Consider the following 72,089-nt stretch of genomic DNA (forward strand, 5'->3'; position numbering starts at 1 on the left):
CCACCCCCTGGGGGGCAGTGGGATTACCTAGGGGGGCACTAAGAGGCAAGGGGGCAGCAGGAGGGTGCTAGAGGTGGGCCCCTTCAACTGTGTTATTGGATAGGGTAGGGGGCGCTGGGGTTGAGTTTGTGGAACCAAGGGGGCGGTGGCCCGAAAAGTTTGGAAATCACTGGTCTAGACCAAATAAAATGGTATCCAGTTTATAAACTAGTACTGTTTTGCAGCAAAAAAGAGTTAATTTCTCCAGATAACCTTTAAGAGTTACAACCTTGTATTTCATCTAAATTTCTAATCTAGGAGCAGTGAATGTCTGTCTGTTACTACAAGGAAGAGCTTCCTAAATAGCATTGAATTCTGTTAATTTACTGCAGTAGATTTTAGAAAAACTCTTCTAGGATTAAGGATAGAGAATATGGGATGATCTTTTGTTGTGCTTGGAAGAGTGGATTGTTATTCAATACATGCATGGGCACACACCTTTTGTAGAACTATCACGTGTATACACGGTGTTCTGATGTAGTGCTAACGTTTAAAGTTATGAGATTTTTAATGTGATGTGATGCAACTTTAATATAACTTTGATCAGTCAAATACATGCATACGTTGTCTGGTAAGGGCAGGGCACAGTTCTAAATAATCTCTGTAAAGGCTCTGCAGAATGTAATCTCACATTAACTTTGAGATCTGTATTAGGTTGCTACTGTTTGAGAGTTTGTGGATGTTTGGACTGAGATGCCATCTAATGACCTGCAGTTCTGTCTTCTTATCTGACTTCTTGTCTTGTGGTTTCATTTTTTAACCAATGCCTTTCTATGGTTACAGGGATGATATAAGTGAGCAAATTCATACTAAATACAGATAAGATTGAAGTGATGGTGGTTTGTAACGCAGTGCCTGTTTGGATGCAGTGAAATCTATAAAATGTTATTATTAAACCATCTGAAAAGACGGAAAGGTTTTCTCTTTCCTTATAACTTCAAGACTTGACTGCAGTAATGTGTTGCATATTGCACTGCCCTTGAAGACCATTCTGAGTTTAAGCTAGTGCAGGCTAGAATGGCCCACCTTAGAAATCCCTATCTTGACTATGACCTTATTTTGTTCAACCAAGATCTTCTTGTTAACATATTATTCAAGTACCTCATTGTAGCAAGTACAAATACCTACAACTATTTATTGCACTGATGTGCCACCTTCCGTAATGAAACCCAAGGCAGTGTAAGCAGTATTCTCAGGAAGTCTCTGATAGAGGCACTGACCAAACTCATACCTGCATAATGGCCTAGTGATGGAACATCTGCTTGGTATGCAGATGGTCCCAGGTATACCCCCAGCACCTCCAGTTAAAAGGATTCTATAGGAGATGTTAAAGACCTCCACCTGATAGCTTGGAGAGCCACTGTCAGTTTGAGGAGACAATACTGACTTTGATGGACTAATGGTCTAATTCAGCATAAGGCAGCTTTATGTGTTTATGTGCTTAGCTTCAGCAAGGGTGCCACATCATGCGCATCATGAAGGAAACTCCTTTCATGAAGGTGAAAATTTTCTGGAGACAAAGTAGGACCTTCTTGCTCTGAGGAGGAGGGCACATCTTGATCTTGGGTAGTTCCCACCGGTTGCTCAGGGAGGCAGGACTAATTTTATCACTTCCTGTCTCCCGCACAGTAGCCTCTTGAGTTTGTTTCCTTCCTCGAATAGGGAGAACAGCTGGGAAATAGCTCTCCACAGCAGCTATCCACCTTTTTAACCGTTTGTTCTTTTTGGCTCTTCTTTTGACACTTTTTCGTACCTTCTACAACTCTAGGGAGAGTTTTTACTCTCCTGGTCATTCTTCAGATCCAGCCTATTTCCATGTGCTTTTGCATCCCATTTCTCTCTTGCTCGTTTCTCTTCTCCTTTCCTCTTCCCCCACCCACACCTTATTGTGGAGTTCAAGCAGACCTTTAATTCTCTAATGATTGCCGATCACTTCCAAGGCGGAAGATTGTTTGGGGACAAATTGGATAAGATCCTAGTTGAGACCAGAGACAAGAAGAAGGTTATGCCTAGAAACCACACTCCTTTTGTTCCCATCACACACTGCCACGGTCCAGACCTGATCAGAGGAGAACGCTCTGATCAAGTAACAGTGGTCAAGTAATCTTCTGTTTGAAGATCCTTAAGGTAAAGGGCAGTTTCTTCAAAGTATGAGATAACTTCTGTAAAAAGTAAATGTTGTTACTCATGCTTTTTAAAAAGGGTAATTATTAATTTTTTCTTCAGAGAAATTAAGAACAATTACAGTGAATTGCCAGAACCAAAAAGGCCTCAAAGTATTCAAGTTCAGGGCCCGCCAGTATTATGGAAGATCTGGGGGTAAAAAATATATTGACATTGATTTCAACTGAGCATTTGCCTGTTATCTTACGAAGTAAGAGTAAAATTGAAAAGTATCTGCCAGCTGTGGAAGCAGTTTGAATTAATCTATAAATTTCATCCTTTAAATCCTGCCTGACCTTCAGGAATGGGGCATAGAGGGGTCTTAGCATGGTGCCAATCTCCATAATTAAGTGGGGAGGTAGTTTTTAAAATCTTCATTCAAAGTTTTAATTTATTAATTGTAATTTAATAATCATGTAACGTGTGCAGCTCTGATCCCCTGCTTTTAGCTTCACAATCCCTGATAATGAGAATGCTCGTTATACAAAATGACATATTATACTTGTATGGAACTGACTACAGGCTGAGTAGAATTCAGACAAGAAGAAGGTAGTCTTGCAGAAGACACTTGAGGGGTGTCTTAAAACTGATTTGCAAGCCAGGGCATTCTGACAGGACTCAGTAAGAGAGGAGTTGGAAGATTATAGTTCTAAAGACATCACATGTTAACATTTCTAGCAATGAATAATTTGTATTTTGCCTTGTGAGGAATCTAGGGAAATAAAGGATCTCTACTGTGTGATCAGAGAATGGGCTGAATAATATGAGAAGTAATTTCTCTTTATGCGGTACAGTGATTTTTTTTGCATTTGCAAACATTTACAAAGTGCTGTGGACTTCTAGTTGTAGACATTTTTTGCCCCTGTTTTTGCTTGTCTATGATGTCATCTTAATCTTAGTGAATTGATATTTCACTACCTGACATTGTTTTTGGTAAGCCATAACCTAAGTAATGTGCAGGTGCAAAGTAAATTACCGCTGGCATATAATTTTGGTTTCCAATAAAAGTTATTTGAATACATTTAATACCGTGTCTAGTAGAATTTCCTCCAGTACACTTTCCTGTGGTGTTTATTCTGTCAAATCCATCAAGAGTTCTTCAATTCAATCTCCAATATTTTTGGCCATCATAAAATAAAATTACAGAACAACAGCTATTGGTTGTAATTGGACAGATGCAATAACCTATCATTTTTGTATTCCTGTCACTTGAACCAGAATATATTGACCATCCATTTAATTAAAGAAGTTTGATAGAATTGCTGAAGTCAATGAGATTGCTGCAATAATTTTTTTTTTAAAGGACTGAACTAAATAAACCCATTTTTTTGAAGGGGGGCAAGAGCACAAAATGACACCCCCGTATATACATATTTTTCTTTATACATATATAATCAATGTATATAATATACACATATAATCAACAATTCTTTTAAACAGTAGAATAAATTGTGTTGACTTCTATGAATTGTTAATGATAATTACACTTGTACATTATCTTATCCATCTATTATCTATGAATTCCTTCTAGAATTCCTTTTGTTGTTGGGAGCCAAGGGAGTTCATAGCCAGACATGTATGTTAGAAGTTAGGAAGTCAGACTTTAATGAACTCAGAGGCATGATGAGAGTCATTCCATGGCAAGAATGCTGGCATGGCACTACTCAAATAAAGAAAATAGATTCAAGGTCTTTATTCCAGAAAAACTACAATGTTTATTGGTTATCCAAGGCAAGTGCTTGACACCCAAAAGAATCCACAGCCATTGCAAAAATTCAAAGCCCAGTTTAGGCAATTATAGAAATTCTGACATCTTAGTGACATAGAGACCAGTACACTTACATATACAGTAACCAATAACCATTAACCAAGATAGGTGTATCCAGAGTAGCGTGACACCACGTGCAGCCTCATTTCTGTTTAGAAAAGGGACAACGAAAGGGGGTCATGATAGAGGTTTCTAAAATTATGCAAAGGGTGGCAAGAGTTGATAAAGAGAACTTTTTCTGCCTCTCCCAAAATATTGGAACTTGAAAGCATCCAAGGAAGCTGATGGGCAGTAGATTCCGGATGGACAAAAGGAAACCCTTCTTTACATAGCGAGTGACTAAAATGTGGAAGAAGAAGAAAAAGAGTTGTTTTTTATATGACGACTTTTTCTACCACTTAAGGCAGAATCAAACTGGCTTATAATCACCTTCCCTTTCCCGGGAGGTAGGTGGGGCTGAGAGAGCTCTTGATAGAGCTGTGACTAGCCCAAGGTCACCCAACTGGCTTCATGTGTAGGAGTGGGGAAACCAACCCCGTTCACCCGATTAGCGTCCGCTGCTCGTGTGGAGGAGTAGGGAACCGAACTCGGTTCTCCAGATCAGAGTCCACCGCTCTTAACTGCTACACCATACTGGCTCGCTGCCAGAGGATGTAGTGATGGCCATAGGCATAGACAGCTTTAAAAGGAGATTGGATAGATTCATGGAGGAGAGGTCTAAGGGAAGGAGGGGCCCAGGAGCTGATGAGGGGCACCAACAGCTGGCAGGTTGTGGGCTGCAGTGGTGGCCGCCCAGCTTGTAGAAATTATCTCTTCACTCAGAGGACACTCTTCTTCTCCATACATATAAAAATCCTACTACAGAGGCAAAAATGTGCAGCAACCTACCTTTGCTTGTGAAAGTTGTAGGGCCAAGCCGGGGGAGGGGGGGATGCAGGAAGGCCATTTGGCTTTGACCCCAATCTCAAAGGGGGGCTCAAATTTAAATGTTTGTTATTTCTATTGTTTGTTTGTTTGGAGTTTGATAAGTTTTGGAACTATTTTTTATAGCCGTCTCTATCAGACCAAAAATATGAGCCATTTTCTCAGCTTAGAGCTGCAACTGCTGGACCCAGCTTCTCTGGACCTCTGAGAGGTCCTAGGAAGTCCCACAGAAGTCCATACTCATAGCAACAGGATGATTAATGCTATTTTGGATTTATCACAGCACTGCCTGGTTCTCCAACATAAGGGTTGTAGCAGGGGTAAGCAACCCCTGGCACACATGCTGACAGCAGCTCACCAGGGCATTCTGCACCCGGGGCAGATCTCCACTCCTCTCAAGTAGCAAAGCTGCCAGCAGGGCTGCTGGAGCCAGCAGTGCAGGAGAAGGCAAGAGGCATGGCTTATGCCCGTTCTCACCTCCCAGTTCTGCACAGTGACCAGCTGAGTCGAAGAGTAATCTTTGAGATGTTGACATCTGTGCTGGGGCTTAGCTAGCACCAACTGTTGTCCCGCCAAGTACAACCTTCATCTCCTCCCCTTCTTTTGTGTGCAGGCACACCAACATCTTCACAGGTAGACAATGATTTTTTTTTTTTTGGTACTTGGGCTGAAAAAGGATGCCAGATCTCTGTTAGAGGGCAGTTCATAAAACAAATACTATGAAAAAACTGGAAACTAATTTTACTTCAAGATTAACTCTAATAGACAACCGTATATTCTACTCTTCCTTTCCAAACTAGTTCATTTTCTTGTGAGAACACTATGTCTTTTTTCTGTGATGACTTTCCCCTGAAAGAATAAGTTTTGATTAAAAATAACACTGAAAGGGAAAGGTTGCAGCTTTTGAGAACAGGCAGGGTGGATACCTGTTGTCACCTTGCTGATTCAGTGACTTATCCAAGGTGTGGGAGAGAAAAAAATGTGAACAGTAGGTCTATTAATTAGTCATACTAGTGATGTAGGCAGATCCTGGATGCAAGCAGAAAATGGATTAGATAAGCATGGGAAAAATAGATAACAAGAAGAGTACAATTATCTCAGGGAGGCGAGTTATGTACATAACCCGTGTGTGTACAAGACGTGAGAAAGAAGTGGGGTTGAAAAGAATTTCAGAATTTTTTTCTTTCCACTGTTTTAAAAAGATATTTTAACAACAGAGGTGTTATAAATTATCAGGAACCAACATATACTCTGATGCATACCTATTCTCTCCAGGATCAGAGGAGCATGCTGAATATATTAGGTGCTGTGGAACACAGGCAGGATGGTGCTGCTGCAGTTGTCTTGTTTGTGGGCTTCCTAGAGGCACCTGGTTGGCCACTGTGTGAACAGACTGCTGGACGTGATGGGCCTTGGTCTGATCCAGCATGGCTTTTCTTATGTTCTTATGATGCTTAGAGTATTCTAGCAACGTAAATCCTAGTAAATTCTCCCAGGAACTCACAAGCTTCAGAACTGTTGTTGAGGGTAGCCCACACGGAGTGCAGTTATAGCATATGAACAGTGGACTCATCTGGATCTGAAAGGAAATGCTATAATCTTATCATTGGAACAGTTGCTGAGAAACGGTTCTGGCCTTTGCTTCTACCTGGGCATTCAGGAGCACTCAAGAATGCAAGACCGAGTGACTAGTGAGTGTTATTCACGATCAGTGAGTGTGGTCCCCATATCCCTCCCTTAACATGTAATAGCAGCTACCAGTCACCATTACTCTAGTCTTTTTTCCCCAATTGTGTTTTAAATGAATTGAGTCTTATCTCCATCCACATCTTAAAAGTATCAAAAGCATTAAGGAACTGGGATCTGAGAACTCCAAACGTCTATGTGATACCACCCAGCAGCTTCACTGAAGTCTGCCAGGAAAAAAAAAAAGATTGGAATGGGAATAAAACTGAAACTGGTTTTACTGATACTTTTATTTCTTTGTTATGTGTTTACTTTTGGAAAGTTTGAACACATGAAGCTGCCTTATACTGAATCAGACCCGTGGTCCATCAAAGTCAGTATTGTCTACTCAGACAGGCAGCGGCTCTCCAGGGTCTCAGGCAGAGGTCTTTCATATCACCTGCTTGCCTAGTCCCTTTAACTGGAGATGCTGGGGATTGAACCTGGGACCCTCTGCATGCCAAGCAGAGGCTCTACCACTGAGCCACGGCCCCTCCCCCTTTTTTAACTTATCCCGCTTTTACCACACACACACCCCGGTGTTTGCATCCAGGGTGGCGCTTCTACACCCCAGGAACCTGCCACCCTCAAACCTCACAACCCTTAAGCTCACAACCCTTAAGCTCACCACCCTTCCTGCACTCTGCCTCCCCCCCCCTTTTTAAATTTTATACTGATTTGAAGTTACTGGCAAATCAGGTTTGGTTTAAAATGCAGAAATAAATAAAGGGGTGGACCCAAGGAGCCTTCCTCCAGCCTAAGGAGCCTTTCCTCCAACTTAAGTGGCTCTTCCTCCAACAGAAGCGATACTTAAGTTGGAGGAAGTCTCTTTAGGCTAGAGGAAGGCTTCAAATTTTGCTCGGCGAAGTAGTAGGATGGGGGTAGGATTCACCTAACTGTATATAAGTAACTGTGGGAATATCACTGGAGGATGACAAGAATCCCCCTTTTGCCATTTCCTGGCCTCTCTTTTGCCACAAGTACTCTAGAACGGTCCCTTGAATATCATGGTGCACAGCTGTGCCATTAGAATTTCAAGAGAAACACTATTAAAGGCCACCATGTGGTCAGATGGGCGCAGTAGCCCTTATCATTTTCCGTGGTGAAATTGGCGATCGAGGGCACGTGCAGTCTTAGACTATACTCCACCCAAAACTGGATGAGCAGAGATCTGAAAAGAGGATAATACCTTTGTGCGTCAGGAAATGTAGGTGATTGCTCAATTTGCAGTCTCACTGAGGGAGCAACACACAGACTTCCACCCCCTTGCTTATATATTGTTTCTACCCTCAATGAAAAATGTCTTCAATACCTAGTATACTGCTTTTTAGTAATGTCAGCGCAGCAACAATTCACACATTGTATTTCTCCATATGATCACGTAACCAGGTTACCAGCCATGGACTACATCAAAGGTGCCTTTGCTTTGCCTTTGTACAGATGTCATGTTTTCCCCTCACACAATGAGGGGTTTGTAAATTCCATATGTCACTCGAGATGCAGCCCTTGATGCCTTATGGTGTTATTGGGGGGGGGCTGCAAAAAACAGGGAGAGGGTAGAAAAGCTCTTCCCTGGGCAGGCCTAATACAAGTCTTGGACTTGCAACTGTTAGTTGTTTTCACCCCTCCATTCTCATTCTGGAGGTGGGCCCATGGAGCGCTGTGTAGCTGTTCTGGAACAAGTAGTGTGGAGAACGTAAACCATCCTTGCTTGACATTTTATTTACATGGTGCTGGTAAGTTCATCTGAGCAATCATTTCATTAAAGGATTGCCCGTGTGTTTGGAAGAGGCTATTAGTAAAAGACTCAAGCGGCTAGACAGTCACTGTTTTCCCATGTATAAAATCCGTATTTGACTCATAAATTCTATGATTATATCTATTTCCATTTAGGCCTTTGTACCCTGCTTTCCTTTTCACTGAAGATTCAGCGACTAATAGACTAATGAATGAATGCAAAGCTTTCTTACCCATTAAAAGGCTATTGGTAAAACCTTTGTTTCTCCACTGTGTGCTAGTTTAAAATATCATTACAAATATGCTGACTGTTTTCTGTTCCTGTTTTAGATCTATTTCACAGCGCATGAATGGAAGCTTAAGAAGAATTACCGTTAAATAACCGAAAATGGAAACCTCATCTCTCCTGTCGTCATTACATGACGAATGCAAACCAGACAGCTATCTTGAACCGCACTATAAGGAATGGTACAGGCTTGCTATCGATGCTTTAATTGAAGGTGGTTTGGAGGCTTACCAAGAATTTCTTGCCAAGGAACGATGCTCAGAATTTCTAGCAGATGATGAGATTAATTACATACTGAACACTGTTCAGAAAGTCCCCCAAAACACAGTGTACGCACCTGACAACACAGCTGATGATGCCTCTTCCTCAGGAACTTACTGGCCCATGGAATCGGACGTGGAAGCTCCTAATCTAGACTTGGGTTGGCCCTATGTCATGCCTGGAATATCTGGCGGTACAAATATTGAGCTGCTGTTCCATCCCCCGCGAGTACAACCTTTTACAATAAAGGAAACTGTGAGGAAGATGGTAAAAGATGCAAGAAAGGTAAATATTTGTATAATTTATGAAGCTCGCTGATAATAAATGAGGAACACTTTGACTTCACAGGGAAAGTTCAGGATTTATTTTCATGCCAATGGTTGTCACAATAGAGTCTCTGAAACAATTGTATCCTTTTGCGAGAGAATCATAAGAATGCACAACTTTCAGAAATTTTTCTAGTTTTCATTGTTGCAACAATGAGCTGGAAGTATAAAAGACCAATACACACAGAGGCAAGCACAAGAAGAAATCCAATTTCCCTATTTCCTTGACCTTTTCCAAACTGTTTTTAGTCTCATTGTTATTGATGGTGGTAAGCGTGTACTTCAAAAGCAATTAAGTCTGATTGAAGCGTGGAACAGATTTGGAAGATTTTATACCATAGTGGAAGTATCTTTGTATTTGTGGTTAGTAGGATCCAGCTTAGTGTTTTTAAATCTGCATTAGCTGGGGGAAAGTGGGTCATTTTGGTGATAGAGTTTCCATGGGATTGTTTCTTTCCTTATGGAAGAATCAGAGCCCCCCTCCCATTTCTTGTTTATTATTGCAATAATACACCTCAATTTTTTTTTTAAAAAAAGCCACAGTATCCTAAATTTGTTTTATTATAAGATGAGGAAAATAAATGACCAAAAATGGTTTGCTTTATAACCTATCTCCTCATGCATGGTGTTAAATCACATTAAATTATATTGGGCATAATAAGTATACCCTATAAAAGAGACATATGCTTAAAGCACAGAAACAGGATTGACTAGGTGTCATTTTTGATGCTCCTGGTCTTAAGGAAGCATGGATATATACTAGCCTGCGATGGGGTAGGATTTCATCTTTGCAAGCAAGTCAACCTGTGCTCTGTGGGGCTGGTCTTTCAATCCCACACCCCATGATAGCTATAAGAATGGTACGGTGCAATCGTAAGCAGAGCTTTGTCCATTGAAGTATCCTTCTTCATCCACTAAAGCAGGGGTGGGGAACCTTTTTTCCGCCAAGGGCCATTTGGATATTTATAACATCGTTCGCGGGCCATACAAAACTATCAACTTAAAAATTAGCCAACCAAGCCCCAAGCAGGCAGCTGCCCCAGATGACACCCCCCCCCCGTACAGGCAAGCAGGCAGGCATCCAACCTGTGGCACAGGATAGTCTGTTGCACCAGCCGGGTGTAGCTGTCCAGCAGTATGCCGGAGTTGCTCCTGCTCCGCATGGTTGGGGCCGGATTCTACAGCCGGCTCCTGCTACCTCCGCCTGCAGGGATGAAATGAGGACACACTGGCTAAGAACACCCCCCCCTGCGCGCATTCTGGCTCTGCCCCCTTTAACCCCTCCATTGTTGCCACTTCCGCCCCCAGCCCTCTTGTAGTACAGAGGGAGTACGTTTCTCCTTGGCCTGGGTGGGAAAGGGTTAGCACAGTTTCTTGGGCGGTCCTAGAAGCTCCATAGCTAAGAACTCTTCTGCAAGGGAGAAAAAGGGTTCCTTTTCTCGGCAAAACAAACTCACATCTGCCTTGAATAGAGGCTATTCCTGTCCGTGGGAGGGGGCGGATCACCAGTCCTTCTGAACTAGGGATCTGCCAGGACCCATGAAGGGCCAGACCAAATGATTTTGCAGGCCTTAAACGGCCCCCGGCCTGACGTTCCCCACCCCTGCACTAAAGGTACAAATGGACATTACCGCAATCTCCTATTATTTAAAGGCTTTTTGACAGCCCTTCCCTCACTGATTTTGTGGTACAGTGTGGACCTGAGGTGGGAGTGAATACCACATATTTAACTTCCTTTGTTGACAATAGTATATGCACAAATATTAATTTCTGTGGAGTAACAGGAATAAGTTTCCTTGTACTGCTACCATGAGAGTAGTCCAATATTGGTACAGTAGCTGATAACTGTAATGTAATGGACAAGAGTGAAGGCCTTACTTCTGGGGGAAACATTTTGGAGTGGCTAATCCCTATGTGTAACTGCTTTCCTGAGATTCCTGTAAATTCCATGGAAGTGGTGAAATTGATTCAACATAAATTCCAGTCTAGTCAATTTAACTACTAAACCTCACCAGCAAATTAAAAGGAAGTATAGAACCTTTAAATTCATTCATAATTGCTCCAGGCAAAGAGGAACCATCATGGACAGTATCCATTAAATGCCTAGGACTCCATACACAGTAACAGCAGCTTCTCACAGTTCTGGAGCAGAGATCAGCATGAAGTTCTGCACAAACCTATAAATAAAATCATTTTTAGCCATATGACCCATTTTCCCAATGGTGATCTACAGTAATGAAACATGTATTGCGTGTGTGTGTGTGTGTGTGTGTGTGTGTGCCGTCAAGTCACAGCTGATTTATGGCGACCTCGTAGGGTTTTCAAGGCAAGAGGCGTTCAGAGGTGGTTTGCCCTTGCCTGCCTCTGCGTGGGCTGAGAGAGTTCTGAGAGAATTGTGACTGGCCCAAGGTCATCCAGCAGGCTTCATGTATTGTAGGCAGTGGGTGGGATATCCACAACATTGCCATGTTTTTGAAAAATTTAATAGCTGTACACAGCATTAGGCTGCAGTCCTATGCATGCATACTTGGGGGGGGGGGGAAACAGCTCAGAATTCAGTGGAACGTCTAAGTAACTTCATAGGATTGAACTGCATGGTACCTTGGAATGTTGTTGGACTGCATGTTACCTTGGAATGCCTTCATTGTTGTTGTTTCCCCCCTTTTATCTTGGAAGGGCATCTCAGAAAGTGTGAAAACCTGGATTCAAATATTTCTTTCTTTTGACCTCCTTCTGAAACAGTTTGGATTATGAGATAGAATCAAGGGGTTAAGTAATTTCAGGTCCAGCATTATAACCTTTTGGTCACATATAGCAAGTTTTTCTCTTTCCTAGTCCAATGGTTATTTTATCTAAGAACTAGAGTTGCAGTGATTACTTACAACCTTCAAGATCAGCATGAAGCTTTCTTGCATTTTTGTCCAATGTGACATCAGTGACTTATCAACGAAAGCTTCTTTCCCTGTTGATCCCTAATACCATATGTGCAATGTGAACATTTGTGTTAGTCTGAAAGCTAGAAGTTACTATTACTTGGACATTGTGCCATTTGCACTATGTAATAAATGCAGAAGCACTGGGGTTTGGTTGAAATATATTGGCCAAATGGCACGGCAAACAAGAGACCCATGATTAGTTTTAAATCAAACGAATCCAGGTGGGACTGCAGATTTGATCTAGAGAGCACAGAGGGAAGGGCCGTTTAACACTTTTGTTTTCTGGACAAAAGGAAAAGCAGATGAAAGAGAACATGAACATAAGAAAGGCCCTGCTGGATCAGACCAAGGCCCATCAAGTCCAGCAGTCTGTTCACACAGTGGCCAACCAAATGCCTCTAGGAAGCCCACAAAGAAGACGACTGCAGCAGCAGCATCCTGCCTGTGTTCCACCACACCCAAAATAATAGGCATGCTCCTCTGATACTAGAGAGAATAGGTATGCAGCATGTCTAGTATCCATTCTAACTAACAGCCATGAATACCCCTTTCTTCCATGAATATGTCCACTCTCCTCTTAAAGCCCTCCAAGCTGGCAGCCATCACCACATCCTGGGGCAGGGAGTTCCACAATTTAACTATGCATTGTGTGAAAAAATACTTCCTTTTATCTGTTTTGAATCTCTGTTTTTATCTGTTTTGAAGAGGGTGTTTTGATGGGGGGGATAGCACAAGAAGAAAGGATTGATCACCTCTTCCAGCCATGCCACTGCTCTGATCAAATTCACATTTTAATTCTTTAAAACAGTGTTTCCCAACTCATGGGTTGGGGCCCAAAAGTGGGTCATGAAGCCTCTGCAAGTGGGTTGCAGGCCAGCCCCCCCTAATGGATGCCGTGCCCTTTCCATCACTCTCTTTTGTATCTTGGAGACCAAGATCTGACCCTGGAAACAGCATCTTCCATGTCATACATTAGTTGGTATTTCTTCTTCACTGTATGTACATGTTGATCAAGTAAAACATGTCCTGATGGTCACTACAGTGAGTGAGAAGGTTGGGGATTAGAAGAAGTAATGGAGAAGAAGAGAGTAGTCAAAGGCTGTGTATGTCGGAATGCCACTTGCTTGGGGATCGTAGTGGGGTTAGCTGCACCCTTTGCGCAGTGTTTGTTGGTTTCTCAAAAACATCTGGTTAGCCACTAGGAAATGGAATGCTGAACTAGGTGGGTGCCAAGGTCATAGTTTGCCTATGGCACCAAAATCCTTGGGCCAACCCTAGATATGCCATATCAAGTAAATTTAGACTTTGCTGCTGTTACCGCCACTTCATACAATGAGCTCTATAGAAAGATCTGTCAGATTCAGTAAGAGTTCTTTGCTAGTGAGATTCTAGGTGTCCAGGCCAGTTCCCACCCTTTTCAGTGTGGTGACCCACAAGTCCAGATTTACTTGATAGGGTTACTTCTCTACTATTACAGCATCAAGTAGTTCACATTTGTCCTAATTGTTCAAAGTAGCTCAGAAATTGCTGATGCTTAAATCTGAACCTCTAATGTCCCAGGAACAGACAATTAGTTGTGATACTTTTGCCAAGTTTTCTGCTGATAAAATATCGAAATATGCTCTGATCTAGATGCCAGTTATAACATAGGTACACCAGAAGAAAGGCCTAGTAGACCGCCTGGGCTATTTATGGAGCATTTTGACCCAGTTTCCATGGTGGATGTGGACAAGATCCTGGGATCTGTGAAAGCCTCTATTTGTACCCTGGATCTTTGCTAATCCTGGCTGGTAAAATCATGTGAGGACCACATCAACAAACCCTTATTATCTATTATAAATCAGTCACTAGCTCAGAGCACCTCCCCTCGGCCACTCAAAGAGGTGGTTATTGTCCACTATTTTAAAAACCATCCCTACAGAAAAACAATATGGCCAGTTATCACCCAAACTTTAATCTACCCTTTCTGGTCAAAGGGATTGAGAGAGCAGTAGCAAGCCAAGCAAGCCAAGTCTTCTTGGATAACTCATCTGCCCTAGACCCTTTCCAGTCTGGCTTCAGGCCAGGCTCTGAGGCAGAGACAGCCCTGCTAGCTTTAGTTGAAGACCTCCATCTGAGTGTAGACAAAGGCCAAGCCTCCCTGTTGCTCTTATTGGATTTATCTGAAGTCTTCGATACAGTAGATTATGTCAGCTTGTTGAGGCACCTGCAGGCAACTGTAGGTATCGGGATATGTGTTGAACTGGTTCAAATAATTCCTCATGGATTGGACTCAAGGGGTTGCTATTGGAAACCAGTTGTCATCCATGTGGGACCTAACGTGGGGTTCCACAGGGTGCAATTCTTTCCCCTGTTCTTTTCAACTGGGGAGGGCAAGTTATAAGACTAATAAAATAAATAAATAATTAAAATAAAGCCCTTAGGACAAATAATTCATAGCTTTGGGGTTGGTTGTCATCAATATGCTGATGATACTCAGCTGTATATATCCTTATCCAAATCTCCTGGCGGTAGAGGTCATGACTCAGTGCCTGGCCATGGTGGTTAACTGGATAAAAGTGAATAAATTGAAACTAAGCCCTGAAAAGGCAGAGGTAATGCTGGTTGGGAGGGAGAAAGTCTTCAAGGACATTGTTCTCCCCACTTTTGATGGAGTTCAACTGATTCTTGCTGACGCAGTTAAAAGCCTTGGGGTCATACTGGATCCAGCTTTATTACTGGAGAAGCAAGTTAATGCAGCTGCAAAGAGGCTTTCTACCAACTCAGCCTAGCTTGTAAGATGACCCCTTACCTTGATACAGCTGACCTGGCCACCTGGATCCACACCACTGTAACATCGAGACTAGACTACTGTAATGCACTGTACATTGGTCTCCCTTTAAAATCAACATGGACACTCCAACTGGTCCAGAATGCTGCAGCCCGGCTATTAATGGAAACTAGTTGAAGTATGCATATTAGTCCCTTTCTGAAGATGTTTCATTGGCTGCCCATCTGTTACCAGGCTCAGTTCAAGGTATTGGCTATCACATACAAAGCCCTTCATGGCCTTGGCCCCTCTTATATACTGGACTGCCTCTCTCCTTATGCTCCACCATGACAACTTTGCTCAAGTCAGCAGGGGCTTCTGCAGGTGCCAAACTGCAAATGAGCAAAATCAGCAACTGCCCGTACACATGTTTTCTCTGTTGTGGCTCCCACTCTCCTGGCATTCTGCAAACTGTGCAAAACTGAACTATTCAAGAGGGCTTTTCTGCACAGGTAATAGGGTTGTACTGCACAAAATGGTTTTACAAACTTGCTTGGATAAATGATTAAGGACTGTGGTCTATACTGCTGTGTTTAGCTTATTGTAAGTAGGATCATAGTTATGTAATATCTGTACCACTTTAATGTGTCATGTGAATATTTATGCTATGCTTCAGTTCTTTCTAGTGGTTTCAGACGTCTAAAATCCTAATACATTAGTTATTGAGTGTCACATTTTTTTAATTGTACTGGCGCCCTCTATGTAGTCTGCCTTGACTCCCTGTGAGAAAGGCACACTATAAATAACGTAAATAAATTTTAAAAGCTGTTGCTTTAAAAGGTGCTTTTGAACAGAAAGAGGAAAAGACTAGTCAAGACATTGTCTCCCAATGTGTAGTTTGGGCCCAGTAATTTTGCTCATTTTCTCTTTGACCAACACAGCAGGAATACAGTGAGGAATGCCAGTAAGTCTTGGAACTTTCCCAGCTCTTAATATAACCACAGAGATGTGGGCATATCGAACTTCTGTGCATAGACATTTGTATTTAAAAACTCTTAATTACTGGAATAAATACTCATGTGTCCCAAAGTCCAGTCTTAAACCACAGAATAGCATGTATAGAAGAATTTAATATCCCACCTTGGTCTGATATGGTCATATTTTTATTACGTAATGTTATAATAAAAATAGATAAGCAATAACTGTGCAATGTTCAGCAAACAACATTTTATGGCAAACCAAATGTCACAACCCAGCCCACTCTCCACTCATTCACAGCAATAAAGTGCCTATTGCTTTCAGAATCTACCTGAGCTGAAGTGCAGACACTGCTATATTTCAGAAGGAATACAGGTGATCAAGGTTTTGGTGGGGATGGGAATGATGCTTACATTCAGTCCTCTTCCCACCTGCCAGACATTGAGCCAGGATATTCAGAGTGTGTGCTTCTCCATCACCCCTTCCAACATCCTTTTTCACATGGCAAAATCAATTATAGGACGAACTAAAAATTGAAACCTGTTTCTGGTTCCCTTGCAGCAATGTGGCATCTGTTCGGCCTGGAGTAGCATATATGGAAAATTCAGAATCAATTGTTTCTTATTGCAATGAGAACTGAAACCTGTCAGTTATTCCTGCTTGGAGCCATAGCTACCATGTCTTTGTATTTTGATAGGTATAGATCCCCTGCCCTCTATTCCCCCCTGCTCTAGATTCACTTTTTCAAGCCCTGCAGACCACTGGTCAGTGTAGTTTCTGATCCTTTAAGTACAACAACTGTGGGTTTTTGGCAGCCTGCTTTGTTTCACTGTAGGAATGGTTCCACCTAATTTCCATTTAAACTACCTGGACCGTCTTAACAGTCCTAAGCTCAGGAAAGTCTTTATGCAGGCTAGGACTAATTCATTGCCTTCAGCGATCCTTCGTGGCAGATTCGTGAAAACGCCTTACACTGAAAGGGTCTGTGGATGTGGTGCAGGATGTCCTGACTCCCTGTCTCATATTCTTGGCAATCTTTATGATTCCCCAAGAGGAAACCTGATAAAACCTATAGTTTTGAACTTATCATCAAATAGTACGACAATACTTTACAAACTATTAGCTGATAAGGATCCTGAGATAACCAAAAACGTGGCAAAATGTTTGACGATAGTAGTCAACCGATGGGAATCTAGTCGGACGTAGAATCACAACATTAAGGAATGATTTATTTTAATTTTATTTTACTCTCTTTTATCCTTTTATATACTGCAGATTGTACTATGCCAATAAAGGTATTTGAAATTTGAAATTCTGTAGGAATGGCCCATCCTGAAGGAGAACTCCATTCTCCATATAGTGTCTGGGGACTAGAAGTGTATTTTTGCTTCATGTGTGATCAGACACCCCTTCCCCAATATAATTGGTGCCATCTAATGGTGAGGACTTTCCAGCTACGGCGCATGTGTGCTCAGGTATAATATTACCAAGAGATATGTGCGTTTAAATACAAGATCCAAAAGAGAGATTTATTCTACTGTAATATTTATTAAAATATTTTGTCCTGCTTTTCTCTTGCAAAGCAAGACTCCATAGAAGCTTAAAGGTAAAAGGTAAAGGTCCCCTGTGCAAGCACTGGATCATTCCTGACCCATGGGGTGACATCACATCCCGACGTTTACTAGGCAGACTTTGTGTACGGGGTGGTTTGCCAGTGCCTTCCCCAGTCATCTTCCCTTTACCCCCAGCAAGCTGGGTACCCATAGCAGCTTACGAAAGAATAAAATGAGCAACAATCTAAAATCATAATACTTCATTTAATGTATACCCTGCCTTTTTGCCTAGCAGGGACCCAAAGTTGCTTACATCATTCTCTTCACCTCTGTTTTATCCACACAACAACATGATAAGGTGGGTTAGGCTAAGAGTTAATGACTGGCCTAATGTCACCCAGAAAGCTCCTATGGTAGAGTGGAGACTCCAGCCAGTTCACCCCTGATTGCTCCCTTGGCTTGATTTCCAATTGGCTGTTGGCATGCCAGTTAATCAGACAGGAAGAAAGCTTCCCCTGGCATTTGAGGGAAAAAAACCACATCAGATGAGGAGCAAGGCAAAAGAGCTTATGCTGCTGCTTCCCTTCTCCATCAATGGGAAGAGTCAGTCCTGGGATAATCAGTCCCTTTTTATAGCAGCTTCATTCATAGATGAGGGTTTATTAGAAAAAGACGGGTGCCCCAAACCTGACGTGGTTATTTTTGTTTTAAAAAAAGCAGACTAGCAGATCAGTTCTAAGCAGATATACCCTTCTGAGCCCATTCACATCAATGGACTTAGAAGGGGTTAACTCTACTTGGGATTGCTCAGCAACAACTGAATTAGGTATCCATTTTAGCAAACTAATATCAAAAAACAGTTTCTTCTTTCAAATGCTGAGAGACAGGGCGGCATTTCTGGAATTGCCATCTTTTCAGCTGCCCTCTCTTATCAAACGTTTGTAACGGCAGTGGCTTGGTCTGTGACAATTAAGGTGTGGTAACAGTGCTGTAAAAACCTGCACCTGCTGACTTTTGCAAACACAAAGGCAATCCAGACCAGGGAGTGTCTGTCCCCATCCCTCCGGACAGCTTGCAGTCCTCATTGGCAGTGTGTAAGGTTGCCAGTATCTTGAGCCTGTAGAATACATTTTGGTTGCCTGTAGAAAATGGTGGTGTGCTTTTTCTGAAGCCATGACAGGACTTAAAAAGAAATACAATTTTATATGATTTAATTAGGGCTGTCAATTCAGTTCGTCTTGAACCGAAAAACAGCCGAATTTTCCCTAATTCGGCGGTTTTTAGTTCGGGACGAACCAAACTCAAAAAAGGCGGGAAAACAGGGAGCCGAATTCAGCGAGTTTCGGGCGTTCGCGAATAAATTCAGCAAATTCGGGGTTTGGGGCAGCACCAGAGGGGCGGGGGGGGTCTTTAAACCCCTCTGCGCTGCCTGCGCAGACAGCGCAGAGGGGCTTGACAACCCACCGCCCGCCTTCCCTGGAGTCCTGGGAAGAGGGGCGGGGGGTTGTCAAGCCCCTCAGCCCCCCCACGCCTTCATGGGGCTTCCATGAAGGCGTGCGGGGGGGGGCTCTTTAAAGACCCGGTCGAATTTTCCCCCGAACTCCAGATCTCGCGCCGAATTTCACGAATCCGAAGCGGGGGAGTTCGGACTTCAGCACGTCCCGAATTAAAAAGGGGCGAATTTTGCCGAAGCCGAACTTTAACGAATTTTTTTCAACAGCCCTAGATTTAACCTGACAGAGCTGCAAGCATACAAAGCTATGCAAAATATAGCTTTGCATGCTTTCTTTAAACTCGTTAGACTCAATTGAGTAGATCTAAGAGTCAGCAATATTATCTATAAGGGGGAAACCATCATGGTTCTTTTTGATGAAATAGGGGGATAAGCCTGTCTGCTTTTGTTGTTTTCCTTCTTTAGCCTTTGCCCAAGGGTAACATTGTATTTATTAAAAATATTCGTAAATGGAACCTTTTTTCAGCAAAGTGAGACCCAAAGCGAATAGCAATAAAGATTTTTAGAAAAACAAGAATAAAAATACAACTTCCAAAGCAAAATGACAGCAAAAATTCAAATAACCACTCTCTCTATATTCAAGACATGCATTTTCCAAAGTCTTGTACATACTGAACCCTGACCTGGATGGCAAAGGTTAGCCATATCGCATCAGAACTCAGAAGCTTAGAAGGGTCAGCTCTGGTTACTCTTTGGATGGGAGACCACCAAGGAAGCTTGCGGTTGCTCTGTAGAGGCAGAAAATGGCAAACCACCTCTGTTTGTCTCTTGTCTTGAAAACCCTACAGAGTCACCATAAGTTGACTGAGAATTGATGGCCCTTTCCACCCCCAGCGTATACTGGAATTAACTGAAAAGTGAAATTCTGCATTTGTATTAAAAGGAGTGTTTGTACCCAAAAGGAAACTGGGATGGGTAGGGAAAGTGTCTTCTCACATTTTTAACAGTACTCTTTGTCAGCAGTTTTGAATCTTTTTAAAGCTTAGACCAAAACTGTGGTGATAAATTCTGCTCATGGCAATGCCTCTGTTAGGTACTGATATCCCTTTTTTGTGTGGGAGAGACAATCTAGCTTCTATCACTTCCACCCTTCCTGGTGAGTAAGGCACTCCTGCTTGACTCCCAAGACTACTGGTTAAATCCTTGCAGTGCCTGCTGCCTTACATTGCAATTACTGTGAAAGTGTTATTGCTGTGAGTAGTTTACTATCATGTGTTTCTGCAGTATACTTAGAACCATAGCCTTCTCACTCCTCCAAAGCTGTGCGATAATTCTAAGATGATCCTGTGCCTAAACATGCCCCACTCACTTCACCTTCCAAACGCCGCAAAACTTTACAAAGTTAACCCTTATCTCTTATACTTAACCTTATCCCAAATTAATAGTCTCCTTCCTCCTGCAACTCAGAGCAAAACATTGCACAGAGCCCCATCTGGTTTCCCAGTGGCCTCTCTCATTTTGCATATAAAGGAAGGTGTGGCGAAGTAGAGAAAACTAGCTAGAAGCAAATCATACAATTCGTATTTAGAATTAAGCTTTCTGGGAAGATGCTAGAAATGTCTTTCTTTAAGTTTCAGCCCCCTTCCCTGGGTCTCTGGGTTTTCTTCTTGGAATGGGATTCATCCTGCCTCTAAGGTACATCCCATGCTTTTGCCTCCAGCATCCCTCCAGCCTGCCATTTCACACACGGATAAGGCTCATTGTTAATAATGGATTATGTAGGATAATTTTTTTTTCTACTGTAGACCTTCTCGGCACTTAAATACAGCAGGACGGTCTATTGCAGAATGAATGGATTTGGAATGCATCAGAGTACAGCCTTTAACAATAGGTAACTGGGGCAGAGGAGTAATCACTAGTATAAGAATAGGAGCATTACAAGCATATTCCTATTTTTAACTGAAATGCTCAAGAATATGTGGAAGAATCAGGTATTTTCCTCACACTCTGGATGTTGATACTGATAATTCACAGGTGTTTGCCAACAATCACCCTCCCTTTCACAGAGTACTGCTCATCTTTCAGCATACACAGTGAGATCCAATGAGATCCAAAGCAAAGTTACACCCATCTAACTCTATTGAAGTCAATGGTCTTAAAAAGGTGCAGCTTTGATTAGGATGGCACTGTTCGTCAACTGTGCAGATCCTATGCAGAGGTACTCCAGTCTAGTAACCGAAATAAATGGGGTCATACTGGAGTAAGTACTTAGGATTGCACTATAAATCAAGAGCAGTACCTAAATATTTATGTTGTCAAATAACATATCTCCTTCTTAAAACTGCCCTTCTCAAAACTTTGCTCAAAACTGCCCGGTCATCTGGTGGCTAAATATTTTACTTAGTAACAAATAAATTTAGTCTCTGTCCTTTGGCTTCTGTTGTACATTTTGGTAATATTAGGTAGCAGATTCTGATATAGCTGTCTCACAGAGACACACACAGATGCACTCTTGGGTAATTAGTGTTTATCAGTGTGCAGCTGAAATGTTCTGGTCCTTTAAGCAGGAATGATTCACTAGTTTCTCTGTCTGGAATGTTCAGTTTGAATGTTTTTGAAGATGAAGAGAGTAAGCAGAAAGCTCATAAACACTGACCTTCTACTCTTATCAGAAAAGCAATTAAGGCCTAACCTGAAGAATCTGGCAATGTGTCTTAAGCCTTGGCTTTTCCCAAGCTTGAGCCCTCAATTTCATGTCTTCGGTGATTTGTGTAATAGGATTAAACTATATTATTAAACAGGGAAAATATGCATGACAGTGTCCTGGAATGGTGTGAAAAAATGGACTTGTAATACAGGATGGCTTATTTATTAATAATTAAGAACCCAGCAATACATCTGTTTAGCAGCTGGCAAGTGTGTGAAATGATTGGCAAAGTTTACTATCATTAAAGGAATGCTGGTGGTAATATTTGTTTATACTGAAATATATAGATAGCCATATCCCTTGTGCTTAATGATGTTTATTTTCTCATGTGTTTATGCTTGCAAATACCCTGACCTGGATGGCCCAGGCTAGCCTGATCTCGTCAGATCTCAGAAGCTAAGAAGGGTCAGCCCTGGTTAGAATTTGGATGGGAGACCACCAAGGAATACCAAGGTTGCTGTGCAGAGGAAGGCACTCTGTAGTCTCTTGCCATGAAAACCCCAAAAGGGGTCGCCATAAGTCGGCTACGACTTGATGGCACTTTACACACACACACACACATTATGCTTGCAAAAACTTTCTGATGTAGGCCCTGCTCTTCTTTTGCTTGGGTTGCTGTTGGCTTCCTCTGTGACAAATTACTATATTCTTGATTTCTAAACCCCCCTTTAACCTAAGAGTGGTTCATGCACTCAGACTGGTCTGAATCTGAGATGGAACAGAATGGTCTAATATTATGTTGTGCTTTGCTGCTAACATAAAGTTTCTTCTTTGGGCACTATATCTTGGCCTTTTGCAGATACAAGGGCAGCATCTGTTGGCACAAATGGATTTTAGGTTGTGGAGAATAAGCTGGCCCTCTAGTACATTATACATCTAATTCTGAACCAGTACCTTTGCTATTAGAGAGCCCTGTGGCACAGAGTGGTAAGCTGCAGTACTGCATGAGCTCTGCTCATGACCTGAGTTCGATCCCGACAGAAGTCAGTTTCAGGTAGCCTGTTCAAGGTTGACTCAGCCTTCCATCCTTCCGAGGTCGGTAAAATGAGTACCTGACTTGCTGGGGGGAAAGTGTAGATGACTGGGGAAGGCAATGGGAACACACACACACCCCGGTAAACATAGTCTGCCTAGTAAACGTCAGGATGTGACATCACCCCATGGGTCAGTAATGAGCCAGTGCTTGACTTTTACCCTTTTTACCTTGGCTATTACACTTGGGGTCAGGAATGGAGTGGGAGGATGTTTTTACAAACTTAGATCAGCCCCATAGTTTGCATAAAATAAATAAATAAAAAATTAAATACCAGTGGGGGGTGGGGAAGAGATCTTGTAGAGCTTAAACCATGAGATCTTGGCCACAATTTTCACGAGCCAGGAAGGTGAGAGAGGTGGTGCTGGCACTGTGAGGGGAGGAACGAGAGTTCCCCTTACCCACTGTCACCACGTGAGTCAGGCAGACGGAGATGGTGATGTTGCAAGGGGGTGAGCACGAACAATGGGAGCCAGTCTCCACCCCCTGCCATATTAGCCATTCAGGCGGAGGAGGTGGTGCTGCAGGCAAGCAGTGGAGGGGAAGAGGAACCCAACACAGTTCTGTTCAGCAAATGGCATTGTTGACCCATATGGATAAGGGCATGCAGTTCTGGCATGCGTCTATCCCTCTTCTGTTCTACATTCTGACTCACTAATTCTATGATTCTGTGTGTACTTGTCCTATGATAGTATATGATATCGAAGATAAGGAATGGTGTGGATACGACACTTCATAGCAAAGTAAGCAACAAGACAGGTCCTTGCTGAAAGCTGTTTGTAATCTAATCACATTGCAAACAAAACAATTAATGGTCTTGTAATATAATTAATCCTCTGTATCCCTAGCTTGTCACTTGTCCCAGTATTTACGGCCATATGGTGCATCAATTTATTCAGTTACAAAATTGTCAAATTATTCCCAGAAACAGATGCGGGAAACAAAGTTAATGATATTGTCTTTTTTACAGCTTTTAAAAAAATGAATATTCAAAATGAATATTTTTAATAATATGGATAATACACAACTAAGGGAAAATTTTCACTTGATGCCAAAGTTGCATAATTATAACTCTAGATATATAATTTTGTCTATAAAAAACAGCTGCAGAAGAGAACCCAGTTGGGATTGGGGCCACAGCACTATGGAATGTTGATTTACATTTCCCCACGTACCATTTCTCCACGTATCATTAACTCCCAACAGGAGAAAAAAGGCTTTTGCCTATATCCCCCCCCCCACACACACACACACCTTACTGGGTGCCTAAAGCAGCTGAGGAATGGAGGAATTGGTTCCTTGAAACTGAAATGGGGGGCATGGGAGAGAGTTAAACCCTCCTTTCCTAATGCTGTGGCCTGATCCATCTCCTCCCCCCCAGTAACACATCTAGAGTTCCAGTTATACCTCTAATGTAAATTAGTTCAATGTCACAAAATATAACTGATGAAATTATCCAGCACTATCATTCTTATTCTTCAGAAAAGAAGTCAATTTGTTATCAAGCACAAAATTGATATCATCATGAAATTCAATTGTATTTTTAAGTTAATCATTTTAAGTTAATTAAAATTGAATAGTTATCAAAATGGTTACTTGCTCTGGCATAAAAATCTGCAGAGAAATGTGAGTAAACTATATGAGCACAGATACAAATTCTCCATTTGAATATAAAGAACAGAACTCCAACATGGAGAAACTGGTTGCGCTTTACCAGACCTGGGCAGGGGAAAGGACCCAGGCTATAATCCTGTTATTAGGATATAGTCTATTCATCTATTCGATTTTTTATCGTACCTTTCCTTGAGGAAGCTCAAGATTTTTCTCTCCAATATCCCTCCAATGTTTTCTCTCCAATGTTTTATTCCTACAACAGCCCTGCAAGACAGGTTAGGTTAGGTTTATGGATGACTGCTGACCCAAGGTCACCCAGCAAGCTTCATGGTGGAATGGGAATTTAAACCTGGTCTCCCCTGTTCTAATCCAACACTTCAGTCACTATACCATACTGGCTTCCTTTATATGTCATTTCAAGACAATTAAAACAAAACAATTTATTTCATGATTCATGAGATAGTATCATTTATGATTCTGAAAAGAATATGTGTTAAAAGTTTGTACTGGGACCAGCCAAGTGAAGAATCTTTTTCCTTGCTGCCTTGTTCTGTTCCGTACTGTGGTGCACATAGAATTCCCATGCTCCAACCTACCCGACTTCCTTTTGTAGGATCGTTTCCCCATGTTTACAGACCTGAGCATTGGTAAAGATGGAATGGATAATTATGCAAGCTTGTTTCTTAAAAGGGGATAATGCTGTCCATCTGTTTGGTATTTTGTTCAGGCTCAGGCCAATATTGCTAGCCCTCAGTTATTTAATTCTTTTTACAAATTGCTATTTAGAGGAAGCTTTTCAGTAGGGAAGACATCTGTTTTTGCAGATAAAATTACATTATCAAATACAAAGCGTGCAGAATAAACAAGCTGTATGAAAATTATACACATGTGCCCTCTGGAATGTAATTAAAAGAATTTATGCATGTTCTGTTCCATGTGACAGTAACAGTGCAGTCCTAAGGGGGAGGGGTAAAAGGGGGTTGGATGTGGCATGACCCCAGCGCTGGCGTAGATGCCACTTGCGCTGGCTAAATGGGTGTTGACGCCAGCACAGGGCCACTTATGCCGGTACCGAGGAGCGGCACGGCAGCGCCACGCATGGGTGCTGGTGTGACTGTGGTGGCAGCATATCTCCGGCACTGGCTCACGCTGGTGCCAAAGGGGGGCATTCCTGGGAGCGGGGCTGACTCCCTGAGTCCTTTCACCCTAGGAACACCCCCTTTGTCTGGCACAAACTTGCACCTGCAAAAATGGTGGTGCAGCCCTGTGGAACTGCATAGAGCATTTTCACGAGACTTGGGGAAGATTTCATTTTCACCTTGCAACCACGGCTTAGCAAGCCACTCAAGAGGTGACTCCGCTGCTCAGTGGCTGTGTCGCGCCTCAGCTACCTTCTCCCTTTGGATTGCACTGCCCCGCATTCAGTGATATCAAGCACCTATCAATGTGGCATATGCCAATAACTCCATTACAGTGCCTGTTATATATGAAAATAGATAACCCTCGAGATTCATTTATGCACACATTTATTTGTATCTCTTATTAGCTAATTGAACCTCCCTTGCATTTATAAAGTGAGAATGAATACATCTCAGTACTGGGTGATAGAACTGATTGCACAAAGAAGAATGGCTCAAAGAACAATAAGGAAGTGTTTAGATTGCCTAGTGTTGCAAGGAGTTGTACTCTGGAGGCCAAAACAGGTGCGGTTTTGGAAATCCGTAGTCTCCCAACGTTTTGCCTTTCACTTGCTAGCACTCACAACACCCACCCCAAATTGGAGTACAGCAGTGATGACAATAGAGGAAGAAGGGTGGGGGAATCATCCTTTTCACCAACAAAGTTTTCCTGATCTGCACAGAGCATAAGTAACCCATTTGAAGCCGATATTAGACATGCAAAGGAAAACGTAAGGTACCTATGTGATGCCTGATTTTTGGCTGGGACACTCAGGGAAGACAGAGCTCTGAGGTCTGGAGGACCATGTGCTAGCCCCAAGCGCTGAAGAAGACTTCCAGGTAATGGAAGTCAGTAGAGACTTCTAATATCCTAAGCTTGAGCCTGACCTATATTCCAACATCTAATAGGGCTTGTATAGAGAGAGGGATAGGGGAATTGCGTTTCTCTTAGTTCTTTTGAATCCCTTACTCAATCTGTGGCTGTGCTAAAAGTATTCTTGGAAACATTTTACTTTTAATAAATACTTTTTAGCTTCGAATGCTGACTGCAGTTCTCTGTACCACATACACCACCCCCAGCTTGGAACAAGCTATTGTAGAATGGGGGGAGTGGCTAGGAGGTAGGAAGGCTAGTAACTGGCAAACAGCTATTTCTCCAGTGGCAACCCCAGGTAGCATCTCGTCCCCTTGGTGCCCAGAAGTGGGGTAAGCGGGAGACACTGAGGCAAGGCCTCAGGATTTGAAAGGGATGCTTGGGGGGACCCTGACCCCCGCCCCAGTGGGCAAGTCCTACAACGGTTAGGAGGAGGCAGCGGTTACCCAAAAAGAGAGAGAGGCAACCCACTCCAGGAGAGGTTGAGAATCCCTGGGAGAGGGCAGGAGTGGAATAGGGCCTACGAGTCTGAGCAGGCCCATTCGGCCACATTTTCCAATGCCCTATAGCTTTCAGGAAACAGTTTAGATCAGAAAAGTGGTGCTGAAAGGAAAACGTTAGCTCCCTGCCATGGCCCCAATCCAAGGCTGTATTAATTGCTATGATCTGTTTTCCCTAAATAAGTTAATAATATGCCCCCAAGTGTGAATAGCATGAGAGATACCCTTGGACTCCACTGCATTTAACATTAATTGCCACCCCACAGCAATTCTATACAGCATATGTCGAGACCACGTGCAGAAACTTCATGCTTACATGCTTAGAGGTAAATGAGTTATTTAGTGTCAAGGATTAAGTCTAGGGCAGTAGCCTCACAAGTCATGGTTACAAGTAAAACCAGTCCTGGAAGTTTCTTCCACTGCATGCTGCCCTTCCAACAAATGCAGTTTAATGTGTCTGCCTTTTCCTATCCAGCTGCTGCAACCTTTTCAAGGCATGTGATTTTTCGTAAAGCCAGCCAGGTATATGAGTTAAAGATGCTGAATACCTGTTGATCCATATTCAGGGTAAACCTCAAAAATCCTGGGCCCTTGGTGCCCATTTCAGAAAATGGTGGGTAATTGGTATACACTATGATTTTCCAAGGAGTTGTTAGATAAGGTCATCTAATCTGATCATTGCAGACATGTTTTGATTGCTATAAATCACGTCTTAGATGTATGGTTGGTTATAAGCTAACACTAAGTAGTGTGAAATCCTTTCCTCTGGTAAAACACAATGCTTACAGGTGCACCTTTCCCCTCCTCCATTTCCATGTTGTAGAGGTGCATGGCACCTTGGGTAAAAACACTACCCTACCCTGGTAGCAAGCAGAAGCTCTCCATAGGTTCATGCATGAAGGCAGTTACTGTTGGGCTGAATTGTCATGGGAAAGCCTCACAGGAGCAGTCTGAATATTGCCATTAGATTTATATCCAGTGTTGCCACTGTATCTAGGTCCCTGTGAAGCATACCTGTCACCTGCCACACCAAATCCACACCTAGACTCTCTCACTTGTAGAAGATAAAGGCACGTGTGCAAGAACCTTGCAGAAAGCAGTACCTCTGGACTGTTTTGCACATTACTGCTGAAGTGGGTATTTGTTAAAAGATTTAGCATGTACGTGTTTCTTCCCTCTACAGAGTATACGTGTTTTCTTTTTTTTATTTATTGAAAATACCTACTGGCCATCTTTCTTTCTTAAGGTGAGGGGCTGTGGCTCAGAGGTAGAGCATTTGCTTGGAATGCAGAAGGTCCCAGGTTCAATCCCTGGCATCTCCAGTTAATCAGACCAGACAGTAGGTGATGTGAAAGACCTCTGCCTGAGACCCTGGAGAGAAGAAGAAGAAGAGTTGGTTTTTATATGCCGACTTTCTCTATCACTTAAGGGAGAATCAAACTGGCTTACAAGCACCTTCCCTTCCCCTCCCTACAACAGACACCCTGTGAGGTAGGTGGGGCTGAGAGTGTGTGAATAGCCCAAGGTCACCCAGCTGGCTTCATGTGTAGGAGTGGGGAAACAAATCCAGTTCACCAGATTAGCCTCCGCCGCTCATGTGGAGGAGTGGGGAATCAAACCCGGTTCTCCAGATCAGACTCCACAATACTGAATTTGTTGGACTAAGGGTCTGATTTGATGGACCAAGGGTCTGATTTAGTATATGGCAGCTTCATATGTTCATGTGTTCAAGGAGCTGAAAACGGCTTACAATACATTTTATCATTTTTTCAGCTGGGAAATATTTCAGGGAGCTGAGATTGTTGTCCACAGTGCAATACTGCATTTTTCTGTAGTGGATGCAAGCTGAAAAAAATGACCTCCCCGCAAGCTGATGCAATACCAGTGCAGGGAGGAGCCATCGCACAGGCCCTTCAGGCATAACCTCCATGGTGGGAAACAAAACCTTGATCCAGATCTGTCACCACAAATGGAACACGAGAAGGGGCTCTCAAGCATGACTAACCTGCAGTATTGATGGGCACAAAGAATTCACCCAAATCCTTGGCGACTGAGTTACTCCCTTGCTGACATTGAGCACTCTGAGGGCTGTTTGCGTAGTGGCCCAGTTTAAATGGAATGCGCTGAGCACGCAACGTTGCATAGGCCAGTTCTTCTAGCCTGCCATCACCATGTTTACATTGGGCTTCAGTCTGCCATTTCATTCTGCATTAGGTTTAGAACAGCTACCCGTTGAGCAGTCATGGAACAGTCTTACTCATGAGAAAATGCAAAACAAATGTAAGGCATGTGGTGAACTGGCATGGCTAACATCAGGTGAGGCACAACAGTCATGATTTCCTTTTAGATTAAATATTCTTCATATGATGTATGCGATTTTTTTTGAAAGTTCAGCTCACAGTTGGAACCAAAAGCCTAGTCAGAATGCTAAAATCCTAATTAAATTAGAAATAGATTGGTATGTTTAGATTTTTTTTTTTAAAAAAAAAAACTTGTTTCCTTTTACAAAGCAGTTGAGCTTTTCAGAAAGTGATAGAATTTCCACTGACATTTTCAATAGACTGGAAGATAAGCAATAAGGTTTAATTAACCTTTTAAGGAAAATGGTCTTCATAAACGCTAGACAGTGGAACTTTTTGGAGTGTTCAAATCTTTTAAATGCCTTTCAAAAATCGATTCATACTGTATTTTTTAATTCATTCCTGTCTGGAAGGCTTAGTTCTCCGCTTCACAGATGACACAGCATGTGCCATAAACCACAAACTGGAAAAGTCTGTCTATTTTTACATCAACTGGTTACTTGGATCTTCTGACAGTGAGTGATTAAAATGCTCCAGTTGAATTTCTTCTTGACATGTTCACTTGTTAATGCTGAACGATTGCTTCAGGATTTAATGATACTTTGCTGATTCATTTGAATTTCTCTTTAGGACTTTCCGTTTTCCCTTTTATAACCAATGTTTCCTTTCCGTAATGACTTTTGGTATGCCCATTCCATTTTCTTTTCTTTTCCTTTCTCTATGCGGACAGTAACTACCTATGATGTTAAGAGCTTTATGCAGATCTGTTACGTTTACTACAGCAGTCATTGCACGCATGAGATTTACAGTGCAATCCTATGCAGAGTTAGGATGGTGGACAGAGAGGCCAGAGAGCCTGAGTGTTCCTGTAAAGAAGGAGACAAGTTGCTACTGCCTTGGTGCTCTACAACATAGAACATGGTTGAGGCTCCATGTAGAAATGCGTTACAGGGGAGACTTTTCCAGTAAAAGACAAGGTGGGTGACGTAATTGGTATCCACCCATATCTTTGGCAGAAAGGGTGATTTTGAAAGGTTTAGTGTCAATGACAGGAAGTTCAGGCAACAAGGGTGTAAAATCCAGGCTATCATACAACACTATGAGTCAGTAGTAGCTGAGGAACTTGATACAGTGCCAGTTCAGAGAGGTTACAGTCATGGGCTGCAATTCTAAAGCGTTTGTTCCCTAACAATGGAGTTCCCATGACATAAATGCACTGAGGTTCAAGATGAGACTGGATGAGACCTTTTATAACATAGCAGGTACTCTTGACCTCACTGTTATTGGACCTCCATGCATATCATTCCCACTGAAACCAAGCATTTCTCCCTCAGTGTACACAGACCTCCACACATCTGTAGCGAACTTCCATCGAAAGAACAATTAGTATGTTTATAGCTCCAAACCAAAAGTTACGATGAATTGGCAGTCTCAATTAGAGATCAGCTGCTGGGCCAAGTTCAATCTTCTGACAGGTACTCAAAATGGCCCTCCTGTAAAACTAGTTGCTGATGAGGGGGTTAAACAGAACAAAACAGAGAGTGCGACAGAATATTTGCTAAGCACAACCTTATTTATCAGGGCTATTCCCCCACCCCTTTTCAGTATTTTAATATATCAAACCCACAACACAAAATTCTAACCTGTATTTAGAGGACTCCAAAATTAGAGCTCATGCATTTGTCAGAAATTCACTTTCCCTGTCTTGCTAAACATTAATTAACAGAGCAATCCTAAGCAGGCACGCTCAGAATCTTACGCGGGCCTATTCAATGAGACTTACTCCCAGGAAAGTATACTTAACATTGTACTGTAAGAGACTTGCCTGGAAAGCTGTGAACACACAGGGCTTTGGACTTAACCCCCCCTTCCCACTAAGCATATTGCCATTGGTTTATGATGCAATTCAGGGAGTGGCCACTAAAAAGCAAGCAAACCCTGAGTCGGAAATTCACAGGGCCACTTGAAGCATAATGGAATTATTCTATGGATTCTGTAGCTGACATCTGGCAGCTTTAGGATAGTAAGATTATGAGGACAGCAGCTTTGCCTTTGTGAGGTACATGAGTAAACATGTAGGATTGGACCATTACTCATATATTGCTGCAAGGTTTTAGAGTTCGTTGGTTAACTGATAATTGTGACTGATGGTTGATGCACAGTCAACAACTAAACACCAGTTTCAACCCCGTCAGTGAAAATGACTGCAAATGCATTATGGAGTGCCGCAATGGCAGATCTTATTGTGATGCATTGTGATGTTATGGTGTGCTTCTGTGGAGCAACACTAGCACACACGTACACACAGATATGTATTAGGAGAAAATTCTAGCCCGTCGGGTATCGCGCTTAACACGCTGATCATTAACACTTTTGTATAGGCTGTAGGAAATCACTTTCTGCCACATATATACAATTTCCCCCAAAATAAACTTCATGTGATGGAAGAAGTCAAAGAGGTGGATACATGAACAGAGCATTAACATGGTGAAAACAGCACGCTTGTTATTTATTTAGATGCTTACACCTTTTACACTCTTACCAGTGTGGAACCAAAGTGGCTTTCAGTATTCTACCCTCCTCCATTTTATCCTCAAAACAATCCCATTAGATAAATTAGACTGAGAGACAGTGATCGGCCCAGAGTCACCTATCAAGCTTCCGTGGCAAAGTAGGGATTTGAACCTGGGCCACTCAGACCCTAAGCTAACCCCTGCCCCACACTGGCCCTCAGTGCAAGCTTAATATGTACATTATGCTATCAACTAATAAAAAGGTCAGCACTACCATGAGGAAAACCAGTTGAGGAGCCTCTCGTGATAATGGCACTGATTTTGTAGCTAATATGATGCCTCTTTCTTTGGCCAATACCACTAAATTTTCTGATTTACTGGTTTATTTCCATCAAGTTGCCGAGAACAGTTAATATAATGGGACTTTTCTACCTCCTCCTTCCACTGTAGCTTTCCATGCCTTCTAAACACCGCTTTCAGGTGATTCCCATGAACAGCACTGGATACAATGTGGTGGTCTGCAGTAGGAGGGGAGAGTTGGCAGAAATTGCCTCCCCTCTGCCAGTGGAAGTGTCCTTCTGAAAGTGGAGAACAGCTGATGGATTCAAGCCATCGTTCCCTTGAAGTGGAAAGACGCTAAAGTGCCATTTGCCAAGGGGTGACTCTGTAGATCTACTGTAAATTGTTCTATTATTCATTTGACAGGGCACATGTGGGTTATCAAAGCTGTGAACAAGAGAGAGACTTTGTATTCATATTTCACGCTGATGAACCCTGAAAAATATTTAATTACTGTTTCATCTCCCTATCAAAATGTGACTGGTGATACCATTTCTCTGGTGTGTGGTTTTTTTTTTTTTTTGCTGTTTTATTTTTTTACTCTTGTCATATTTATTCCATTGTGTTTTTTTTATCCACTTTATAACTAAAACTATTTTTTACTGTATCTCACAAAATTGCTTATATTTTTCAATGTTGGAAAAGCTTAGCAATTTTGTTGACTCAGATTTTTAATTTATAGGGTTGGTGAGCAATTGCCCGCCAATCCACTCGGCTGCTCCAGAGTGGGTATCGCGCGCGTAACACTATTGCATCGCTTCCAGGAAAGTGCGTTTAACACTATTACGTCACTTTGCCCCTGGAAACACTGCATCATTGCGGCCGCTTTAGCACTCAACCCCCTCCCTCAAAGTAAACCCAGAAGTGACGTAACCGCGTTGCGCACATGCGCAATCACCCCAGCCCCATCCCCTAAAACCTCCCGCTGATGGAGATGGGGGACCTGGCTACCCTATTAAGTTATCATTTTCTGTAACCAACCACTATCATCAATACATCTAATTCTAAGAGCGGCTATTTCTGTGTATATTTAATCTGGAGACTGCAGCCATGAACAAACAAGATAGATCATTCTAATAACCCAATAAAAGACAGGTTTGCAGAAAAATCTGAACCCAAAAACAAAAATACACTTGGAGGGGGTTAAAAAACACTAATATAAAAGAAGCAGAATCTACGGCTTTAAGAACTGAACGCTCTCAGTGGCTAGGCAACCATGCAGTTTTACGCAGTTTCACACTGTGGGAGCTAACAAGTGTGTTTGATGCACCACTCACTGTTTTGTTCCTTTACAAATAATTTCATAATGTTGTAGTCTTTTAATATCTAATCTCTTTATTATTTTTAATCTTTTATACGTTTCTTTGCTTGTGTCTTGGTTTGTAAGAATATGTTTTCTGAAGCAATTGCAATTGTATCCAGTGCCAAAATTTAAGTCTCTTTCCTGGATACAAAGGGTGGGGAGTTTACCTGAATGAACATGGCCTGGTAATTCAAGAGGCAGTGTCAAGCCTTTGCCTTTCAGCTGGAGTAAAGGCTGTTGACATGAGTTAGGCCAGTTTCTGGCTACACGCCAAGTCCTCGGTTCTCATGCCTGTGAATGTCTGTGTACAGTTTCACTTATCCTGTTTTCTGCAGCTGCGGTAATTTTTAGTCTGTCTTCCTGGGAACTGCTTATCTCGGGGTTGCCTAGCAATGTTTACCTTTTCAGTCCGTAGTGTCTTAAGCATGTAACTTGCCTGTGTTCAGACATTACCAGCCTTACCTACCTGAGGGTAGTCAGTTCTTTAATCTGTCTTTTGGCTCCTAATAAAGTCTTACTGCTTCAGATCTACCTGTCTGGATGAGTTTGCTTATGGGATGCTAGGGACAGACGCCTGATCCTGACAGGCAGGTTGAGCCAGTGCCAGAGGCTGAGGGGGAATGGTTTTGGAAATTCCCAGTGATAGACAGCTCTATCAGTATGGTAAAAATGGAGGCTGTACACATTGTCTGTGGGCTGAACAGACTGTACATCAAGTAGGGCCGTTTCCCTGGTCCTTATGTGGCAGGGCAAGGGGAATGTATGCATCCTGTTTCCCTTTGTCCCTCATTGGCCAGGCCTTTGCTGCTCCCACAGTCAAGGGGCTTTCCTATACCAAGCAAATCAAGATGAAGTTGGAAGTAGCATTGGGTGAGATTGTGCTTCCACCAGTTCCACCCAAACTCTTAAACATTTTTGAAAGGCAATTGGCACACTGTTTAAGTTCTGAGAGCAGAGTTTCATTATTGATCCATATGCTCCTGCTGCTTGATTGGTAGACTGGGATTATGTAATTATCATGGACACATATTAAGTGGTCCACATAAACGTTTACATTGTTCGCCTTTGGAATAGGCCACAACTCTGCCTCTGCATACAAACAAAGGATTCTGAAGAGAGGTTACTTAATGGTCGGTGAATATTCCACCATGGATCTGACTCTTGGCTTCCTCCTCACTACCAAACACCTCCTAGTGCTTGGCTTGTCCGGGCCCTGACCCCTGTGAGGTCATATCTCTCACTCCCACTCTTCCTGACATGTAACTCTGATGTCACATGGTACCCTGTTGCTTGCTTGCTGTTCAGTCAGTGTCATGCTCAGTAGATCTCAGATCTTGAGATATTGTGTCCTTTGACTCTTTTTTTGTGCATAAATCATCTATCTTCATAAAATTATTTTTCTCTAGAGTCTAGCTACTCTGTTAGCTGTCTAAAGAAAATTCTTGAGCAGCATCTATGTATTATATTTTGCAGGACATCCATTGGTTAATTAGAACTCAATTATTAAGCCTCGGGATATAAGGCGGGATATAAATGTTGTTAATAATATTAAGCAAAACTTATGATGGATAGTTAAATCTTATGATTTCAGAGGAAGAAAGGAAATGTTGTATACATGGAGAAGTCCAACATGGTTTGTTGGAGAAACAAATTATCAACATTAAGTGCTGTATACATTTCAAATTCTATATCATTTTATAATTGCCATCATCAGCCATTCTTTTTAATTCCTTTTTTATGCAGGTTGTTGCTATAGTTATGGATACATTTACAGATGTGGATATTTTCAAAGAAATTGTGGAAGCTTCTACTAGAGGGATCTCCGTATATCTTTTGCTGGATGAATCTAACTTCAGCCACTTTTTTAAGATGACAGAGAAACAGGGCTGTCAAGTACAAAGGCTCAGGGTAAGTAAATTAGTCTGCAAGAGAAGTAAATATTTTTCACTCATATGTTCCAAATTAATTTATGGAGATTTTAATTGTAGAACAACAAGGGAGAATCAATATCTATCAGTGGAGGCTAAGAAAAGTTTCTGCCAGGCTTTTGAATAGCCACTGGCCTGTTGAGTGTGTGAAGTGCTGTTTAGTCGAAGCTGACTTATGGCGACCCCAGCAAGGGGCTTTCAAGGCAAGTAAGAAGCAGAGGTGATTTGCCATTGCCTGGCTCTGCAGACTGTTCCTTGGTAATCTCCTTTCCCAAGCACTGACCCTGCTTAGCTTCCTAGATCTGACGAGATGGCGCCTTCCCTCTCACTGGCCTGTTAGGTCTCGAAAATAACACATAAGATTGACTTGGCATTGAAAATAACATAAGAGTGACTTGGCATTGAAACTCTAGTAAAGTTGGTTCTTCTTTAAGGCTAAATGGGGAGAGAATGGAGACATTTACCGGAATTGTAATCTAATTTTATTTTGTGGGTTTTTAAATCGTACTTACCTCCTTTGACCCATTGATACAGGACAGACTTCTCAAGATAAATTATTCAATTTCGTGTAGATAGGTATATTAGTAAAAATATTTGTAGGCTAGTAACGTTTGGGGACTTATTTGCAAAGTAAGTTTCTGTAATTATTTAATATAATGGAAAGTGTTAATCTCTTTTTCTCTAGAACATTGCTTCCTGCGAGTAATCCAGATGTTACCTCTCTGAAAATATTTCAGTATTTTAAACTCTTGGTACATCTAAGATTTTGTCATTTCAAAAACTACATATTTTAAATTTTCAATGTAGGCAGGTTTTGATGGCATAGTATTTCATCTTTTATTTGTTTTTTTCTGATTTTTTTTCTATTGAGTGGAATGTGCCACTGTGAATAAAAAGTGGCCGTATGAAAGAGACATAGGATTGAATCATGTCTAAATTCTGCACCCAGAAGTACAACTCCCCCACTTCCCCTCTGCCAAAGCTGCCCTCTGAAATGCTGCTCCTGGAAGACAGGGGAGAGCTGAAGGCCTGCCATGAAAGGGGGAGAATCCCCTCTCCACCCTTGCATGTTCAGATCCTTTCAACAAGATCCAAGGTATAATTTGCCAGTGACCTAAAGAATTCACATTCTCCAGAAATCCTATTATATCTTAATACTTCAATAGAAGCATGGTCTGATCTGTCACAATTCAGAGGCTTATTTTAATGGCTGTTTGTCCAATTTAGCACGTCTCATACTGTACTGGGGAGAGGGGCCATGGCTCAGTGGTAGAGCATCTGCTTGGCATGCAGAAGATTTCAGGCATCTCCAGTTAAAGAGACTAGGCAGGTAGATGATGTGAAAGACCTCTGCCTGAGACCCTGGAGAGCCGCTGCCGGTCTGAGTAGACAATACTGACTTTGATGGAACAAGAATCTGATTCAGTATAAGGCAGCTTCATGTGTTCATGTGTACCAGAGAAAAGAAGGGGGGAAAGGAGTGGCAAGACCAATTGGAAGATAAACAAATGGACTTAACAGATAAAATCTCAAAAATTCCAATATCTCCAAAAATTACTGTACAACGTAACTCCTCTAACCCGTGTGTTAGTTTTGATTGCAACAACATCATAGAATTGTCCCCCCAAATCAACACTTGTGACCTATCTTTTATGCAAAGGCTGCCAAGTAATACTTGTTTATCTCCTTAAATATTATTGGACTTAATGAACCATGTAAAAGAAGGAAAATATTTTATAAGTTAAGCAAGGAAAAAGCAAATATTATTCTTTTACAAGAAACCCACATATTAGAAAAGCAACAACATTTAATGGTGAAACAGAATTTGGGGAAGTTATATTTTGCACCTAGTAATGCTAAAACAAAAGGGGTAGCTATATATGTAAATTCCCCAATATTTACAGTTAAAAGACAGGTAGTGGATGATGAGGGGAGGTTTTTATTGCTAGGGGAACTATCGGGGAAGAAAGTAACAATAGGAAATATATATGCCCCTAACCATCAGAAAAAACAATTTTTCAATAAATTACACAACACCCTCGTAAAGGAAGCGGAAGGAGACCTTATCTTAGGAGGAGACTTCAACGCTGTTATGGACTTGAAAGCTGATGGAAGTGAAAAGAAGATAGAGAGTTATAAGAACAAGAGTACTGCATTAACGTATATGATGAAAAAGACCATTAGTAATTTCCAATTAGTTGACATTTGGAGACTTAAGCACAATTCAGAAACAGAATATTCCTTTTACTCAGCAGCTCATCTAGAATTGATATGTTCTTAATTTCAAAACCTCTGGTAAATATGGGATGTGAAACAGAAATAGGTTACTTTTTTATACGCTGACCATACCCCCATATTTTTATGGTTAAGTATAAAGGAAAAAAGGAGTAAAACCTGGGTTCTCAACAACGAACTATTAAATAATGCCAAAAGTAAAGAGAAATTAGAGAAGGAACTTGAATCCTTTTTCAATGTGAACAACTCTACCAGCTCAGATATAATGGTGTATATAAAGCCTTATAAATATAGAAAGCCTTTTTTAGAGGAATTGCTCCGAAGGAGTCATTGCTCCTAAAAAGGAACAGAGATAAGGATAGGAACATATGTTTAAAAAATATTGCAGAATTGGAAAAACTAGTCAAACTTAACCCGTCCAAAAAAAAAGGAGTTGAAGTCAGAAAAAGAAAACTTAGAAATAATTGATGCAATTTCCATACATAAGAATCTTTTTTTTACTAAACAAAGATATTTTGAAAAAGGAAACAAAGTAGGGAAATTATTAGCCCAGAAAGTTAAAAAAGTAAGAAGTAAAAACATCATCACTGGTATCAAAACAAAAGAGAGAGAAATTACTAATGACACCAATGAAATTAAGAAGTCTTTTAGAGAATATTACCAAGAACTTTATAAGGCCGGGCCTGTAGATGAAGATAACATTAAAGCTTTCTACAAAATACTAACATATCCAAGTTAAATTCAGATGATAAAGATTTTATGGAAAAAGATATTAATATACAAGAACTAGAAATGGCCATCCAAAATTTGAAAATTGATAAGGCCCCGGGCCCGGATGGCAATATAGCTGAATTTTATAAAACGTTAAGCCACACAATCAAAATTCCATTACTCAAAGCAATAAATGATATCTTTCAAAATGGAAAGCTGCCAAATACATGGGCAGAAAGTAACATTACAGTTATTCCCAAGACAGAAAAGGATCCAACCTTAACTAGTTCCTATAGACCAGTCGGTCTCCTAAATATTGATTATATAATCTTAACTTCAATCTTAACAAACCGGCTAAAACAAATAATTAATAAATACATTAATGCTGATCAAACAGGTTTCATCCCTAAGAGACTGTTAACATCTAATATTAGGGAAAAAATTAACTTACAAGATTATATAAGAAAATCAATGGGAAAAGCAGTTCTCTTATTCTTAGATGCTGAAAAAGCGTTCGATAGGGTTGAACACTGTTATTTGAAGGAAACAATAGCTAGCTTTGGTTTTGGGGGGAAATTCCAGAAATGCATTAATATTCTATATAACAAGTGTCAAGCTAAAATAAGAATTAATGGTGAAAGAACAGAAAGTTTTGATATCATGCGGGGCGTTAGGCAAGGCTGCCCTTTGTCAGCTCTCCTATATGCTCTCTCTCTAGAACCCCTGGCAATCTCAATAAGAGATAATAATAAAATCAAAGGTATAAAGATTAAAGACGAGGAATTTAAATTAAGCCTATATGCGGATGATATAGCGCTCTTCCTAACTGAAGCAGATAAATCTGGATTAGAGGTTAGAAAAGTGATCGCAGAATTTAGTAATATATCTGGATACAATTTAAATGCAAATAAATCCGAAGCTCTTTTTAAAATATCGATAACAAAAAGGAGAAACAATTATGGGCAGCAGATCTAAGAGAAGCTGATAATGTTAAATATTTAGGAATATGGTTAAGTAAAGATAGAACTAAATGTTTAAATGTAAACTGCGGAAAAATAGCGAAAGAACTGAAGGATTGTTTTCAGAAATGGCTCCCTTTGAATTATTCTCTCTTAGGCCAAGTCAACCTAATTAAAATGATAATCTTGCCAAAATTGAATTTTATTTTTAATAACTTATTTGTAGACATACCGAAAAAAATGATTGAAGAATGGCAAAAAATTTGTAATAGATTCATCTGGCAAAATAAAAAGAATAGATTTAGAAACAATAACCTCTATGAGATTAAAAGCAAAGGAGGGATAGGTATGCCAAATTTATTAACGTATTATCAGGTGGCTAGGATAAAGTGGTTAAAATCATGGGTAGTAAATGATGAAAAGGAACCATATATAATAATTGAGCAGGACTTTGTTAAATTCCCGCTAAATAGATGGCTTTGGGTTAAAAAAAACGTATAGGAAAAATTTCTACAACAAAGATAATAATTGCATTAATACCATTCTAAAGCAGTGGGATGCGCTAAGAGAGAAACTAGCTCCAGATATTTCCCCAATGTCTTCCTTTTTATGGAATATCTTAGCTGAGAACCCAGAATTCCAATTACCACATAGAATAAAGATAGATAAACAGAATGAATGTAATTAGTGGATTAGAAATAATACTTTAGAACCTTTATGTAAAATTATGGATAAAAAAGAAATTAATATTACATTTTTAGAATATTTACAAATAAAAAAACTGGAATAACCTGAAAGAAAATGACATATCTGAAATTAGAGATAAATCAGAGTTTGAGAAGCTGATGTTACAAGACAAATCTCCAACTTCAAAAATATATACAATTGTACTTAAAGATAAATTAAATCAAACAACGGTATATCGGGATAAATGGAACACTTATTTAGACAGAGCGTTAAGTGACCAAGAATGGGAACACATTTTCACAAAGGGATTAAATTTTACAGTCAGTATGCAAATGAGAGAAAATCTAATAACGATGGTATATATGTGGTAAATAACCCCACTTAGACAAAGTAAAATCCATAAATCAGAAAATGACAACTGTTGGTACTGTGATAGAAAACAAGCAGATTTTATACACATGTAGTGGAAATGTGAGAGAGCTATATCATTTTGGTCTGAAATAGAGAAAAGTCTAACGGTTGGAATGGAGGTTGATATTCCATGTAAACCCGAGATATTCTTGTTAAATCTGGTACCTAATCTAGCTAAAGATCAACGTTGTATGGTGTTACATATGATAACTGTGGCTTGAACAACCTTTGCCAGTCACTGGAAACAAAAAACAACTCCAAAGATAGAGGAATGGCTGGTTAAAGTTAAAGAACTTTATGTTTTAATTTAGCTAACAGCATATCAGAAAAATAGAGATACAATAAGATTGGATGTGGTATGCGGGGGGGGGGGGGGGGACTTACCGGACACAAAGAAGGCTAACCAAGAAGGAATTTGTGGACTGGCAGAGGCTCCTTTTGCAGAGGAGAAAGATCTGGCAGACCATCCCTGTCTCAACAATTCCATTCTGACAAGGGAGAGAGATTCTCCAAATCAGGAAAACAGTGACACCAGGCCGTCACATGCAGGGGGGAGGCTTCAGTACCTCATAACATAGTGGACTATATCTCATCCAGATACCTGGGTTCAACAAATCATAACCTCGAATTACCTCATAGAGTTCAAGCATCTTCCCCCAGATTGCTTCATCCAATTTCCCAAGTCCAGATTGCTTCATCCAATTTCCCAATTTCCCAAGACCAGAGAAACATTTAAGAACCTTGGCTGCTATCAAACATCTCATCCACATAAGGCCATCAAACCCGTTCCACTTCAGGATTGCAACCTGGCTATCTACACAGTCTTTTTCACAGTCCTCAAGAAGAACGGCCTTACAGACCTTGGTTCTCCATGATGATGGACCTGTCAATCCAGGAGCTGTGGCATATACCAGTGACAAGGGATCTTCTCCATCAAGGACCCTTGCTGCACCCGGACCCAGAGTGGCTGAAATTGACCATCTGACAATTGAAAGGCAGCAGTTCCTAGAATTGGGCTATAACTTGGAAGTGGTCGATACCATCTTAGAATCGAGAAAGCCCTTCATCATGCTCATCTTGGAAAGCCTTTGTGTGGTGGTGCAGAGGAAAACACGTGAACCTTCTTGTCTCCAGGGGTTGCAAAGATGCTGGAATTTCTACCAGACGGTGTACGACTGTGGGCCTCTGCCTTATGTAGACAAGTGGCAGCCATTGCTACCATCGTTTCCTATTTGGACGGACATGCATTATCCAGTCATCCTCGTGTCAGATATTTCTAAAAGGTGTGGTGCAATCTAAACCTCCAGTGATTCATCGATTTCCGACTTGGGACTTGCACGTTTGTCTTAACTGCACTCACCAAACCTCCCTTCAAACTACTGAGGGAGATTCCATTAATATTCCTATGCATGAAAACTCTTTTCCTGACAGCTGTCATGTCTGCTCGCAGGGCATTGGAGCTAGGAGACCGTTCTTCAAGGAAGGGTCTCTGTATTTTCCATAAGGACAAGGTAGTCCTCGGACCTGACCTGACCTTCATTCCCAAGGTAAATTCAATCTTTCATCGCCAACAGGAACTTCGTCTTCCTTCATTTTGCCCTCAACCAAAGCGTGATAAGGAAAGGGAGTGGCATACCTTGGTCCTGCATAGAGCTCTTCGAGTTTACATCAGACGTACAGAGGAGATCAGGAAGTCAGATTCTTTATTTATCTCCTTGTCAGCTCCAGACAAAGGGAAGAAAATGTCAAGGGCTACTATTAGTTACACAATATGTCGGTGCATAGCCCAAGCATATAAGTCCAATAACATGCTGGTTTCAGAAGGACAGCTCATTCTGTTCATAGTGCAGCTACTTCTGCAGCATTTGATAAACAAGCATCCGTTGAGGATATATGCAGAGCGGCCACCTGGTCGTCCATTTCAATTTTAATTAAGCATTACTGGATAAACACCTTCACTTTGGCTGATGCAGACTTTGGGCATAGAGTTCTGCAGCACATAGTGGAGAAAGACCAATCCCACCCAGTCTGAATGTAGCTCTTGGAGATCCCAATGTTTCCAAGATCCCCTTCCATCAGAGCAAGAATGGAACCTTGATTATTTACTGTGAGGGTTCCTTCTGCTCTGAGGTAAGAAGGGCATCTCGCCCGCCTGAAGAAGGAAAAGATGCTGACAGCTACGAAAGAGAGAGAGAGAGAACAAGGGAAGGAAAGTAGGACTCAAATTGGAACACAAAATCGAAAGAAATGAAGAGAAAGGAATAGCGTCACATCCCCAATCCTTCCATCTCTTACTGTTTTTTCTTAATGTTGTGTTACATTTTGTAACAAACTTCTATAATGTTTTAGATTGTGCATTTTGCACACATTGCTGTTTTGCCTTCTCTGTGTTTCTTGTTCACTGTTCTAGTTAGCTTGACAAGTTTGAAACTGGACTAGAAGGGCAATTCCCGCCCAGGAGACAGGAAGTAAAAATTGGTCCTGCCTCCCCGAGCATGCAATGGAAATCAACCAATATTTCCAAGATGCCCTACTTCAGAGCAGAAGGAACCCTCACAAGAAGTAATAAAGGTTCTGTTTGTGTTGCAACAGCCTCACATGGCCATCTCACTGGGATTTCTAACCAGGGGATGAGCTGTCATGGGCATGCCTACTGCAAGAAGGCCATTGCGCCTTGAGATTTCCCACTGGCCATCAGCACTGTGGCGCAGATTGCTGTGTCCTTTTACCCGAATGGAAAAGACTGGCAAAGACAGAGCTCAGGAGAGCAGGACTGTTTCTTCTGCCTAAGTGGATTTTATTTAATATAATAGATCAAATTAGACATACAGCACTTTAGTTACTAGATTCTGTCCCTTTGGTTTAAAACAGCAACTGTAGTTTTCTTTTGAATTCCAAAAAAGATGGGATCGTTATTAAATGGGAAAAAAATCTGGGATTCCACTTTCAAGTTGCCATAAAGATATTGCAAGAAGGCTAGTTTTATGTTGATGCTTTAAGGCTGGATATCTAAGATGCATCTCCATGTGTGCAAATTAATTGGATTCTGTGGTATAATTGCATTGATGTGACACAATTGCCCTTAATCGAGTTGTTCCTGCTTCTTTAGTAGGTTATAAACATCCTTTTCTGATTACGCTAACCATACAGGTAATTTCAGTTGTGTGTGTGTGTGTGAAGTGCCGTAAAATTGCAGCCAACTTATGGCAACCCAGTAGGGTTTTCAAGGCAAGAGACTTACAGAGCCGGTTTGCCATTGCCTTCCTCTGCATAACAGCCCTGTTATTCCTTGGTGGTCTCCCACCAAGTACTAACCAGGGCTAACCCCGCTTAGCTTTTGAGATCTAACAAGATCCAGCTAGCTCAGGCCATTCATACTTTGTACCAAATTGTAAACAGTACTCTTACATCTCTTTATCTGTCCCATGCTTTCTTTGTAAAACACATACAAAATAGCTTTGCAGCAATTTCATTAGAACAATAAAATAAAATACAATAAAAACAAGCAACCAGCATTCTGAACCTATCAAAAGGAATTAAAGACTATAAAATAGCAGCCATAAAGCAATTCAGTAGACAACAGATAAAATGGAGAATAAGGCTAAAACAAACAGTAGTCTTGTGACACCTTAAATACTGCAGGTTTTTCTAGTAGCATATTAGCTTTCAAGAACCGAGGCCTCTTAATCAGTTATATGTTATGGGTTGTCATAAGGCCTAGAGAGGATCTTCTACATGCATCTGACAAAGTAGGCTCAAGTCCAGAAAGCATTACGTGAGAATAAAAATCTGTTAGTCTTTAACTGTTGTGTAGGGTTGTTATAGGTTATAACCAGCACTTTGAATTGTGCAAACTGGTAGCCAGTACAGATTTGCAAGGTTTGGTCTTATGCCACCGAGCAATTTTGCCACTGTATGTTAAACCAGTTAAAACTTCTATACACTTTCAAAACCAACCCCATGAAGACCTCATTGCAGCAGACCAACTATGGCCAACTAACAGTGCAATCCTGGGCACTGTTACACCAGTCTACACCACTGATTTCGATGGGTTTAGACTGGAGTAACTCTACATAGAATTCCACTGTAAGTTTTACATGGATGGAGTTTCAGCAAGTCCGCTGCCAACGTCAGACAACGATTGAGGACCTCCACTATCTCCCTGATTCACAGTTGGGTATTATTGCATATTGATGACAAATCTCTAGCTGAAATCTCTTAAAAGTTTAATGTAGATGTTAAACAGATGGAAGGCAGAATAGAACTTTTTGGGACCCTTTCAAAGGCCAAGGAACAGAGCAGTTCCCCCCCCCCCCCCGCACCAACTTTTTGAATTGGTCGGCCATGTAGGAATTAAACTACTGGAGCCTGGTGACCCATAAACTCATGCCAGAAAGATCCAGGATCAGGAAGATGCCATGGTCAATGGTTATCAGACTGGTACGCATGAAAGACTGTGTTCAGATCAATTGGAGAGCCTAATCACTAATTTGTTAGTGTTGCAGGAAAGAGAAATAGGTTGTGCCAAGTTTGTCCTGATGCTGTTCTTTGCCTGCTGTTAGGTCAGAGATTGTTAATTGGTGCGTGCCCACCTAGCCATTGGATATGTTTCTCTCCCCCACTCACTGTCACATTGATGTAGCCTGATCCACACATATATGCAGATAATGTTGGCTGAACCAGAACAATTAGGCTTCTCGGTACGTGTCAACAATTTTAACATGTGATAATAATTGCCTCCAAAGTTGCAGTCTTGTGCACATGTACTTGGGTTTAAGTCTTGCTGAACACATTATGTCTTAGAGTTAGTAATCAGACAGGGTTGGGAAAAAAGTTATTAAGTATCTATATAACTAATTCCCAAGTGTTCCCCCTGCCTGTGGATACTTATATCCGTAGATAGAGAGCCGACTAACCTCCTAGGTTAGTCTGTGGAACACAGGCAGGATGGTGCTGCTGCAGTCGTCTTGTTTGGGGGCTTCCTAGAGGCACCTGGTTGGCCACTGTTTGAACAGACTGCTGGACTTGATGGGCCTTGGTTTGATCCAGCAGGGCTTTTCTTATGTTCTTAGGTCTGCAGAAAAATCTGAAAATTTAAAAAAAAATTATTGGGGAGTTTAAATCCCCACAATTTAAAAAAACAGTGTTGTCTGCTCATGTGCAGACAGTGCACTTACCATTCAGGTCAGGAGGATACCAGCAGCCTTGCTGGGCCCAGGTCGGTGGCAGCAGTGGCAGTTGGGGGGAAGGATGCTAGGGGGTAAAGGAAGCCTTAGCAGGCTCCGCAGCAGAGGTTGGGAGCCTCACTGGGTCCGGAATTGAGGGTGGCAGCAGCAGTGGCGATTGGGGGGAGGCAGGGAGGGTAAAAGAAGCCAGGGTGGGCTCCGCAGCGGAGGCTGGGAGCCTCGCTGGGCCTGGAATCAGTGACAGTGGCGATGGGAGGGGAGAGATGGGATCCCCCCACGAGTTTTGCGGGCCCCTACTTGTTATCTTAATTATATTCAACCTTTTTCATATTATGTGTTATCTTTTTCAGAACATGAGAGTGCGTACAGTAAAAGGGCAAGATTATTTCTCCAAGTCAGGGGCAAAGTTTCATGGAAAAATGGAACAAAAATTTCTTCTTGTTGACTGCAAGAAAGTCATGTATGGCACTTACAGGTGAGAACTTATGCATGCGTAATCCTTACAATTAATTTAAAGTTCAAATTTATAGCCACAGATCATTATCGTTTATATTTTCCAAAACTTTAATATAATTCAAAATACTAAAATGCAATATGTACTGTTTTATATAATGTATAATCCTTTGTCTCTCTGTGTGAGTAAGATAATTTCTTTGGGTTCTAGTGCAAAGTATGAAGACTGGTTACTAGGCAGGAATATGAAACTACATTTTAAACCAAATATGGCCACTCTCTACGTATATGTCTATGTGTATATTTACGTATATATGTCGACGTACGTATTTATATATGTCTAAATATATGTCGACGTATATATTTACCTATTTCATTCATATATATATATTTAAGAATGAGGCTGAAAAGGGTGGGGGGAAGAAAGGAGGCAGTGAGAGACACTGAGGAAAGCTGTGGCAAGTAGGAAGGAAGGAGGAGTGGCTGGAGGAGGAAGAAGCATCCAGAGACTCCTATGAACTGCTGGAGCCAGCAAAGTAGTAGGCGGCTGCGAAGACCGGCTGTGAAGGAGGCCAAGCTCTCAGAGACTACATGACGTCAAGAGATCACTCACTAGTGGGGAAGGCTGCAGGGGAGGCTGAGGGCATGGAATCTAAGAAGCTGTAGCTAGCCAGCTAGCCAGGCAAAGGGCAGGCCAGGTAATTTGCTGAAGGAAAGGGCCCAGCTAGGGTTGCCAGGTCCCTCTTTGCCACCGGCGGGAGGTTTTTGGGGCAGAGCCTGAGGAGGACAGGGTTTGGGGAGGGGAGGGACTTCAATGCCATAGAGTCCAGTTGCCAAAGCGCCCATTTTCTCCAGGTGAACTGATCTCTATCAGCTGGAGATCAGTTGTAATAGCAGGGGACCTCCAGCTATTACCTGGAGGTTGGCAACCCTAGGCCCAGCCAATGTGCAGCGCTCTACAACCCAGAGACTTTGACATAAAGGGAAGGACTAAAGGAGGAGAATGGACTGAGTATGGGAACTGGGGGGTGGGGGGGATCACTTGCTGTACTCTGATTAAAGGAAGTCCTAAGAGCAATTGTGGACCAAGGAGGAACCCAGGAAGTCAACCCCTGCTGGTAAAACCATAGGGGTCCCCTGGTCTGAAGCCACTTAGCTCATGACAACCACCTTCCTATTCTAAAAGAATACCTAAGATGGCTAACAATAAAATATCATAAAATATCACCATCATCTACCATCATCCATTGTTTCCTTAGGAAATTCACAATGGTTTACATTGGACTTGCCATGAAGGAACTAATATGGGACACATATATCTGTCTAGTTGCAACACAATCGTAGAAATGTGTGCTTATTCACTGGTCATATGGGATCATCCCATGGAACCATCCTGGAGGGAATAAAATATTTAAAATAATGATATTTCAAATCCCTGCATCCAGTTACTCTTGAAACTATGATTATTTGATACAGAAATCTACAAAGGAATAATGTGTTATATAGTTTATATTTGCAATAATATTATGAATCTGTGATTCTTAATTTACTTCTTTTTTGTTACATTCAGATGAAATACAGGAGGTAAGGTATATTATATTTTCTTACCTTCAGATTCCTACACAAAGTATATCTTAATTTACTCCACAAAATCAGATTGTAAAAAATGGCAGTTTTGGGCTTCAATATGAATTGTATTGAAAGTCTCCACCAATGTAATAATGTTTAGGACTGTGTTTCCAAACATTAACTGCTGGTAAAATATATAAGCAAGTTAAATGATTAGATACATCTCAGCAAAACACTCAGTATTTTCATCACTACATTGCTATTTCTCAGCAACATGTATTTTGGAAAATATTGTTTGATATTTGCAAATGCCAAACCCTACCTTTAGGAGGGTTCTAGATAACTACAATATTTAAATATCTGGATTATATCTATGTATAAATATATCTAGTAAATATGCATTACAAATATTTTTTGGATTATTATGTAAACAACATGAATTTATTTTCTAACATTTATTTATAGGCCTTTCAGCCTCTATGAATTCCTCACAGTGCATTCCTGAGGTTGGGGGCTGAATGGGCTTAGGAGGCGGCATGACCCCTAAGCCAGCATCGATGCCACTTGCGCTGTCTAAACTGGCACGGATGCCAGCGTAGGGGCACTTATGCCGGCCCCCTTGCTCTGCGGCGGCAGTATGGCCCTCAGACGCCAACTTGGACTCGCTCCAGCGTCCCCGGACCAATACTATAATTGACTTCTTGAACGTCAATGATAGTATTGCTTCTTATCAAGCGATTGTATCTATAGTGTATATTTCCCATTTAGCTATGGAATTAAATTTAAATGTTTGCAAGATATCTAAATCTTATTGCAGATGCCAGTGGCAATATGCCTGATGATACACCACTAGTATAAAGTGGCTTTATGCCCGAGCTAGCACTTGTTATGAGGATTAGCCCTCAGTCAGTGTAAATTAAATCTATGAAACTATTTTGAAGTATTAAAAATAAATTTATAGTAAAATCCTAAACAGAATTACATCCTCCTAAACCCATTGACTTCAGTGGAATTAGAATGGTGTGTCTCTGCCTAGGCTTGTGCTGCTGTTGTCCACTGTACAAATGTGCCTCTCTGTCCTTCAGTCACCGCTAAAAGATTTGAACGGTCTAGCAATCCAGTGCACATGTCAAAGCAGAAAAGATTTCTCTTGATATTCAGATAGGTTCTCATGGGTAATCCAATATAATAACTCTATGATTACATCACAAATGAAGTGTCTGCCTATTTCTTATCTAATTATTAATTGTCCTTTCTTTATATTTCAGTTTTATGTGGTCCTTTGAAAAAGCCAACCTCAGCATGGTTCAGATTATCACAGGACAACTTGTTGAATCTTTTGATGAGGAGTTTAGGACACTCTATGCCCGTTCTTCTGTTCCCAGCTCATTTGATCCAGAATTAGTTAGGGTTAATAGCCGGCGAGCTCTCTGGGACAGTGATGCATACCAGCATTCACAGTCCTCCTTAGCTTCAGTTTCCAGCCAGCGTAATCTTTTGGGGAGACAAGACAAGATTCTCAGCTTTGATCCCAGTTTTCTGAAAACCCGAGGAAGATATGGAATAAACGACAATGACAAATTTGGTAATAGAAATCAGCTCTTTAATAAAACACAATTTCTTCCGGGTTTTCATATGCAGAATAGAATCCAACAACTACAGTCCAATGAAGAGCACTGGAAAAGACACAGTTATGCCGGGGAGAAACCAGAAAGGACTCCATATCTGATGCTCAACAGAGCAATGAACAGGACAAATAATTCATCAAATGCTTGGAAAGTACCCTCTGATAGTCTCAGTATTGTATCCTCATCGCATGGAGGTCGTACAAACCACAATGTACCTCAACAAAGTTTAGCAGATCGATTTCCACAGCCGAAGCTCAATATCGCAGGAAGAAATTCAATTGTTCGGCGGTCTTTCAATGGAACAGACAGTCACATGCGCCATCTACAGCAGAAAATGCCAACGCTTGAACATACTACAAAATCTTTTCTGCGCAACTGGCGGATCGAATCATACTTAAATGATCAGTCAGATTTTCCAGCAGATTCTAATGGTTCAGGGGTAGGTGACAGATGCGAGGGCTACGATGCAGCCGAAAATGTCAAAGCTCATGCCCTTTATGCCCATTCTCGCCTGCGTTCCTCATTTGTTTTCAAGCCTACGTTGCCAGAACAAAAAGAAGTAAGTAGCTGTGCGAGTTCTTCAAATTCAACTATCATTGGTTCGGAGCATAGTGAAACACCCAAAGGCACACCCAATCATCTTCCAAAGCTGCAGGATGTGGCTGATGATTCAGAGACAGAACCAAGCCCTAATGTCCCCCTGGAAGTTGACGTAGTAAAAAGCCAGAGCCCACAAGTCCCAGAACATAAAAAGCCTAGTTGTATTCCTCCTGCTGTCAGAGAGCAGCCTGCCTACTTAAATACACCTCTTACGAACAGACCAGTGGAATTTCTGAAAAATCACAGAAATGAATATATACTGAAAAGACGAAGTTTCCCAATATTTAACCAATCAAAGTCTGCTTTGGATAATGGGGACAACAAAGAGGAAAGCAACTATATCTATAGCACCCTAAATAGGAATAGAGTTAAACCAGTGCCCGTCATAACACCTCCTCCAGAGGATTCACTAAAAATGTCTAAAAGCTTGCACAGTGTACCCAGTCATCTAGCAGATGATGCCAAAAAACTCACGACTGAATCAAAAGGCTCTTCCACTGCCAAGTCCATCTCTGTGGCTGCATTAGTTGAAGTGAGCAAAGAAGAATCCAGTAAAGATGTCTTGCCAAAGAAAGAGAGCAAGAATTCTCCAAATTTCCTTAAAAAGGGATCACAGAAGCTGAGGTCATTGTTGAACCTCACTCCAGACAAGAAAGAAAACTTGTCAAAAAGCAAAGCACCTGCTTTTTACAGGATGTGTAGCAGTTCCGACACTTTGGCATCAGAAGACGAAGGGAATCAAAAACCGAAAGTGGCTGAGCTGAAAGCGGATTGCTCTCCACGAAAAAAGAGAATGTCATCCTCCAATTCACAAGGGAGCTTGCATAGGAGTAAAGAGGATGTTACATTGAGCCCAACAAAATCCCCCCGATCTCCCAAGCTCCCCAAATCCCCCAAGTCACCAAAGTCACCCAAGTCTCCAAAATCTCTGAAACCCCCATCAGAAGAAAACCTTAAAAGGTGTCCTGCTGTGATGCCCTTGGAAAGCATGTTGTTAGAACCCGCAGGCGACGTTTCGACTCCCAGATTTAACACCGAACAGATTCAGTACCAAGATACCAGGGAGGTGTCTAAAAACAAAGTCCGGGCGCCTGGCCACGCTCCTGCTGGTGTTCTTTCTCAAAGAGTCGGCACGCCAAGGGCCAACGCAGCGACAGCTCACCCTTCAAGCACAAAGCCTAAAGATGAGCTAATAAGACCTCGCTTGAGCGAAAGGCGTGTTTACAGTCGCTTTGAGCCATTCTGTAACATGGAAAGTTCTACTCAGCAGCCGGGAGGAACTCAGGCTGGAGGTAGCGCACCCAGAAGCGGTGCTCAGCTCTCAGAGACAAACAGCAAGGCCTCCAGAAATAACTATTCCAGGAGTAATCAGGTGGCTACTTACAACCCTGGCCTGTACCACCCGTTACACCCGAATGAAAACAAATTTCGGGGATTTATGCAAAAGTTTGGGAATTTCATATACAAAAACAAATAAAGCATCGATGTGGAACTTTTTTAAAAATAAAACTGTCAATGCTTTAGACAGTTAGGCAGCTTTTGTAAAGCTTCACTAAAGTTACAGCAGGGGTTTAGAAAACTGCTGCGTGCGTGTATAACTTTACAACATCCAGAACTTTTGTTCTTCAGCTCAGGATAAGTTTTGAAATTGGAAGATGTTTTATGTACTTGCATTTTTTAATGGAATTTGAGATGCTTTTGTTGCCCTACTGCGTAATATATGTGTTATAAACCCTAAGAATAACAACTAGCCAAAGGAAACGTTGATGATTGTAGCCAAGGATAAAGCCACTTGCAATAGCTCACAGTCTTTGTATGCAATCACCTTCATGCACAAAACATGCATTTATTGCTCCTTGTTTTACACAGTCCCCCTGCCTGCTCACAAGGTTGCCCGTTATGGGGGAACATCACATTTTCTGAATCCTGGATATACTTTATGCTTGTAACAGCAAGAACTGTACCAGGATCACCCATTATACACACCTCCAGTACATGCAGTACATTCCTACCCCTGCCAAGTACATCCATTCTCTGCTCCTAAGGTGCTTTAGTGTGTAAAATGTGATTATGCAAGGGTCGCTGGAAATTCATTATGACAATGGGGTGTATCCTACCACATCACTCAGCAAAGTTTGAAGCATTCTTCCATCCAAAGGAGACTTTCTCCAACTTAAGGGGATCTTAAGTGGAGGAAGGCTCCCTGGAGGATGGTTGGATCCACCCCATTGTTGATAACAGGCAATTCAGTTGTCTCCATTACCCTCCTATTTACTTTCTTTTTTATTTTATTCTTAAATGTTTGATGTTCATCTCAGAATAGAGTTTTGCACTCAGTTAGCATCCCCCTTCCCAACAGAGTGCAAGTCATTTGAGAGAAATCCACAAGATTAGCTCCTTCCAAACACGGTTAGCAGTTTGGACAGACATTTCACAGCCATAGGGGATAGAACAAGCGGGAAGTAGCCTCCACATGGTGCTGTGTGTATGTAAAGAGACCTGTATGATCCCCTAAAGTGCCTTTCCAGAATGTACTTAAGAACACCATGTCTGTAGTCCCCCCCCCCTGCAGCAATATGCTTACTTTCCTGCTATTTTATGAACATTTAAAAATTATTATTCCTAATAGTTTTAAGGTACTGTGCTTCTCTTTTCCCTGCTGGAGTACATATCCAACTTGGCTTGGGGGCAGGGGATTAGACACCAGCAAAAATTAATCACAGCAAGATCGTTCTCTCCTTCCATCTTGCACTAATTAGGTGCTACTGGGGCAATAAATTATTGTCACTAGATAGTGGCTTATGAGAATAACATGCAAAGATGACATTGATGGAGGAGGATTTTTTGGCTGATCACGTGGAAAGGCTTTCAGCCAGTATTAATTAGGGTTGCCAACAGGCCTGGAGAAAAAAATAATGTCCCTTTAATAAGGATTTAATGGGATGTTATTTACCTCCACACCAGAAAAGCTTCAGATGCCCATTTCCACACATTAAGCCACTATTAAAAGGACATCTTTCTCCAGGTTTGTTGGCAACCGTGTCACTAACCCACTGCAGTTAGACATATCACCAACTTCATAGCCTGTTGCAGTAAGGAGCCACCCATACAGTGAATTGCAAAGCATAAAAATTCTATAGAAGAACTGAGTTTTCTCTGGAAATGCCATGCAATCTTCTTACAATAGAAGAATTGGGACAACCACATTTTGCCAACAAAAGAATTGGATGCTCCTGGATACTGGGGAGCCAGCCTGGTGTAGTGGTTAAGAGCGGTGGTTTGGGGCGGTGGACTCTGAACTGGTGGACCGGGTTTGATTCCCCATTCCTCCACATGAGCGGTGGAGGCTAATCTGGTGAACTGGATTTGTTTCCCCACTCATACACATGAAGCCGGCTGGGTGACCTTGGGTTAGTCACACTCTCTCAGCCCCACCTACCTCACAGGGGGGAGGGGAAGGGAAGGTGAGATTGTAAGCCGGTTTGAGTCTTCCTTAAGTGGCATATAAAAAACAACTCTTAATATTATTCTACTATCCAGGACTTGGTTCTTCATGCAGCATTTGTTTTGGTGAGAAATCGTGTAAACTTAATTGATCACCAAAACTCTGCTTTTAGAGCATGCCACACCTGTTCATTCCAAATTTTTGCTAACCCCCCTGTGAAATCTCTTCCCTTCTATACTTATCTGTTAACCGCCCAAAGCCTTTTAAGAGTGTTTATTCTGGCCAGGCTAAACACTCACTCCTCGACAGTTATGAGGGGAAGGTTCATACGTTTACCTTGTTCATAATGAACCTGCCCCTGTTTCTTAGGTAAGCTTGACATGCTTGTACTTATTCTTTTGGAGTATCGTTTGTATGCTAATCTCAGGAAGTGCTACATTTCACTGTGTTTGCAGTTCATTCTGGTATATATCCTTACGACCTAGATACATATCTACCCACTGTCAGAGATCTAAAAAGAACTAGCAGTTTTACAAAAATGTTTAATCCTTTGGTCTATTGGGTGATAAGTGATTAACAAGCATTCGCTGTTGTTAATCATAGAGATGTTATTGTATAAAAGGAAAGGAACAGAAAGAATTGGATGCTGAAAACAAAACTCTTAATTGTTTCCACTGGTGACAACAGTGACTGGTTACTTTCCACACCAAAGTAAGGTCTTCATTTAGAATTAGATATTACAATACATATGCAGCTGCCACAATCAACCACCATTTATCTAGTTTTTCCCTTTCTCCATAATTGCTACAACTTTACTATATCTTGATGTTATAATATGGTGTGTTTCTTCACCCTATGCCAGCATAGCAAATGAGGTGTAGAAGGATGGTGAAATTTACAACACTCAGATGGCAGAACATGGAGAAGTTGTGTTGCCATTTTCATCAGGCACCACATGTAATGTCTAATTCCAGCAGTAGTAGACTACATACACACAAAGAAATGTGCATGTAAAGGAGATGGTAGTTGTGATTGCCTACCATGTATCGTGTTTGAATATATTCTAATACACTCAAAATCTGCTCCCTAAAACCTCTAAAGTAATGAGTTAATGTTTGTAGGTACAACCCGGTGGATAAATACATTAAGGAACCCAGCCTCAGCAGGTCTGTTCAGAAGTAAGTTCTCTTCAGTGGGGCTTACTCCTAGGAAAGTGTTCTTTGGATTGCACCCTAGGTCTGAATGAAATCAGCAGGATATATGTTTCATGAACCCAGTTCAAATGTCTCAAATACAATTCTTCAAACCTTTGGAAGCTTGGAAATATACCACAGACTTCCACTTTCCTTCTGCTCACTCTCTGCCTTCTTTCACACATATGGTCTCCTTTTCATTTCTTGATTTTCTCTAACAATAGTTTGCCATGATATCTGAATTGACTTGCAAACTTGCTTCAACTCATGATTCAAGTAATGGTTTGAAGCAAGGAACAAACTATAGTTTTTTGGTTCACACGTCATGCAAACAACAGCTACAGAAAACCAAGAAGAGGTAACCTGAAAATCCTTCATGCATAAATCTGTGGCATGTTCCTCAGATTCTGGGTCATGGTTTACACTTCACAGGGCTGCATTTGTGATGTTTGAACTGGGCTGTAGTGCACTGAATCATACCATATTGTCTTTTCCGCGTTTAAGTGTTCAAAAGAGCAGAAAGTAATTTTGCTATAGCATATGTGAGTTGGGATGATATTCATCCAAAATTAAGCACTTTTAAATCCCTCTGATACACTCAAGGGAGAGTTAAGCACATATTGAACTCTTCTTTTGCATCATGCACAGGCCTGGATGAATAGCAGTCCAAATAATCGAAAATCAGTAGCCTTTGGCTGGATCACGTTCTTAACTTTTTGAACTAATTTTGAATACCTTTTAGCTGTGTGTTTTATTTTATTCAAGAGGGCCATTGATTTGTTAGATAAAAATAATAAACAGAAAGCCTACCTTTCTTTTTTTTTAAATTGGGGATTTTGTTGTTACATTTTTGAGGGGGTTTGTTTTGCAAATCTTTGATACCTCAAAGCTGTCTTCTGAAATGTTAGTGCTATTGTTTACACTCTTAAAAAAAATAAGAACTGCCGCTTGGATCAGACCTAAGTCCATCTAATTTTGCACTGTCAGCATACTGGTATGCCAGATATCTCTACAAAGCTCACACAGGAAGAGAGATCAAGAATAAGAAAGCCATCCTCCTAGACTTAATCCAATTTGTATCTCACCAGTCTCAGGAATTTAGGGTAGTGTAAATGGGGTTACCTCAATGCACGTCCAACAGAACCCATCCTCACATACTCTTCGCTTGCTGGATTTTTCTCACAAAAATCACCTTCACAAAAAACAACGTCCCACTAATTAAAAGTATTGGGCTTTTTTTCCTGTCTAGGAGCTCAGATCACTATGCATATTTCTCGATTTTCTTCTCTAAACAACCCAGTAAAATAGATCATGCTAAGAGTAAGTGCTTGGCTCAAGATTACCCCATAAACGATGGCATTTGACCTCTAGTCCTCCCAATCCTAATGTAACCACAACACCACTTACACTGTTGTGAAGTATGGCAGATGCTAGAAAACCTGGAAAATTAAGAAATAAACAATATTAAATTATCTCAATTGAGGATCACATAAATGAGGGATATGGGACTGGAAAGCCTAGAAAAACAATACCATAAACATCAAAATGCTCCCTGAGTTCCATTATTATTATTATTATTAAATAGCAAACCCTGAACCACAAGAAACAGAAATTTAAAAAGAAAACCCTACCCCCCTTTTGCCCAAATAATGTTTCACCTGTCCTTCAATATTAATGCCGGTATAGGCTGTAGTCTGCACCAAGGAAATGTAGTGTGCACTGTATATAGAGGGATCAGTTACTATGATCCCACATATTTCCATAGAATGTTTGATTTTGATTTGCAAAGTGTGGTGATGGAGCAGCTTCTTGTACTGAATAAGTAAATTCTTTAAATGTGTCCTCATATGGTTTTTGAAGAGATGTTGTCCATCTTTTAGGAGTATTTGTTAAGTAAGAAAAACAACAACCCTACTTAGAAATATGTCTTGATTGTGATGCTCTGGAAGAGATTTATATTTTTTTTCCTGAGGAAAATAAAACGAAACTGTTGAAAGAGATTCTCTCCATTTTAATCATTGCTTAATTTTCTTAAGGGCTTGTTATCAAAGAATGAGATCAGAAAAACTCCATTAAAGGGTTAGGATTACAGAAGGGGATGACACCGTTTGAAATTTTCATTTCAGATAGTAAAATATCTTGGGCTCGCCCTGAAGTCAGACATAGCAGAAGATAGTTCACAGGAGAATATGAGTGTATGTTCTTTATTCTTAATTTTCTCGTTTAAGGTAAGCAGAGTTAAAGAAGCTGTTCCATAGAATGTAGGAAGTTCCAGAGAGCGATTTCCCCATTCAACATATGTCATTCTCTATGCGGAGAGACCCAAGAGCCCATTCCTGAGGGCAGGGGACAAGACGGCACAGCTGAGAAGCCTCCTCAGAGACTTCCTGGCCACCACGGAGGGGGAAAAACTTTTTCCCAAAATAAAAATGGAAAAAGGCTTTTTTTCCCATAGGGGAGAGTGGGCCTGCGCCACCTAAAAAGGTGGCGCAAGACTGCAGGAATCCTGGGAGGCGTTCCTGGGGCAAAAGGGGTGTGGAAGGTGCCTAAAGGCAGCTCCACCACCAGGAACACCTCCCAGGATGCCGGTGCGGGGATTTGTGCTGGGAGAATGCAGCAGAATGTCCCACTGGTGTCCAAGCCCCACACTGCAACATGGCGTCCCGGGGCCGGCGGGGATGCCCTCCGTGGTACAAGTGCCGTTATCCTGGGATAACACTACTTGTTCAGGAAGTGTGTTGGCAGAGAGCCCACATAGACATGCTTGACTTTTACCACATGATTTTACCTTGTGGTTTTGAATGTCAGGGTAAGATGAAGTAGAAAATTACCTCCCAATAATATACAGCCACTAATTGACATGGGTTGGTTCTTTTGTTCCTTCCTGTTTACAACCTCACAAGGTAGCCAAAATATGACTGACTGCACGGACCTGCTCTTTCAGTGAGGTCATGTCAAACTCCAAAGCCAAAGCCAGCTGAGCAAAGGAAAGAGTAGATATTAATAGTTCCAGGCATTGCATAAGGGGGGGGGGGGCCTCCAGGTGATGGCTGGGTATCTCCCACTATTACAACTGCTCTCCAGGCGATAGAGGTCAGTTCACCTGACAGAGAGGTTTTCTCTGATGGAGAAAAAAAAAACTTTGGTGGAGGAAGAATTGGTGAGAGGGAGTCATATAGAGTTCCCAAACTCCAAGAGGTTTATGGAAATCTGCTGTTACAACTGATCTCCAGGCAACAGAGATCAATTCACCTGGAACAAATGGACACTTTGGAAGAAAGTTCTATAGCATACCCAACCAAAGTCCTTTCCTTCCCCGAACCCCGCCCTCCTCAGGCTCTACCCCCAAAACCTACAGGTATTTCCCAAACTGGAGCTGGCAACCTCAGTTCCAGACATTTATTTGGGTAGTCAAACCTTATGGGGGATATGTAGTTGGTTGTTGGAGGACAGAAATTAAGGCCTACCACCACCATTTCTTTAGTGCACACCTTCCAAAGCAAAAAAAAATTTCCCTGAGAAAAGTAGCTGTTGGGTGGTGGTTGTCAGCATTAAACCTGTAAGTAAGCTCCCAGAGCTTTGAAAGCTCTTTTCCTCGGGGATAGCAATCTTCAAAGCACTTCTGTAATGATTTTGTTCTTCCAATTTTGGGGTCTGAAGGACTGCTGGGGTGGAGCAGGAAGTGGGTAAGATCCACAACTCTCAATGGTTTCCTCTAAAGCAGTGGTTCCCAACATGGGGCACATGCCCCACAGGGGGGCAATTTGATTTTTAAGGGGGGGGAAATTCGAGAATGAGTTATTAACAGTGAATTTTTTGCCTTTCTTATGGTTCTAGGGGCCTCATATACAGTATATAAATATATATTGTGACATACACATTTTTAAAATGAAAATCATAATGTACACAGCGGTCAGCTAGTGACAATGGAGAGGGGGAAAGCCTGCGAATAGAGAGGAGTGGTGAATAGGAGTTCCCTTTTTGAATAATAACAATTATATGTCATGGGGGGGGGGCATCAGGATTTTAGAGATGCTTAGGTGGGGCATGGCCAAAAAAAGGTTGGGAACCACTGCTGTAAAGGCTTGTGGGGTCCAACCCAATGTTAAAAGCTCCCTGCAGGTGTGCGCACCAGCCAAAATAGTTTCACTTAGCCATTTGAGATGATATTGTATCATGCATAGATCAGAATACCTTTTATTGGGAAGCTAAGCAATAGTGTGGGTAAATGTTGCTTTTCTCACATGTGTAAACAAGACTGATGGGGCTTCCAAAGGGTCTCCTGCAGACACAGTAGAGTGTGCTGGATTTTGCCCTATTTTATCTATCCTTGCCTCTCCTTAACTGTTAATGTTTCTTAATGAGCAGAAGCAGGGACAATTAGCTGCTGAGAGAGAAAAATAATCATAACTGACAAGAGAAAGGCAGGGGCAATACAACCCAGTTCCAGCTTATTGGCTTGTCTTTGGGACAGTCTTCATAAATCTGGAATCCTGAAAAGTAAAAGTATAGATGTGAAACTTATGTATACAAATAGTCCTTTACTGTGGCAAGGGAGGAAGAGTAAATCCATATCCTTCTATTCTGCCTTTACTTTCTAGAGGCAATGTGCTCAAATAAGCCAAAGTGAACGAGCTATTTCAATCACAAAGGGCCCTAAGGAGAGACCAGATCCATGTATTAAGCCACCTTAGAGGCAAAAAGTTGGAAGTTGGAGTGTAAAAGCTGAAATCACATAAATGAACACTCTTTTTCTGGCCTCCAGGGATTGCAGGACAGAAGCAATCTGGGCTAATGATATTAGGCATTTACTGTTTTCCGGTTTTGATGCAGAACACAGGCTTCCTATATTTGAAACTTAGCTTACAGAACATACAATAATTGACTAAAATGAATAAAATGTATTTAGGGCTGCCATTAGTTATTGTGTCTTCAATAGGCTAGTGAGTTGTTGTTTTTTTCCTTTGGTGAGTCACAAGTCGCACAAGCCTGTGCTATTTGCTCACGCACAAGGAACTTTTCAGTATATCCTGGATTAAAGCAAGCAAGCTAGTATTGCTCTGAAAAGATAAACTTCCTTCCATTAACTTTGCTATTCTGTTGAATTTCTCCAATAACGATTTCTGAAATAGATAACAAAGCTCTCACTTTTCTAAAATTTCATTATTTACTGATGTACTAACACAGTTTTTCTATATAACAAATCCACAAATGCTGAAAAAGCGGCCTATTCATTAAAGGAATAGCAGTAGAATTAATGCCTACCAAATGAGAGAATCTAGCCATGAATCCAAGTCCTTCTGACACTTTGCATTATTTGAATTCCAGTTCTGCATGTACAGCAATTACCCTTGTATTATTGCTGTTATTAGAACATGAATATTTGATTAGGAGAAGGATAGTTTAAATGTTACAGTTGAACAAATTCAAAGCTTTATGTGGCAATTATTTTATTGGAATAATATTTGTTAATGTTAAAGACAATATAGCCTGCACTTCCCTTACATTGTTTACAGTTTTTAAAAAAACAAGGAAGGCACTAAAAGTGTTGACATACTGTTGGGTATCCAATCATGTGTGCCCAGAAGACTCATGAAGTTTCCCCATGTTCCTCTCCATTCCTGGAGCCTCATCTAGTTCCTAAGATCTTGGGAATTGTATAGAACAGGCAAGTGAGTCAGTGAGGTGGAATGAGGAGAAGCAAGGGGTGAAACTGACCTCTTTCCTCAGTGGAGCCGTGCTGGTGGAAGAGGAAGGAAGATCTTCTGCACCTCTGTGTCCTCCCTGAGTCCAGCTGCCTAACTCATGTGGCTGTGCTCCTATTTGGGTTGGACATTCACAGGAATGACTTTTCCAGGGGTCAGACGTGGCTGTAAGATCAGAGAAGAACCTGGGAAATAATCCATTCTGTGCACACATAGCTGTACACAGCAGTATTTTTAGCACACCCAAAAAGCAAAGGTCTTAGACATGGGAAATCTGGGGCAGTTGCACCGGGGGGGGGGGCACCCACCATCCCTGCATCAGCTGCCCTGAAGCAGCCTATTCAGTATGGGGAGGAAGCATCCAGTAGCATTGTCACAAAGTTAGCTGAGTGGCCTACATTTGGATGTTCTCAGTACTAATAGGCAATGTAATTAAGCTATGGTTTCATATGATATCTGAACAGAGCATCTATCATACTACTACTACTAGTAGTAGAACTACTAGTAGCTTCCTGCCTTCTGCAAAATAGCTCACGTATCCCCTAGAAAGCCATGAAAAATGCTATGAAAGCCATGAAAAAGCAGGGCCAACTTGCAGGCATTTAAATGATCATAAGCATAAACTTTTGTTCCTATAGTTGCCTATGACAGAGGTCCAGATTCATTCTCTTGTGTTAATGACAATGTTTTCCAATACCATCATTTGCAATATTTTATCCAACTGGGAGGCCTAGGAAGGAAGATAGTATTTATTCAAAAATGAGCTGAGGAAGACTTTGGGGGTTTTCATGAGTACATCTAGTCTCCTTCCCTAGGGCCAGTACACGTATTAGAAAAGGATTCCATATAATTTGTGCTAATGTTCACAAGAAACATGTTAGTATGGAGGACCATATTTGAAACAAGCCTTCTGGGGATGCAACCACAGCTTTGCACCTTAACCAAGTTTTCACCAATCTATTTTTTCATTTTTGGTGGTGACTAAGATGGCCTCCAGGAGATTGCAGATGTATCCATGGAAGTCTCAGTTCATATTTGATAGTTTTTCATGTAAATGTAATTCTGATGAAGGGTACATCATATAAAATCCAAGGTGGAAATCGGGGGGGGGGGGCTGGCTGTTTTCACCCCTTTTAATATACTGATAGAAGAACAACATTTGAGTTCACATGAACACATGAAGCTGCCTTATACTGAATCAGACCCTTGGTCCATCAAAGTCAGTATGGTCTACTCAGACCAGCAGCGGCTCTCCAGGGTCTCAGGCAGGGGTCTTTCACATCACCTACCTGCCTAGTCCCTTTAACTGGAGATGCCAGGAATTGAACCTGGGACCTTCTGCATGCCAAGCAGAGGCTCTCCCACTGAGCCACAGCCCCTGAACAAATATGTTCAGTAGCAACAAAATATTCCAGAGTATAAGCTTTCATGAGTCTAAGGTATCTTCGTCAGATACATGAGCATACATGGAGCTGCCTTATACTGAGCTGGCCTTTGCTCTATCAAGGTCAGTATTGTCTACTCTGATGGGTCTTTATGGTCTCAGGAAGAGGTCTTTCATATCACCTACAACCTGATCCTTCTAACTAGAGTTGCTAGGGACTGAAACTAGAACATTCCACATGCAAAGCAGATGCTCTACCACTGAGCCATGCCCCCTCCCCATACATTGGTTGCTGATATCTGAGAAAGTGAGCTTTGATTCATGAAAGTTTATACCCTGGAAAATTTTGTTACACTGTAAGGTGCTATTAGACTCAAATTGTGTTCTACTACTGCAGACTGACATGGCTATCCACCTGAAACTGTCATTGATATTGTAACCCTTCTATGGTTATGTAAGGTAGATACATGAACCAACCATATTTGGAAAGGGCCTGCCTGTGTTCTTTTGGGTCTATTGATTCTCTAGCACACGTGCTACTGGAATGTCATTTTTATGAAGATCTAAGATCAAGATATGTTATTCCTCTTCTAACAGATCAGACTAATAATTCTGTGTCTGAGCTAATACTCTATTTATTAAGTGACAGCGATCCTAAGGTTACATTGGCAGTGACGAAATTTATCTCAATCCTTATATCCCTTAAACAATAGATTTAGAATTATGCTGCTCAAGATTTATGAATCAAGGAGCTTCTAAGGGAGAAAGAAGAGGAAAGGAAAGGAAATTTGAAAACCACAGACTGCCCAGTTCTTAAATGGTCTGCTGGAACTTATAACCAGCTGTAATGAAATCACATGGAGTATCCCTTTGTGTAAATGACTATTTCATTTATTTAAAATATTTATTAGCCACCTTTGTACCTTGTAGCAGCTTACAACACAAATAAAACAACAAATTATAAAACATCTAAAGGATCACAACTTAAAATCTCAATTAGCACTGCCAATAAACAAAAACTAAACTAGTCAAAAGCAGTCCTAAATAAAACTGACTTTAACTGTCTCTTGACAATTGAACGAGAGGGGTCCAGGAGCTCCTCCCTGGGGAGGCTGTTCCATAATCGTGGGGATGTACAAGCTTCTTTGATTGGTGGGACATTTAGGAGAGGCTTTCCCTGTGACCTTAATTCCCAGGCAGGAACGTATGGGAAAAGACGGTCCTTCAGATACCCCAGTTCCAAACCATGTAGGGCTTTAAAGGACAAAAGCAACACCTTGAATTGGGCTCAGGAGCAGATCGGTAGCCAGTGTAACTGTTGTAGTATTGGAGTCACATGCTCCTGATAACTAGCCCTGACCAGCAATCTAGCTGCAGCTTCCAAACCCTCTCCAAGGGTAGCCCCAAGTAGGGTGCATTACAACAGTCCAGTCTAAATGTAACTAAGGCATGGATCACTGTGGCTACACCTGACTGAGCCAGGAATAGACACAGCTGAAGCACCAGCCAAAGCTGGGCAAAACCACTGCAACCACTGCAGCCACAGCTCCTAACCTGTGAACCTGGCTTTTCAAAGCGGTTATAACTCCATCCAAGACAGGAGAGATCTCAAGTCCCTGGTCCACCTTTCCACTAACCCAGAGAACCTCTGTCTTTTGTTATATGACTGCTGCTGAGGGACTATTCAAAGACTGGAGATCTAATGCAGAGGTAGGACCAAAATAGTAAACAAAATATTGCTAGAAATCCAAGCAAGCTTCCTTCTCCCCAGCCAGAGAAATATAACATTGCTGCCATGATGATACTATTATTCCCACCCTATTTCAAATCAGAAATGTTTTCGTAATACCACACCCACGCTGGCTAAGGCACCAAGCCTTCTGTTTACAGGCATGACTGCATAAATCGGAGGAAACTCCCTGCTAAATCATCTACTTGCAAAAGAAGTGCTTGGGCGCTGCCAGAATCTAAACCAGCTCATACATGCTCTAGAATACAGCAAAGTCATACAAAGGTACAATTCCATGTAGAATGGAAGACACCGATTAAGTACCTCAGGAAACAAGACTTCTCATTTAGTCTTTGTGCAGGACTCCAGTACAAGATGTAAGCATTTCATGTATTTCTCCCCCTACACAGATATCACATCTATGTATGATGGATAGGGTTGCCAACCATCAGGTACTCAGCAAAGTGAAGTATAAATAAGATTTATATGTGGGGTATAAAGATTAAATTATAAATACTGAAGACCAGTGTGGACTAATAAAAGAAAGATTGGTTGGTGAATAGAAAGGATAAAAGAGAGAAGGGAAAAGCCAACACAATTACTTCTGACCATGTGCTTCCATATTCTTCCAAAAGTTAAGAATTTCAGTCTGATCACTGATGACTGCAGCAGTCTAGCATGCTATCATAGCATCTTGTATTGCAAATTCTTTGGGTTTTTTAAAATTAAACTTCTTTGCTTTGCATGAATCTTATAGGTATGTGAGCAACATTGCTATTATGCTACTTCATTGGCTTGGTAACAAGCAATGCAAATAGTTCTTTGCATTATACAAATGATCTGTTGGAACATATATTGCTTTATTATGACTTCCTCTGCTTCTTTGAATAAGGAGCTCATTTACAATGGAAGGTTAATTTAAACCCTCACAAAAACTAGATGTGCGACTAAATAATCATGTTACAGACATCCTCTGAATTAGATCAGCAGGGGGAAAACATCCTCCATATACAGACCATTTCTTAACTGCACACTATAAGATTTCCCTGCAACTTCCTCCAGCTCTGGCCATTAGAAAAAACTTTGACATATGAGATAGTTAAGAAATAGGGAATTTATCTGTCTTCTTGTGTATTGGCAGCCATCACACGCTTTTTCTCCATTTTTGGTCAAAATGTCCCAGGGACAAGTTGCAGAAGCAAGGGGAAAGCCACATAGAAATGGCTGATTTCTATGTGGCTTTCCCCCTGCTTCTGCAATTTCAGGTGCAATTTCCCTCCTCTTACAGCAGCCCAAAATGTTCCCTGAAATCCTGTCTCTAGACAACCTCTCTCTGTTGCCATCAATGTCCATCACTGGCCATCAACAGGAACTGGATTTCATTTAAAGTTGCCACAGGAAGGGGAACAACAGAAGTCCTTATTTTTCCACATCCAACCCAAAGTATCATTTATCTGGTGACTACTTCTGTAAAGTGGGTCTATATCACTGAAGTACAAGTGAACTTATAATTGTTGTTGGCTATTGCATGTATCCTACCTCATTTCACAAATGAAAATAGACTTTGTTTTGTACAAGTAATGTTCATTTCCTTAGTTCAATGTTACTGTATAAGTGCTTTCCCCCCAGTACATAGTTGCTGAAAAATCTTCTCCATCTATAGTACACTTTTCTTCCTTTGTGATAATCTGTCATGCAGCGATTTAAAAGCAAACAGGATGTTTCTCCTTCTGGTCAAAGGTGTACTAGAAAAAATGTAATTATCTTCTGTTACTATAATTGACAGTTCAGCATGAACCTCATTAACTGCAGTGTTTGTGAGGAAGGTGTTTGAAGAAGGGAAGGTTTCTCTTCTAAATAGATTGAGGTAGTTATATAGGTCACTTTGGCTACCCCCTGTGCATTTCTCTCTGCTTCTATGGTGGAAAGAAATGTTCACATCAGAATTGGTATGGAGTCACAGTGGCTGATAATGGTATGTATTCATTTTAAAAACAGGGAAATGGCAATGAACAAGCCTCATTTGATTCTTCCCTCCCCCCCAAAAAATGGATAAGGAAAACCAAAATGAATGATAAGTTAATGAAACCATGTGTTTTTTCTATTCATTTTGTATTGCTTTATATTGACAATGCAAACCAACGCTAGGGAGGTTTTGTGCATTATGTGTGTTGGCTGGAATAGCATATAAAGGCCAGGGGGAGAGAGATTGAAAAAGTTGACTGGATGCAGCTCAATATTTGTGCGCTATTTTACTATTCAAAAAGTTCTATATAAAGGCAGCATATAAGATTTTCCAACTCAACAGCTTGGAAAATTCCCAGAGATTTGAGGACAGTATCTAGGGAGGTCAGAGTTTGGAGAGAAGGCTCAGTGGAATGTGAGGAAAGAGAGTCCTCCTTCTGCCACTGCCATTTCCTCCAGGAAAACTAATCTCTGTAGTCTGGCCACTAGTTATAATTCTGGGAGATCTCCAGGCCTCATCTGGAAATTGGTAACACTAATCATGTAGATTCCAGAAGCAGTGGATGGCTATACTTTGGCTGGGATAGAGCAGGATATAAATTTTAAAAATAATAATAATAAATAAATAAAATAACGAACGAATGAATAAATAAATAAAATAAATAGGAGTGCCAGGTCCCTCTTCGCCACCGGAGGGAGGTTTTTGGGGTGGAGCCTGAGGAGGGCGGGGTTGGGGGGGAGGGACTTCAATGCCATAGAGTCCAATTGCCAAAGCAGCCATTTTCTCCAGATGAACTGATCTCTATCAGCTGGAGATCAGTTGTAATAGCAGAACTCCAGCTAGTACCTGGAGGTTGGCACCCCTAAAAATAAAAATACTTCCTAGTTTGTGGCCTATCTTCCCAGCTACAGAGATTTGTTTTCATTTTCTTGTTGATGATCATCAGCACTTATCCAAGTTAAGTGTGCTCTTTGACACAGAGAACGTAAACCATTTGTTCATTTCTGTATCTCTGTTAACAAAGAGAGGGTGTACTATGTGACGTCTATTTGCTGTCTGGCTGTCCTCCTCAGTCTAGATAGCCTGATGTCAGATAACAGCTCTCCAATATGATTGCAAATTGCATGGGTTAGTCCTATGATTGGGTGGCCACGAATAAGAAATGCATCTGCAGTGTGTTTGCCTCCAGCAGTTATCAACAAGCATGCAATCAGGACGGCATAGTAATTACACTTCAATTATCTTTCTATTGAAGCCTCAGTTCAGATGCTAAGAATATTTATTACATGCTTCAGTGTCTGCTTTTATTTATAAGCAGGTGTGTTTTTTTAAGAGCTATGCCACTGTTTACGAATGGGAGATCAAATTATATTCAAACATGCATGAGCATAGCTTGCTATATAGTGGACTGGGAGGGAATTGTTTTATGAATTATATTAATAAACTATTCTTGCATTGCCATGGCTTCTATGCAAAGCCAGCTGCAGGAGAAAGATTTTCCAAAGCATTCTGGAAGATTCAGTAAAATAGGAGTGCTCCTCCCTCCCCTCCATCTCACATTGGCATTTTCTGCCCAAAAGAGCATGTGACATTTTCTGCCCAAATCTTGCATTGGCATTTTCTGCCCAAAAGAGAGGTGGGGAGAGTGCTGAGATAGAGCATAGACTAACCAGGAAAAATCCTATTTGGACCCAATCAATAGGGTTGCCAACCTCCAGGTACTAGCTGGAGAGCTCCTGCTATTACAACTGATCTCCAGCTGATAGAGATCAGTTCACCTGGAGAAAATGGCCGCTTTGGCAATTGGACTCTTTGGCAATGGCATTGAAACCTCCCCTCCCCAAACCCCTCCCTCCTCAGGCTCCGCCCCAAAAACCTCCTGCCAGTGGCAAAGAGGGACCTGGCAACCCTACCAATTGAACTATAGAATACATTGGAGCTCAAATAGATTCCACTCAAGGCAGAGCCTTCCTATCCATAAAAAGAGCACATACTATTTGGTGTATAGTGAGATGTTTTTATATAAGATGCTCCAAACCGCTTTACAGATTCAAAAGCTATTAGGCTTGATGACATCTACTATAACAGTAGTGCCCTATGCCAGATTGCACATGAGGTTGTTAAAAAAACTGGTGTATTTGTGATTTTGATACGCAATTGGACTCCCAGAGGCAAAAGTTGTCTATTCCCAGGACTGTTATTAGTAGGGTTGCCAGGTCCCTCTTCGCAACCGGTGGGAGATTTTGGGGGCGGAGCCTGAAGAGGGCAGGGTTTGGAGAGGGGAAGGGCTTCAATGCCATAGAGTTCAATTGCCAAAGCAGCCATTTTTCTACAGGTGATCTGATCTCTATCGGCTGGAGATCAGTTGAATTAGCAGGAGATCTCCTGCTACTACCTGGCAGTTGACAACCCTAGTTATTAGGTGGTCCAAAATCAGTAACTTCTCAGCGGTTCCAGTTTGGACACTCACCCACATGATATAGAGGTGTTCTCAGATCCCTCCTTGAGTGGTTGTGGGGGGGTGTGCACTGTGGTCCTTTTCAGGTAAGAGGAACATGATCAGAGAGAGAGTCAAGATTACACATTAACATTCTTAAGATAAGGGCAATCAGGCATACTCTTGCCTCTTTTTCAGTGCCTCTTGTCAAGAAAAGAATGTTGCTGGCTACCAACAATACAACAGCAAAGTTCTACTTGAACAAGCAGGGAAACACGGGCTCCCTAAGTCCATGCAGGGAAGCATCTTGCATTTGGCAATGGGCGATCCAAAACGAGGCCTTCCTCTTGGCTATTAACATAGCAGGCCAGCACAACACCATGGCAGATTCCCTCAGCAGAGATGCAAGAGCAAACCAGGAGTGGTCCATCAACAGCCAATACTTAGTTCCAATTTTCAGAGAATAGAGACATCCCAACAAGGACCTCTTTGCTTTCAAAGTGAACACCAAGTGTCCCCTATTTTGCTCTTGAGCTACATCAGACAAAGACTCAATTGGGGATGCATTCCAATTCAGGTAGGAAGAGCCCCTGCAAGTCCCAACTCAATTCAGATAATTTTTGGACAGCATCACACATCAACCATAGATCAAATAGAAATTCTATGCTTATAATTTTTTGCTGTAAGTCCTCCAGTGAACAATGCTCTTTTTTATCTGTTGTTGAATCCTGTTTTGCTTTTTTGAAATGTTGCACTAATATTTAGGAGTTTCCCAAACAGCTGAAACTGAATGGCAACTAGACACCTATAGGAACCCTTGTTTCTTTCCTGGTAACATAACTGAGTGGTTCAGGGTTTGGAGCAGTAACTCCCCAATAATAGCAAAAAAGCTTTATTTAATATAAAATAAGCAGGGAAGATTTAAAAATACAAGTTACAAGGTTAGTGGCTGTATACAGTAATAAAATACAAAATCTGTCCAGCTAACTACTCACTTTAAGATGTTACATAGTAAAGCTGGTAATTAAGGCATGAGGCCTGCTAAGCAAAGCATGGTTCTGAGCGACAGCATAACAGGAAGCAAAGATGGTGGATAGAAGGAATAAGCTAACTTCAGGATACTGAAACTTATGGAAAAGCTGGCCAAGAACTGAAGACACTTAACCTCCATTCACTAGTAGGGTTGCCAATCTCCAGGTAATAGCTGGAGATCTCCTGCTATTACAACTGACCTCCAGCCAATAGAGATCAGTTTACCCGGAGAAAATGGCCGTTTTGGCAATTGGACTCTATGGCACTAAAGTCCCTCCCCTCCCCAAACCCCACCCTCCTCAGGCTCTGCCCCCAAAACCTCCCGCCGGTGGTGAAGAGGGACCTGGCAACCCTAATCACAAGGGTGTATGGTTGGAACCTTCTAGGTGCTTCAGAATGGTTCTAGCTGGATATCAGTTCCCAAGTACCCTGATTTTCTCTACCTTTTTAAGGAAACTCAAACCAGCTTACAATCACCTTCCCTTCCTCTCCCCACAACAAGCACCTTGTGAAGTAGGTGGGACTGATAGAGTTCGGAGAGAACTGTGACTAGCCAAGGTCATCCAGCAGGTTTCATGTGCAGGAATGGGGAATCAAACACGGCTCTCCAGATTAGAGTCCACTGCTCTTAACCACTCCTCTACACTGGCTGGGGCTTCCTGGGGCCTCTGCAGGCAGGCAGACCAGCTTCTTAAAGCCTCAGGGCCGGGCAGGAGAAGGGAGGACCCAGCCAGGGAAGGCCTTCAATCACCATGTGTGTGAGAGAGAGAGTCCAAGGGAGTGCCAGCCCCACTACTTTTTTAATTCTGAGAGCCTTCCTGAGGTACTAGCAACAGAAAGGCGGATCTGGAGGGTGTGGTGGCCCTGAACTGCACCCGGGGCAAGGAAGAGCCGGACACACTGATTTTTACAATTAACAATTCTAATCTGTGATTAGCACAGTGCCACCCAATTACAGAAGGAAGTTTGTCTTTCATTAGTTTATTAACGCCACTTTTACTCCCCAATATTACGGTTGCACCATTACATAACAAAGTAAATAATGTTTCACGTAGTCTTCATTCATTCTGTAAGACTGGAGACAATTGAGTAAAGAATTAAAAATCCCTTTTGCAGCAACATCTTCCAGTTCAATCAAGTCCAAAAATAAATTCACTGTGGAGTTCATTCATGATATGTATTCCTAGATAAAAAATAGTAGGGTTTTTTTTTCTTTACTCCAAAGGGGCCATTTTCTCTAGGTGAACTGATTGAGGTCACCTGGTAATCAGTTGTAATAGTGGGAGATCTCCAGCCACCACCTGGAAGTTGGAATTCAAAATACAGCACAAGACTATTATTTCCAAATTAAAGGAATCAAACAAAAGCAACTCTTGCTATTAAAGATATATATTGGAAACATGCTACTCTAGAGCATAGAAATGTATATCACAATTGGTCTGAGTCAGACCCCAACTCTTAGCATAAGGCTTTACAGTGCAAAATATAAGCCAAAATGCTCAGTTCTTATTCAGTCCGTATGAATAATTGTGCAAAGTGCATCAGTAAATCACAGCAACAAGATGTGGAGCAATGGAGATCCGGTATAATTCCATTTCGAGTAGACTTTTTCAAGCCTTCAATCTTGCCGTGCACTATTCAATCAGTGCATGAAGGAGTGTACCTTTCCTGTGTATCTGGACGGCAAAGTAAGACGTCTCAGATACACAGGAAAGGTACACTCCTTCATGCACTGATTGAATAGTGCACGGCAAGATTGAAGGCTTGAAAAAGTCTACTCGAAATGGAATTATACCGGATCTCCATTACTCCACATCTTGTTGCTGTGATTTACTGATGCACTTTGCATAATTATTCATACGGACTGAATAAGAACTGAGCATTTTGGCTTATATTTTGCACTGTAAAGCCTTATGCTAAGAGTTGGGGTCTGACTCAGACCAATTGTGATATACATTTCTTTGCTCTAGAGTTGCAGGTTTCCAATATATATCTTTAATAGCAAGAGTTGCTTTTGTTTGATTCCTTTAATTTGGAAATAATAGTCTTGTGCTGTATTTTGAATTCCACACTCCTGATTAGCACTTGCAAGCCGTTTTTTGATTACCACCTGGAAGTTGGCAACCCTACTTCAAGCACATATTTTCAGTGTTCTTTTTCTTGGTTTTGGACAGCAATTTTGCCACAGCTTTATATCCTGTAGTTTCCTTGTGATGGGAAAAAAAATTCCACAAAGGCTAGTTAAGCTGTTGCTATTGACCTCAACCAAAATAAGTTATTTTATCGTTGGTCCATTCAGGACTCTGAACAAGCAGCATAGAAATATCCTAAATAAATAAGCAACTCTTTAGAAACTCACATTTCTGCTTTCACTTCCACTCTAAAAGTTCCAATTTTATGGCAGAGCGTACAGTCAAGTTTCTTGTTTCTATTATTCATCCAATTATACTTTCAGCAGAAGCCATTTTTCTGATCAAAAGTCCCTCAGCTAGGCCAGTCTTAGTCAGATTGCCCATGGGCAGGAATGGACTAGGAAAAGTAACTGTCACTGGCACCATTAATTCCTGTTCTTCTGTCATTTCCTCACTTGTTCTAGCTTTCTTGTTCCCAGAGGTGAAAAGAAACTCATAATTTAATTCAATTTTTATGTTAGGGTGCTTTTTTCATGATGCTAAAAAATGATATACACTTGCCGTGGTCATAATAAAATCAAAGCACAGTTGAAGGTGAACAGTTAAATTGGGAGGGACTTCAGTTGGGAATAATGCCATAGAACCATCTTCCAAAACAGCCATTTTCTCCAGGTGAACTGATCTCCATCGCCTGGAGATCAGTTGTAATAGCAGGAGATCTCCAGTCATCACCTGGAGGTTGGCAACCCGAATACCAGAGTGTACCAGCACAAAAATGCCCCTGGTTATCACAGAAAAAGGTCATGCTGTGATTGTTATTGCTGTACAGAGATGGGTTGTTCCAAGGCTATGAGGCGCCAGGCCTTCATATCTGCTCAGAGATGCCTACCCTTCATGTCAGCACTGTGTGTGTGTGTGTGTGTGAGAGAGAGAGAGAGAGAGGGAGAATGAGAACTTGTCTCCAGATACGTATATACTTTGTTAATAAATCTTTCTAAATAAGAAAAAAAGGGGTCTTGGATCCCAGGGAGAGTTTCAGCAATGACTTCAGTGTATTATGGGCAACTGCATTTGGAAGAAAATAAATGGACAATCTCTCCTAAGGCTATCATGGGTGTCAGAGGAGTTGTTCATCATACTTAGAACAAACACTGGAGATTTTCAAAAATGTAAAGATTCTAAAAGAGAATATTTCATTACATCTAAGAGAAAAGGCTATGAGACTAAAGGGAGATTTTGACCTCAAAGTGGGGAAATGTCCAATGGAAAGGGCTGCCTATGCTGGCTTGATATGCAAGCCTGGGGATTCAGTGCTCTTTCTTACTCGACTCTGCCCTTTTCCCTCATTTAGTCTAATAAGTAATGTACTAGTGCCAGGATGCTTCCTAGGCCCATACAGACTCTGTAGCTGCATGGCTGGACTCTCAGTCTGAGAAGTGT

General features: G+C 41.4%; 1 protein-coding gene and 1 non-coding gene across 2 annotated transcripts; both read left to right on the forward strand.

Annotated features, from left to right (window-relative positions):
- The first annotated feature begins 8,714 nt into the window (after positions 1 to 8,714).
- On the forward strand, positions 8,715 to 51,110 carry FAM83B (family with sequence similarity 83 member B). The gene is made up of 4 exons (XM_056856411.1): positions 8,715 to 9,188; positions 35,003 to 35,167; positions 45,727 to 45,851; positions 48,667 to 51,110. Exons 1-4 carry the CDS (start codon positions 8,745 to 8,747, stop codon positions 51,101 to 51,103), a joined length of 3,171 nt encoding a protein of 1,056 aa, XP_056712389.1. The 5' UTR covers positions 8,715 to 8,744; the 3' UTR covers positions 51,104 to 51,110.
- On the forward strand, positions 28,055 to 28,126 carry TRNAS-GGA (transfer RNA serine (anticodon GGA)). Its single transcript has one exon. It is a non-coding gene; the product is annotated as a tRNA-Ser (tRNA).
- Positions 51,111 to 72,089: the final 20,979 nt, after the last annotated feature.

The sequence above is a fragment of the Euleptes europaea genome, chromosome 10 (genome assembly GCF_029931775.1).
Source record: "Euleptes europaea isolate rEulEur1 chromosome 10, rEulEur1.hap1, whole genome shotgun sequence".
In the NCBI taxonomy this organism is placed as follows: Eukaryota; Metazoa; Chordata; class Lepidosauria; order Squamata; family Sphaerodactylidae; genus Euleptes; species Euleptes europaea.

What these genes read in the sequence shown, in the direction of transcription:
- FAM83B (XM_056856411.1), top strand. Translation starts at nt 8,745, where the DNA reads ATGGAAACCTCATCTCTCCTGTCGTCATTACATGACGAATGCAAACCA. An exon ending in GTCAAGTACAAAGGCTCAGG is followed by an intron (nt 35,168 to 45,726) that starts GTAAGTAAATTA and finishes TATCTTTTTCAG; the next exon opens with AACATGAGAGTGCGTACAGT. An exon ending in GTCATGTATGGCACTTACAG is followed by an intron (nt 45,852 to 48,666) that starts GTGAGAACTTAT and finishes TTTATATTTCAG; the next exon opens with TTTTATGTGGTCCTTTGAAA.